Source organism: Plecotus auritus (genome assembly GCF_963455305.1).
Source record: "Plecotus auritus genome assembly, chromosome: X".
NCBI lineage: Eukaryota > Metazoa > Chordata > Mammalia > Chiroptera > Vespertilionidae > Plecotus > Plecotus auritus.
The window spans coordinates 69,258,304-69,330,392 of record NC_137784.1 but is presented as its reverse complement, the minus strand read 5'-3'; positions in this window follow the sequence as shown (position 1 = coordinate 69,330,392).

Genomic DNA, 72,089 nt, shown 5'->3' with positions numbered 1-72,089 from the left:
CACGGCCTCAGGTTGCCTGGCCTGGCGCCGGGGCAAGGGGTGCAGCCTGAGGTCCCCCAACCCAGGCCGGGGGGCCTTGAGGTCCCCTGGCCAGGGCCAGAATGCATGGCCTGAGGTCCCCCATCAAGCCTTGCCAGGCAGGGGGCACAGCCTCAGGTCCCCTGGCCTGGCACCAGGGCGGGGTGCATGGCCTGAGGTCCCCCAGCCCGGGCCAGGGCAGGGGGCATGCCTTGAGGTCCCTGTCAAGCCCCACCAGGCAGGGGGGCGCGGCCTCAGGTCTCCCGGTCCAGGCTGGGGTGGAGGGCACTCCTTAAAGTCCCCTGTCAAACCCCATGGTTTGGGGGCGTGGACTGAGGTCCCCCATCAAGTCCTGCTGGGTGGGGAGTGCAGACTGAGGTCCCCCGGCCTGGCGCTGGGGCGGGGGGCGCAGCCTCAGGTGCCCTGCCACAGCCCAGTGCCACGCAGATGCAGGTCCCTGCTGATTGCTTGTTAAGGCTTGTTATGGGAACTGGGACTCTGCTCTGGGCACAGCCATTTGTGTTACGGGATCCCCATCTCTGCTGTGGGCGCAGCCATCTTGTGTTACAAAATCCCTGCTTCCGCTGTGGGCGCAGCCATCTTGTTACGGCATGATGGTCAATTTGCATATTCCATCTTTATTAGATAGGATAGCAATTAGCTACTGCTGACTAATAAACCACCCTGAAAGCAGTTTAAAACAACAGCTATTTACTTAGCTCATTATTTTATTTATTAACAATTTTGTCTGAACTCAAACTGGACAGCTCTGGTCCTGGCTGGGCTAACTACTGCAGTTTGGCCATCTACAGGTCAGCTAGGTAGTTTTCAGTCTTAGTGAAGAAAACATTGGCAATTAGGTCACATGCTTGTCATCATTGAGAAAGCTATTCTAAACTATTCACAGGATACCTGGAAAGAGAGCAAAAATATGCAAGGCCTCTCAAGACTAGGTTTGGAACAGGCACAATGACAGTTTAGCAACATTCAATTGATAAAATACCAAGAATTGCTCAGAATAAAAGGATGGGGAAATGAACTCTTAATAGAAGGAGTTTCAAAGTCATAGTGCAAAGATGCATGGATACAGGGAGGGACATAATTTCAGCCATTTTTGCAAATAATCTACAACTGCAGGCTACCAAAGGAAGTTCGGAAATTTTCTTCAGATAGCTTTGTGGATTAGAAACATCACCAACTCCCCTGAGTGGTTTAGTTTAAAACAAGAATCAATAATCTCTTAGAATCTATGAATCTTTTTTTTTTTTATTGATTTTTTACAGAGAGGAAGGAAGAGGGATAGATAGTCAGAAACATCGATGAGAGAGAAACATCTATCAGTTGCCTCTTGCACACCTCCTACTGGGGATGTGCCCGCAACCAAGTTTTAATGAGACCATACTTTCCATTTAAGTAATCTAATCTTATACCTCTTTTTGCAATTTATGACTCTGGATCAATATTATGAAACAACATTGGAGAATGGAATAATAATAGCCATTTTCAACATTGACTTCCATTTTTCAAATATATTTATATAGCAAATGCCTTTGGAACATAAAGATACTGACTCTTTCCAGAGTAGAGAGCAGATTTGTTTAATCTCAAGTGTAAAAAAGGGAATATCTCCTAATAGCGCAAAGTTCAAGTAGGTCTGTTTACTGCCCAGTGTAAAAGATCTGGTTCCCTGAGTTTAGCGTTCAGCATTGATGCAAAGCAGGTACATGTGCAGAATTCACTCAGGGGCACTCCATATCACCTTATGGCAAGGGGAACTAATGTGAGTCTGAAGATCACTGTGCTGTGAATAATAAAGTCTTATGATTCTGACCAGTGGTCCTTTGTTTTCTGCCAGTATCCATGAAATGTAGCAAGCTAGTTTACATTGGTTAGCTTGCAAGTATGGTGAAATTCCAGAACCTTCATCTTTCATATATTTTTATTATTTACATCATTTAAATAAGTATACATTTTTTATTTAAATCACTAGAGGCCTGGTGCACAAAATTTGTGCATGGGGGGAGGGGTCTCCTCAGCCCAGCCTGCACCCTCTCCAATCTGGGACCCCTTGAGGGATGTCCAACTGCCCGTTTAGGCCTGATCCCGAGGACATCCCTCTCACAATCCTGGACCACTGGCTCCTAATTGCTCACCTGCCTGCCTGCCTGGCCACCCCTAACTGCCTGCCCCTCCCCCCCCGCCAGCCTGATCACCCCTCACTGCCTCTGCATGACAGCCAGGTCACCCCCAACTGCCCCCTCCCAGGATCAGGTCTAAAATGGCAGTCAGACATCCCTGTCACAATTCAGGACCACTGGCTCCTAACTGCTCACCTGCCTGCCTGCCTGATCGCCCCTAACTGCTCCCCCTGCCAGTCTGGTCACCCCCAACTGCCCCCATGCTGGTATAGTCACTCCCAACTGCCCCCCCACTGGCCTGGTCTTCCCTAACTGCCCCTCCCACTAGCCTGGTTGCCCTTTAGTGCCCCCCTGCCGGCCTGGTCATCTCCCACTGCCCCCCTGGTGGTCTGGTCACCCCTAACTGCCCCCCCCCAATGGCCTGGTCACCCCTTACTGCCCCCTTGCCAGTGTGGTCTCCCCCAACTGCCCCCCTGCTGGCCTTGTTGCCCCCAACTGATCTCCCTGTGGGCCTGGTTGCCCCACACAGCCTGCTGTTCAGTCATTTGGTCACCCCTCACTGCCCCCCCTGCCAGCCTGGTTGCCCCCAACTGCCACCCCTATGGGCCTGGTCACCCCACTCAGTCTGCTGCTCAGTTGTTTGGTCATACCTCACTACCAACCCTGCTGGCCTGGTTGCCCCACACAGCCTGTTCGGTCATTTGTTTGGTTGTTTCAGATGCAACAGTCACTTAGCCTTTTATATATATAGATATGAGCACACACCAGGTTGTTTACAAATATGATAAACATAAAAACATCACCACTTTTTTTTGAGTCGCTACATTGTAATCTACTAGAGGCCTGGTGGATGAAAATTCATGCACTGGAGGGTAGGTCCCTCAGCCTGGGCTGCCCCTCTCACAGTCCAGGAGCCCTCAGGGGCAGGAGGTGACCTGGTGATCAGGGGAAGGTGATGCCCCATCACACCTCTGCTGCTGCCACTGCTGGCAGCACAAGCCTTAGCCGGCCCTGATTACCTGAGCCTTGGGTGGCCCTGGGTGGCTGGGCAGCTGCCATCCGAGGCTTGCCTGCGCCTTGGGCATCAGATGGGCAGCCACCATCCGAGGCTTGCCTGTCCTCAGGCCGGCCCTGGGCAGCTGGGGGGCTGAGGGTGGGTCTGGCCGCACCATGCACCTGCCGCCCGCCCGGCTGGGCTGAAAGTACTGTGGGACTCTGGCGGCAATTGCAAGGAGTGGTTGGACCTGCCTGAGGGTGGGTACAGCTGCACTGGGTGCCTTTCACCCCCCCGGCAGGGCTGAAAGGACTGGGGGACTCAGCGGGCTGACGGGACTGGGTGCTGCCATCTTGTGGCTATAGGCACCACCATATTTGTGATGGTGTGACAGTCCATTTGCATATCCCCTTTTTATTAGATAGGATTGTGGTATGGCTACCTAGGGAACAAATATATTATATAAAAGTGAACTGATCTAGCCCAGACAGTTGTGGCTCAGTGGTTGAGCATTGACTTATGAACCAAGAGGTCACAGTTTGATTCCTGGTCATGGCACATGCCCAGGTTGTGGGCTCAATCTCCATTCAGGGGCATGCAGGAAGCAGCTGATCAATGATTTTTTCTCATCATTGATGTTTCTATCTCTATCTCCCTCTCCTTTCTTCTCTGAAATCAATAAAAATATGTATATTTTTAAAAGATAACTGTTCTAAAATTTTCTGTATGTAGTTTACTCTAAAATAATGTGAACTTTTTAAAATCACAAATGTATACAAAAGAAAAAATTCTTGCTTACAAAATGTTATTTCATCTCAGCAATGCACATACTAAAATTAATATGACAAAGAGAAGATTAACAGCTTTGTACTCAAGAAGACATGAAAATTCATAAAACATTTCATATTTTGAGGAAGAAAAAGAATAATAGAATGTATATGACTAATATAAGAGAAGGGAATGAAGCAAAAAAAAGGAAGGTAAAAAGTTGGGTTCAATAAAAAACTAATAATAAGGCAGTAGATAGAAGCCAAATATGTAAATAATTACTTTAAATACAATTGGTAATATAATTAAAAATCTAAAATTGTCAGTGTGGATAAAAAATATATGTTCTTTAAGTATAAGTCAAGGGACACATATTATATATAAAGACACAGATGTTTAAAAATAAAACATACCATGTAAATACATACCATGTAAGCAGTAATCAATAGAAAAAATTGCTATGGCTACAATAACATGAGACAAAAATACTTTATGGAACACACTTTACTGGAAAATGAAATGGGCATTGCATAATAATAAAAAGTCAGTCCAAAATTCCACTTGAAGGGCATTCTGCAAATACTTGACCATTAATCCTCAGAACTGTGTCTAAGAAACTGTCATAGCTCAAAATAGTCTAAGGAGATATGATGACTAGAATGTAAGGCAGTATCATGTATGGGGAACAGTAAAAGTATATTAGGGAAAAAACTAAGGATATATGAACAAAGTACAGAGTTTAGATAATGTATCAATATAGACTAATTAATTATGGTAAATGTACCATGCTATTATAAGAAATTATTGTAAAGATGACACCTAACACAATTATTTTATATCCAGCTTAGAAAAAAAAAACCTTAGAAAATCCATAAAGAAAAAGAGAAGATAGGGGCATAGGTAAATGCAGTACTCCCATCCTACCACAACCAAATCAAAATTACAACTACACTACAGAATAACCATCATCCAGAATCACCTGAAATCTAGCTCAAGAGAAGTCCTACAACTAAGGATATAGAGAAGAAGATACATCTAGACTAGTAGGAGGAGCAGAGACAAGGAACAGGCTGGTCCCACACTAAGGTATGGTAGTTAATGATCAGAGGGGATATCTTGGCTGCAGAGGAGAGGAGCTAGGAATCCCAGCCTCACACCAGACGCCCCAGCCCAGGGTTCCAGTCCTGGGAAGAGAAGCCCCATAACTTCTGGCTTTAAAAACCAGTGGGGATTATGACTGAGTGAGATGAAGGGCTGCTGGATTGCCAGGCAGTTCCTCTTAAAGCTCATGGGCTTATTCAGACTCATTCCCTCTGAGTTTCAGAGATGGGACAGCAGCTTGAAAGGCACCAGAGACATACAGGAAGGAACTGAGTTGCCTGGCATCAGGACAAGAGCTGGAGGGGTAGCTTTCTCCCAGACAGAAATGCTATCAGTGGCCATTGTTCCTTGATAAGCTGCCACTCCTCAACAGAGCCTACAGGTGGGCACCTGAGTCTCCATCAACCTGGCTATCACTGTTTGCCCTATCCTGGTAATTCCCTGAGACCCCCTACCCCACCCAACTTCTGGGTCCACTCAAGCTGTTTCCAGTGGCTTTCCAATAGGAAAAGCCTTCCTTGGCTCATGCTTCAGACTTTCCTAAAATCTCCCAAACAAGAAGCATCTGGCCTTGGCAAGCCCCGTACCCATTGTTAAGTGGCCCTATGCCAAGTACTAATGGTGGCCGATCTTGGTTCACAGACTGGCCTCTCCTGGGCATCTCTAAGCTGAGCACAAGTAGCAGCCATCTGCAGACCACTTTGTAGCTCATGCTGGGTGGTCCCAGGCAGAACACAGGCAGCTTCTGACTTTGGTCTGCACCTCCCAGGAGACCCCAGAGCCAGTGCAACCAGTGGATAGCTTCAGACCACATTGAAGCACCACTCAACCACCTCCACAAGTGACACACTTATGGGGTGGACTCAGTGTGCACCAGAGCCCTATGGAAATAAGTCCTGCCCTAAGGGTTGGCCCCTGTACAGCTCATCTTCCATGGTGGTCACAGCTAGTCTTCACAGCCAATTGGCCTGGAGGTAAATCCTTCCCATTGACAGGCCAACAGAATTCAAAGCTACATACAGTAGGCTATAACAGGAAGGTGTACACAGCCCACACAAGGGTTGCACCTCAAGTGCCCAGCTTGGATGATCAGGGAGGCTGTGCCACTGGACCCTAAAGAACATCTACTACATTAGGATACTCTACCAAGCCTGGAATATGTAGCAGCTCTACTTAATACATAGAAAGAAACACAGGGAGGCTGTCAAAATGAGGAGACAAAGAAACATGTCCCAAATGAAAGAACAGAACAAAACTCCAAAAAAAGAAGTAAACAAAATGGAGACAAAAGATCTACCAGATGCAGAGTTCAAAACACTTGTTGTAAAGTTGTTCAACAAACTTAGGGGAAGAGTAAATGAATTTAGTGAGTATCAACAAAGAGATGGGAAGTCTAAAAACAGAACTAGAAAATATTTTAAAAAGCCAGTTAGAAATGAAGAAGACATTAACTGAAATGGAGAATACATTACAGGAAATCAATAGTGGAGAAAATGAAGCAGAGGGTCAAATCAGAGATTTGGAAGATATGAAAGCAGAAAACACCAAATCAGAACAGCAAAAAAAAAAATGTTTTAAGGAGCCTCTGGGACAACTTCAAGCATACCAACATTTACATCATGGGAGTGATGGAAGGAGAAAAGAAAGAGCAAGGAATTGAAAACCTACATGAAAAAATAATGGTGGAAAACTTTCCTACCCTGGTGAAGGAAATAGACATACAAGTTCAGGAAGCACAGAGTCCCAAACAAGATGAAACCAAAGAAACCTACACCAAGACACAGTATAATTAAAATGCCAAGTATTGTCCTTAGCTGGTTTGGTTCAGTGGATAGAGTTTCAGCCTACAGACTGAAGGGTCCCAGGTTTGATTCCAGTCAAGGGCACATGTTGGCTTGTGGGCTCAATCCCCAGTAGGTGACATCCAGGAGGCAGCCAATCAATGATTCTCTCTCATCATTGATGTTTCTATCTCTCTCTCCTTCTCCCTTCCTCTCTGAAATCAATAAAAGTATATTTTTAAAATAATAAATAAATAAATAAATATAATACCAAATGTTAAAGACAAAGAATCTTTAAAGTAGCAAGAGAAAAGCAGTTAGTTATCTACAAGAGAGCTCCCATAAAATTGCCAGCTGATTTCTCAACAGAAACTTTGTAGGCTAAGACTACTCTACCCAGCAAAGCTATCTTTAGCATAGAAGGACAAATAAAGAGCTTCACAGACATGAAAAAGCTAAAGGAGCTCATCACCACCAAACCAATTTGCATGAAATGTTAAAGGACCTTCTTTACAAAAAAGAAGAAAAAAAAATGGAAAAGATGAATAATAAAATGGCACTAAATACATATCTATCAACAATTGAGTTTAGTCCTGGCCAGATGGCTCCATGGTTGCAGCATCGACCTGAACATCAAAGGGTTATAGGTTTAATTTCCGGTTAAGGGTATGTACCTGGGTTGAAGGTTCAATCCTTGGCTCTGGTTGGGATGTGCATAGGAGTCAACCAATTGATGTGTCTCTCTCATCTCTCTCTCTCTCTCTCTCTCTCTCTCTCTCTCTCTCTCTCTCTCTCCATTCTCCTCCCTGACTTCCTTGTACTCTCTCTAAAACTCAATCGAAAATATATCCTTTGGTGAGGATTAACAACAAAAAAAAAAAAAAGAAAGAAAAGAAAAAAATTGACAAATTAAATGAACAACCAGAACAAACAGATTGGTAGATATAGAGAACATTTTGATGGTTTCCCAATGGGAGGGGTGTCGGGGGGATGGGTGAAAAAGGTAAAGGGATTAAGAAGTACAAATTGGTTGTTACAAAATAGTCATGGGTATGTAAAGTACAGCATCTATATATATAAAAACCTACTGGTTGCTATGACGTGCACTGACCACCAGGGGACAGACACTCAATGCAGGATCTGCCCCCTGTTGGTCAGTGCACTCCCACAGAGGGGCCGGGATGAGCGGGAGCAGCACAGTGCCTGGCCTTGGCTCAGGCTCCTCCCTGGCCCCCTGCCACTTTGAGCACTGCTACATCCCTCAGGGGATATTGGACTGCAGGTGGGATTGGGCCAAAACCCCTGAAGAGTCCCAGATTGCAAGAGGGTGCAGGCCAGGCTGAGGGACCTCACCGGTGCACGAATCCGTGTACTGGGCCTCTAGTAGTGATATAATTAATATTCTAATAACTATGTATGGAGTCAGATGGTTATGAGATTTATAGGGATGACCACTAAGTAAATTATGTGATGTAACTTGAAATTAAATAATGTTGTATGTCAAATGTAATTAACATTAAAAATATAAAGTAAAAAAAGAGAGAAAGAGCAGACAATCCAAAAGAATGGACAAGTAGAACAGAAACAGACTTAAAGTCACAGAAAATAAACTGATGGTTGCTAGAGGGGATGGGGCTTGGGGAGTTGAGTGAAAAAAGTGAAGGGATTAAGAAGTAAAAATTAATAATTACAGAAAAGTCATGGGGATGTAAAGTACAGCATAAGAAATAGAGTCCGTAATATTGTTATGACTATGTATTGTGTCAGATGAGTACTTGATATATTGGGGAGAATAAAACATTTCAATATTCTTTAAAAATAAGAAATCCAAATGGAGAAAAACATACAAAAATTTGTCTGATTACATTAGTTTCTCAGGTTATGTAAATAAAAATCATAATATGATACCATTATATAACCACTAGAATGGCTAAAATAAAATAGAGGACACCAATTGTTCACAAGGATTGGGGCAACAATCCATTTTTGTAGGAAAGTAAATGGGCACAATCATTTTGGAAAATGTTTACTAAAACTGACTATACACATACTCTATGATGCTATAATTCCACTCCTAGTTGTATAATATCAGAAATTATTACATACATTTAGCAAAATACATATATGAGAATGTTCACAATAGTATTCTTTGTAATAACCTAAATTGAAAATAACCCTGATTTTCAGAGCATCCAATTTTGGCTAGAGAACTTTCTGACTTATTTTGGTTCTGATATTGCTTCCAGTTTACAATGTCTGTTTAACCCTGGATTTTCATTAAGTATCTTTGAATCCAGCTTAATAATTTTCTCTTAACCCAAATGAATAGTTCTTCAAAGAATAGTCAGAGACTCCTTTGGATTAAATCAGAAGAGTTTTCTTGACGTACTACTGTAAGGAATAGATTCAGCAGATTCCTTCTACTAAAGTAGGAAAGCAACAGCACTGATGATGTCAGAAGTGAAGACAAAACAAATAGAAAACTTGTCTGTTTCAGAGAACCTTTGTGCTAGGCTAAGAATGTTGACTGATCATTTGTTTTCACACTTTCTTTAAGCACAATTTCAAAAAAGAGCAACAGCAATAATAAAAGTCTAATACTGCATAATGAAATATAAAGCCATACCTTCACTTCATGTATACTTGGCTGTAATTCTCCCAAGTAACACATCATGAGTGCAAATTAGACATTTTAATTTATGGTCATGCCCTGTGGGACCTAACATGGGGAAAGAATAGAAAGAAGAAAAAGCTCTCCACTGCCTACTACAGTGTCTGGTGATTAAAAAATACAGGGTGTTTCCCCAAAAATATATACACACTTTGAAGGCAGTGTTTATTAAAATACATTTCATTTTCAAACTGTAATAGACTCTACAGCTATCAGCTATTGAAATGTGTATACATTTTTTGGGGACACCCTATATATGTTGAAAAAAGGAGACTACAGGAATCTTTTACCTGTTTGTAAAAAAAGAGAAGAGGCAGCATATGGTGAAAGAGTTCTTTTTCTATGAACAGACTGTTGCCAGCAGCTGATGGCAAGTCTTGTAAAAGTACTGTACATTCTTTTGGATAGAAAAAATTAAATATTTATAAAATGACACCCTGATTATTTACTCTAAAGGATGATTAAAAACAAACACACTCTTTTCACAGTGTAATCCTATATAATAAAGAGGTAATATGCAAATTGACCGTCACACACTCACAAGATGGCTGCCTATGACCAGACCAGCAGGGGGGTTAGCAAGGGACAACCAAATGACTGAACAGCAAGCTGCGTGGGGCAATCAGGCCTGCGGGGGTCTGTGAGGGGCAACCAGGCCAGCAGGGGGTGGCAGTTAGGGGTGATAAGGCTGGCAGAGAGGGGCAGTTGGGGGCAACCAGGCCAGCAGGGGGGGCAGTTAGTGGTGATCAGGCCGGCATGCAGAGACAGTGAGGGGCAATCAGGCAGGGGGGGCAGTTAGGGGTGACCAGGCAGGCAGGCAGGTGAGCGATTAGAAGCCAGCGGTCCAGGATTGTGAGGGGGATGTCCCACTGCCGGTTTAGGCCCAATCTCAGGAATCGGGCCTAAATCGGCAGTCGGACATCCCCTGAGGGGTCCTGGATTGGAGAGGGTGCAGGCTGGGCTGCGGGGACTCCCTTCCCTGTGCATGAATTTTGTGCACTGGGCCTCTAGTGATATATAATTGTCAAAACTTCCACAGCACCATAACCAGTTTGGCTCAGTGGATAGAGCGTCGGCCTGCGAACTGAAGGGTCCCAGGTTCAATTCTGGTCAAGGGCATGTACTTTGGTTGTGGGCATATCTCCAGTGGGGAGTGTTCAGGAGGCATCTGATAGATGTTTCTCTCTCATCAGTGTTTCTAACTCTCTATCCCTCTTCCTTCCTCTCTGTAAAAATATAAATAAAATATATTTAAAAAAAACTTCCATAGCAACTATCATTTAAAATTCATATTTAAATTTTGATGTTAAACCAGTGGAAATTGCTTCTTTAAAAATGTTGTTTGTTTCTTTTTGGCAAAATGTTTGCGAGGGCCAGGAATGAATTTCTTCCTCCCTAGAAAATGTGTCATTGATAAAAGGCCAAATTTAATATTGACTAGTAATAGTTAACTTTCTTTTGCTTTTAGGGACTGTAACAATGACTTTACCTGGAATTATACTTTGAGAATATATTAATTGTATCTTTCTTTAGATCCATAAAATAAATTTTTGGGAGAATTACTCATTTTCTTCTCACTAGTATTACAAGATTAATTATACATCTGAAAAAGCATATGCTTATTTGTTCCTATGGTTAACCTTGAGATTATTATGCTAAGTGAAAAAGTCAGTCAGAAAAAGCTGAGAACCATATGATTTCATTGATTATGAGATATAAAATTGAAACTCATAGTCCAGCCAGTGTGGCTCAGTTGGTTGAGTGTTGTCCCATGCACCATGAGGTCTTAGGTCAATTCTTGGTCAAGGCACATGCCCAGGTTGAGGGCTTGATCCCTAGTAGGGGGCATACAGAAGGCAGCCAATTGATGTTTCTCTCTCATCAATATTTCCATATCTCCCTTCCTCTGAAATAAATAAAAACATATTAAAAAAAAAAAAAAAAACCCTGAGGGCAGACCAGGCTTTCTTAGACAAGGAGAGACTACCACCGCTGTGGGCACTCCCCGGACTGCGGGACTCCGGCACGGAGCCCATGCCATCTTGAAGGGGAGAACAGCCTTTTTTAGGAACTCATCAGCACCACCAACCAGACAGGCCTTGGAACTGCCCCGCGACCCAGCAGCCACTCCAGCCAAAATCCTGCTGCCTCACCCTCAGACCCGTGGACCCTGAGACCTCCATCTCCAAAGGTTGCACCACTCGGCAGCAGTAAATGCAACCTCCCCCACCTCAATGGCAGAACTCCGGACAAAAAAACCCCTGAAATTCATAGATACAGACAACAGTATGACGGTTACCAGATAAACGGGAATGGGAGGGTAGTAAAGGGTAAAGAGACCCAACTATATGTTGATAGAAGATGATTTGACTTTGGGTGGTGGGCACACAATGCAATGCACAGAACATGGATCATAGAAATGTACTCTTGAAACCTATATAATCTTATCAACCAATGTCACCCCAGTAAATTTAATAAAAAGTAAAAAGAAATATCCATTCCAAAAAGAATTCTCTTCTAGGGAGAAGAGAATTTATATTGGACTCAGTGATGCATTATTTAGCTGGTGATTTTATTTCATGTATGTATTATTCTTTAACTGCAATTCAAATGTGCATTATATCCATTGTTAATAGGTAGCAGTTACTTGTCTGACGAGTTTATTGTAGAAGCATCTAAAAGACAAGGAGATTAAATCATAAATTTATCTGTTTCCTTAGAACTCACTGAACCATAAAAATCCTGCAAAGTTTGCTGAAAGTTTTCCAGACATCAACATTAAGAATTAAGTTAGACATTCTGGGCCTTTACTCATTAAATTTCTGGTCATGCATTTCAAATGGTATAGGCAGTGAGTCATTGTGAAGTATCCAACAAAATATAAAATTCATAATAGACTTCTGAAGTAAAGAAAATTCAATCTTCCATGGAAAAGAGTAAAATAGGATGGCCCAAAAATAGATAAAAGAGACTAGAGCTCACAATACAGATTGTAATTAATTTGATGCTCTGCAAAGTTCAATGAAAGAACTGATAGAGAAATATCAAAAATCCCAAAGTAAAGATATATTGGGCTTTATTCTAAAATATACATTGGATACCTTAATTTATTTTCAAAAGAAAAAAAAATATGGCTTATAATTGCAAATTGCGATTTTATCTTTCTATTGTTAATTCATTTTGTGGAAAAAAATAATTTGGGAAAAGAGATATACTATTAGAATTAATCTAGTATTTACATTAGATTTCTTATATAAGAAAGCCATTCTATATATTTATATTATATTATTTGTTTATTATATAATATGATAATATATAACTTAATAAGTATGCATTGTATTTATTACATAGTAGTTAAGTATTATATATTCATCTTATATTTAGATAGGATTTTCCTTTAAAATCCAGGTTCATTTGATTGTATGCTAAGATCTTTAATTATAAAAAAAGGATCATCAGATTTATATGGAACCGTAAAAGACCCAGAATAGCCAAAGCAATCCTGAAAGAAAAGAATGATGCTGGAGGTATCATGCTACCTGACTTTAAAATATAATACAGAGCTACAATAATCAAAACAACATGGTATTGGCAGAGAAACAGATACACAGATCAATGGAACAAAATAGAGAGTCCAGCCATAAAACCACATATATATGGACAGATAATTTTCGACAAAGGATCCAGAAATGCACATTGGAGTAAAGAAAGTCTCTTCAATAAATGGTGCTGGAAAGCCACATGCAAATGAATGAAACTAGATTGCAGTTTGTCCCCATGTACAAAAATTAAACAATCAAAGACTTAAACATAATAAGTCACATAGAAAAAATATAGGTACCAAATTTATGCACCTGGGTGGTAGAGAATATTTTATGGACTTGACCCCAAAGCCAAGGGAGGTAAAGGCAAAAATAAATGAATGGTCTATATCAAACTGAAGAGCTTCTGCACAGCAAAAGAAATGGACAAAAAAACAAAAACAAAACAAAACAAACAAACAGACAAACAAAAAAAAACAGGCAGCTAACCAGATGGGAGATTTTATTTTCAAACAGTAGCTCTGACAAAGGTTTAATTCCCCAAAATATATAAAGAACTCATAAAACTCAACACAAAACAAACAATCCAATAAAAAGTGGGCAGAGGACCTGAAAATACACCTCTCCCAAGGAGACATACAAACAGCCAATAGATATATAAAAAGATGTTCAACCTCACTGGCAATCAGGTAAATGCAAATTAAAACTACAATGAGATACCCACCTTATACCAGTTAGAGTGGCCATTGTCAACAAGACAAGCAACAACAAGTGTTGGAGAGGTTGTGGAAAAAAATGGAACCCTCATTCACTGCTGGTGGGAATGTAGGCTGGTACAACTACTATGGAAAGCAGTCTGGTGATTCCTCAAAAAATTAAAAATAGAGCTATCATATGACCCAACAATCCCACTCCTGGGTATATACCCCAAAAACTTGAAATCATTTATACACAAAGATATATGCACCGCTATGTTCATTGCAGCATTATTCACAGTGGCCAAGAGTTGAAAACAGCCAAAGTGCCCTGCAATAGAGGACTGGATAAAGAAGATGTGGTAGCCGAAACCGGTTTGGCTCAGTGGATAGAGCATCGGCCTGCGGACTCAAGGGTCCCAGGTTCGATTCCGGTCAAGGGCATGTACTGTGGTTGCGAGCACATCCCCAATGGGGAGTGTGCAGGAGGCAGCTGATCGATGTTTCTCTCTCATCGATGTTTCTAGCTCTCTATCCCTCTCCCTTCCTCTCTGTAAAATATCAATAAAATATATTTAAAAAAAAAAAAAGATGTGGTATATATACACAATGGAGTACTACATGGCCATAAGAAATGATGAAATAGCGTCATTTACAACAACATGGATGGACCTTGAGAACATTATGTGAAGTGAAATGAGTCAAACAGAGAAAGCTAAGAACTATATGATTTCACTCATATCCTAATAATAAAAGCCCAGGGTTGTAAGTTGTAATGATCGATCACAACCAAAGCCTGAACAACCGGAAGTCAGTGCCGGGTTGCCATGCAACCTTCACAGCTGCTGCCACATGCTGTGGGCTCCACTGGTCGGCTCCCCGCAGCCCATAGGAGACTGGTGAGCTGCAGCTGGTGAAAAGCAGTGAGCCCAGGCCGAGCCACCCTGCAATCACGGGGAGAACAGGCCAGGCTGAGCCGCCCGGCAATCATGGGGCGAAGAGCCCAGGCTGAGCCTGGCCAAGCTGCCCCGCAATCCCAGGCAAAGAAGCCATTCTGCTGACCAACCTGCTCTAGAGACCTGTTCGGGCGCATGGCACGGAGTCCGGGCCCTCTAGCCTGCGGCCAGGGGGAAGTCTCCCTCTCCCCAGAGTTAGGAGCACCAGCCCAGGTCTACCCAGCGGCCTGGTCCTGACGGCGGGGGTGAGTTCCTGCAGGCTGGGGTTTGATCCCCACGCATTAGCAGTGGGAGACCAGTGCCTTTGTTATTGCTGTGTGTACAGGTTTTAATTGGACAAATGCCCGGTGGTCCCGGGCGCCAGCCTAGCAAAATCTTTTAGGAGGAGAATTTTGTCTGGGTTTCCCTAAATTCCCTCAGCCCCTACTCACCCCTCTGTAAAGGCGCAGAACAAGTGAGGCCCCTTAAATAAAAATCAGAGGTCTCCAGCAACGGTGGGCCTCTCTCATCACAGTCATTTGGACTGGATGGCATTTGAGTATTTATCTAGGCACCATGACAGAGAAACACAAGCTCAAGTCATGATCTCTGCCCTTAAAAAATTCACAATCTTATTAGAGCGAGTGGATGATAAAACCACAGTGATGACATCAGAATGTAAGGCAACAATACAGAGAGGAACAGAGGCAATTGCTAGGGTGATTTTCCAATAATTAGTACAAAGAGTATGTGCTGTGAATTAAATAAAAAAAATATGTGTGGAAGTAGCTGCTTCATGAGTATGGCATCCCTTCCTATTTTAAAGGAAGCTGAGTTCCATGTGAACTGTGTACTACGCTATGATATCTGAGGCACAGGAAAGGGAGGCCCTAAGTGTACTATGCTTTGATATTTGAGTCATTCTTTATTGTTCAATGTGATTTATTTCTGTACGCCTCAGTTTTATAATAGTTAAATTACTAGAATAATACATCTTGCTATAAAATATTACTAGAAGATCAAATGATCAGGTGACATTTATTGTTATTTTCTATAAATGAACACAATCTCTGGCATGCTAAAGTGATAAGTGTAATAGAAATATTCAGATAGGGAGACCTATAGGCTTGATTACAAGTGAGGTTTACTATCACAACCCAAATTTATTGCTTAAAAAAAAGCAGGGAGCCAGCTACAAATTGAACCAAATATAAGCCCCTGAAGGACAAATGTAAATTGAATAAGCTTTGCTATTACAAGAGCAAGAAGAAAAAATTAAGATGCAAGAATGAAAACCACATTGCACCCACTCTAAGTAGCTGTTAAAGAAAAAGAATGATATACTATGAAAATACTTAATACAGATTGTAAAGACATTTGTTCAAAGAGGATTTCCTAGAGTAGGTGATATTTCAGTTAATTTTTTAAATGTGAAGAGGTTAGCTAGATAAGAAAAAGGTGTAGGGTTCCCAAATTGCAGAGGGTGCAGGTGGGGCTGAGGGAACCCCCCTTCTGTGCATGAATTTTGTGCACTGGGCCTCTAGTGTGGAATATAAAACTGAAACTTATGAACACAAACTTCAGTGTGGTGGTTGCCAGAGAGGGGAGTGTGGGGGAAAAAAGAGGTCCTAATATGAGGTGACAGAAGAAGATTTGACTTTGGGTGGTGGGCACATGGTCCTATATGCAGATTTTGTAAATTAGTAATCCACACATGTAACCTATATGTTCATGTTGACTAATGTCACTCCCATGAAATTTAATTTAAAAAAATGAAATGTTCTTAATTATTGAATGTTAGAAAGCACTTTAGCACTTTTTTATATCAACATCTATTGCTCATTTCATTAAATGACAAACATTAAAATAATGTCAGTTAACCCAGCTGGCATTTCTCAGTGGTTGAGCATCGACCTATGAATAAGGAGGTTACAGTTTAATTCCTGGTCAGGGCACATGCCTGCATTGCAGACTCAGCGTGCAGAAGGCAGCCTATCAATGATTCTCTCTCATTATTGATATTTCTCTCTCTCTCTTCCCTTCTCTGAAATCAATAGAAATATATTTAAAATAAAATAATGTCAGTTGACAATCAATGTGTGGAAAATATGCTTAATTTTGAATTGAGCTTTCCTCTGACCAAAAAAAAAAATGTTCTTTCATGTGAGATAAGAGTAAAAAAATGATAAATGTGGACAGTATTATGCTATGTGAAATAAGCCAGTTAGAGGAGGACAAGTACAATATGATTTCACTAATATGTAGAATCTGATGAACAAAATAAACTAACAAATAAATTAGAAACAGACTCATAGATACAGAGAAGAGATTGATAATATCAGAGGCAGGGGTTGGGGTTCTGGGTGAAAAAGTTGAGGAATTAAGCAAAGGGAAATAAATCTCATGAAAAGAGACAACAATATGGTGATTACCAGTGGAAAAGAGGGGTGGGGGAAGTAGAAGAGGGTAAAGGAAGGATAAATGGTGACAGAAGGAGACTTGACTTTGGGTGGTGAACACACAATACAATATGCATATGATGTATTATAGAATTGTACACCTGAAACCTATATAATTTTAATAACCAATGTCACCCCAATAAATTAAATAAAATTAAAAACAAAAACAAAATAAAAATAAATGTAAATTTATTCCCATTCCCTTCTCCTAAAATACTAGCAACTGCCATAACTACCACCACTACTACAGAAACAGGAAAGGTAAGTAGAGGTTGATTCTTCTATTGTGTCAAAGGTGCTTATTTATGCACCTCCTAAATTTGCAAGATTGTTTCTATGTAGACATGCACAAACACAAAGGGTTTGGGAAGGGCCTCCAGTAGGCTATGGAAGTGCAGCTCTTATGGGGACACATGTAATTTTCACTTTCCCAGCCTAAGCATAAGCTTTAGTGAAGATATCCAAAATAAAAATGTCTAGTGAAGGCAGTTTCTCTTTTGGCAAAGTGTGTCATCCAGTGACAAGAAATGAGGTAAACTTACTATACGTAAACAACAGCAGGAGCAATAATAATAGGAAAAAAAGAAAAGAAAATAGTATAATGCATAAGATTTACAACAACTTTTAGAGTTCTGTTGTTAAATTAATGCAGTCTGCCCCATAATTTTTTCTTTTGTAATTTTTACTGGATAATAAATTATGTAAATTGAGTGGGTAAGTGGAATGAGGTAGGAGAACATTTTTATTTTTTATTTAAAAAATTTTTAAAAATCTTTATTGTTGAAAGTATTACATATGTCTCCATTTTCCCCCCATTGACCTCTTCTAGCCCACTTCCACCACCCCCGGCCTTCACCACCCTATTGTCTGTGTCCATGGATTATGCATATATGCATACAATTTCTTCCTTCCTTTCTTTCTTTCTTTCTTTCTTTCTTTCTTTCTTTCTTTCTTTCTTTCTTTCTTCCTTCCTTCCTTCCTTCCTTCCTTCCTTCCTTCCTTCCTTCCTTCCTTCCTTTCTTTCTTTCTTTCTTTCTTTCTTTCTTTCTTTCTCTTTCTTTCTTTCTTTTAAAATCTTCATTGTTGAAAGTATTACATAGGTCCCCTTTTCCCCCATCGACCCCTCCAGACCACCCCCGTCTCCCACCCCAGGCCCTCACCACCCCACTGTCTAAGTCCAGGGGTTATGCATATGTATGCCTATATGCATACATATAGTTCTTTGGTTGATCTTTTCCCACTTACTAGTACTCACTTACCCTCCCCTGCCTTCCCTCTGATATGTTGAAGTCTGTTCCATGCTTCTATGTCTCTGGTCTCTGTCCTATACTTAAAGTTCCATCGATGCAAAATAATGAAAGCCATAGAATGGGGGAGAGCAGTTTTCTTGAGCTATAGCATCAAAACCTGGCTGAAAAATCAATACATCCTTTTTTATTCTTATGCGTCATCTCAAATTACACACTGAGTCAGAGCAACTTGGCTATGATCTAAATCAGATAGTTTGACAGCCCAAAATATCAGAACAACCGATTTCTGAACTAGTGTTATTCATCATATAGACAGAGTCATTAGACCAATGAGATATGAAGCTTTTATTTACAGAAAGATAAACTTCCAGATGAAAGCTGGAAAAATTCGGTCTGACTCACAGATGTTTTGCCTATTTGATGATATGCATCTGGATATTTGGAAACATCCAGATGATTAACTATATTCTTTCATTTTCTTGCAACTGCTTTGAATCATATAAACTGTCTTGGGCCTTCCTTAAGTTCCAATGTTCCCTATACTTCACAAATATTATTCATATATATACACACACATATAAAACAGGGAGCAATACCCTACTAGGGAACGTTTCACAATGTATGGAGACATTTTACTTGTCATACCTGGAGAAAGCTACTTACTGGCTTTAATTGGTAAAGGCCAAGGATGCTGCCAATATCTTACAATGCACAGGACAGGCCCCATAACAAAGACTATTAGCTGAGGAGATAGTTATCTAAAATGAATTGGCCATTCTATATCCAGATGTTTTCAGATTATAAATCAAAGTGCAAACACTGGAAAGCAAGTTCTAATGTAGGCTATTACTTGGTAGCTCAAGTATTAACCCAGATGAATTGAAGGTCAAGTTGTGCCTGTGTTAGGAACAGTGATGTTCTAGAGCCAACTGGTACTGGCTTGAGGTGACTATTAATTTTTCAGGAATTTTGTGAGCTAACTGATGTCACATTACTATTTTGAAATTGTCTATGTCAAGAATATTTACATGGTAGAAATCAGTCAACACTACAATCAGGATGTTGCCCCTCCACCAGGGAGGCAGTTACTAATCATTTGCCAGCACACAACTGGTTTCATGTTGTAAGATCATTTACCATCCACTTTATGAAAAACCATTTTGTATGGACAATTTTAAATACTATTTGTCAGTTTTTAAAATAATCTATTCTAATCCTGCTTTACATTTACATATAAAATATCAGTGTATTTGCTTTGACAATCAATGCTGACCTCCAAGTATACCATAAATCCTAACAAAAGTTTTAATTTATCACTCTCTGCAAAATAAGGCTAATGAAAATATTCTGCACAAAGGCTAATTGTATAAATGCATACCATTAACTGACACAGAGTTTTGAAAAAGTGAAGATAAGTTTTAGTTAAGAAGAAAAGATTAGTTATTCTTTGAAAGCTCAAAGTTGACAAATTCAAGCTGTAAATGAGGCTTTTATGTAGCTAAATTAAATTTCCCCCTAAAGGAAAAGTCAGCAGCATTGGAATGCCTATAGTACCTAAGAAGTTAAAGCTCCAGTTATCTTGGTTAGGGGATGAATAGTCAATTATAAGATTTTTCTCCTGATTTGCCATATTACCTCCATTTCTTTCAAGCAAATCTTAATTTCTAAATCTCATAACACATCTATGAAATATCAAGGCATCATTATTTAAACTATGTTATGATTCAGCTATCTTTTTGAAAACTTGTGGCAGAGCAGTTGCTTTATCAGATAGTCCTTTTTTTTTTTATATAGCTGAAAACACTTTGTTTTTTCCAATTTAACTTGGCACTTTAAGATGGAAAAAGTTGTTGCATAATCACTTTTATTATTCTAATAAATGTGAAATAATGTGAAATAAAAATAATTATCTTCAACAGCCTAACTTTTCACTGTTCAACATTAAAAAAAAGAATTGAAAAGTCTCATTTTTAAACAATTTTCAAAATGTCAGTTGCCGGGAGCCATAAAAGCAGTTCGGTCTTACTTCCTGGTCAGCCCTACTTCCTGATTAAGCTAGAACAAAGAAAGCCCGCCCGAGCCAAGGGCCAGAAGAACCTCCCACATCAGAAAAACCAATCAGCTAGGACAGATACCCAGTCCCCAACCAATCATCCCATGGCAACTCCTTATCCTACCCCTCCCCTCTTGAGTGCTTATATACCGCAACACTCGAATAAAAAAACGAGGCTTGATCAGAACCTTGTCTTGCCTCCGTTCTTCGCGTTCCTTGTTTGTTTCATTCTCTTAGGTGGTTCCTGCGTGCCCTCGTTGTTGCCCCGTGGGCCGGGGCAGTCAGTTGAAAGAATTAATGTGCTATGTAACTTCTAAACTGAATAATTTTCATCTTTACTACCACCCACAAAACATGACACAACTCCTGACCTACTAGTGCATATTGTTTTTAAAGCAGGTGATAAACAACTATATATAACATCAACAATCTTAGTGTCAACATAGCAAATCCACTTGATTTTGTGGATTTCCTTTTGTTAGCTGTAACAGTCTGTCTCTATATATACCAAACATACCTGTGATCATAAATAGAACACGGTGAACAAAAGATAAAAGGTTGATCCAATGACATAGTCCTGAGGAAGTAGATAGAGAAGTTAAGTATTTCTGCATTTCTCCATAACTTAAGCTCTACGGTAGTTAATTTTATTGCCTATCATAAAGGAAGGATAACTAACAACAAAATTAAAAATTAAGCAAGACAACATATAACATAATGGTGCACATCTGCATGTGTTTAAATATTATCTTCACCCTTTATCATATGCCATACCTAAGATGCCATCTATTTCAAGGTGCTTGATTATGTTATGTACGACTAAGAAAGACATGAATAAAGTGAGGAATTATACTTATTAAAACCAAAGATTTTAAAGGCATATTCTAATTTCAGAGATGTTAAAAGAATGAAATGTGTCTTAGAATCAATTTAAAATGGTCCTTGCTGTGTGACCCCATGTGACACTGAAATTGGCCTCAGTTTCATTATTTGTAAAGTACAGCAGGTAATACCTAACACTATGTGGTTGTTTTGAGGATTAAATCAGGTTGTATATGGAAAATGTCTGCCAACAAGTGGGAGCTTACTTTTAGCATGGCAAAAGATTTACTGCCTTGCAGGTAATTTTAATTGTATTTCACTCAGTGCTCTGAATACAAATGCGGTCCATTGGCAGTTACGAAACTATTTGAAATATTGATATCAGTATATCGTTTTAAGCCAACACATTTTTATTTGACAAATATTGAACATCTACTACCAGTGAGAGGCAATAAATAGTATAGTGATTTGTTTCTGAATCTTCACTTTTTTACTTAAAAAATTTAAGTTTGGGCAAGTTAAATAATTTTGCCGCATTTTTCTTATCTCTACAATAGAAATAATAGTTTGGGATATTAAATAAGTTAATGAATGCAAAGATATAAAAAACACCTGATGCTTTTTAAGCACTCCATAAATGATAGATTTTATTTCACTATGTACCAAGCACTCTTTGGAAGATTAGAAATACATTAGCGAAAAAAATATATATATAATTCCTGCCTAGTTAATTTTACAGTACAGTGAGGAAAGACTGTAAAATAACAGGTGGTTCTATGAAGAAAAATAAAGCAGGATAGGGAATAGAGTCCTAGAAGTGCTATTTTTATTTATTTATTTATTTATTTATTTATTTATTTATTCATTCATTCATTTAATATTTTACTAGAGTTTTTATTTTTATTTTTTATTGTTGATAGTATTACAGGTATGTCCCATTCCCCCTCGTAACCCCCCTCCTCCTCGCCCCTACCCACCCCCCCTAAGTCTTCACTACCCTATTGCCCATATCCATGGGCTATGCATATAAGTATACAAATTCTTTGGTTTATCTCTTCTCATCCCACAAACCCACATCAAGGTAAGTCAGTCTGTTCCATGCCTCCATACTCCGGGTCTTAAATTGTTGGTCAATTCATTAGATTCCACAAATAAGTGAGATCACGTGATATTGTCTTTCTCAGATTGGCTTATTTCACTTAGCATAATATTTTCCAGGTCCATCCATACTGTCCCAAAGGGTAAGAGATTGCTTTACAGCTACATAGTATTCCACAGTGTAAATGTTCCACAGCTTTTTTTATTCATTCCTCTACTGATGGGCACTTGGGCTGATTTTAAATCTTAGCTATTGTAAATAATGCTGCTATGAACATAGGGGCATATATATTCTTTTTGATTGGTTTTTAGGATATATCCCCAGAATTGGGATCACTGGGTCAAATGGAAGTTCCATTTTTAATTTTTTGAGGAAACTCAATACTGTTTTCCATAGTGGCTGCACCATGCTGCATTCCCACCAATAGTGAACTAGTGTTCCTTTTTCTCCACATCCTTGCCAGCACTTGCATTTTTTGATGATAGCCATTCTGACAGGTGTGAGGTGATATCTCTGTGGTTTTAATTTGTATTTCTTTGATGATTAGTGACTTTGAGCATTTTTTCATATGTCTCTTGGCCATTTGTATGTCCTCTTTGGAAATATGACTAAAAATCCCAAAACACCAATCAGAAGTGCTATTTTTAGAAAGAGTCCTGAAAAAAGGAACCTTGCAAGAGGTGGGTATTTGAGCAAGCCAAAGAGTAAGTGTGAAAGGCCTTTAGGAAAGAACGAACTTGGGAAATTGGAGAAAGAGCAAGGTCAGGGTAGCTGGGGTACAAGGTCCTAGGTAACAGTGGTTTTCTGGATAGGTGAACACTGAACATTTTTTATCAATTTTATTTTTAACGAGGTGTGGATTTTGTTCCCAGAGACAGTTTTCACATTACTCAGGTAATATTCACACTAATATTCCATTATTGAAGCAGCATTAAAGCGATGCCACATCCTATCTAATAAAAGAGTAATATGCAAATTGACCGTACCTCTGCTACACCCACCAGCCACGCCCACCAGCCACGCCCACCACCCAATCAGGAGCGAATATGCAAATAAACCAAACCAACATGGCTGCGGCCACAGAGAGCAGGAGGGAGGCTTGGGTTTTCCCAGCAATGGAGGAAGCCAAGCTTTCCGCCTGCCCATGCCAGCCAAGGCCTCCACTCAATGCTACAAAGTTTCAGTGATAGAAGATAAATAAATTCCAACAAAAATGGCAGCAGCCACAGAGCTGGAGAGAGCAGGAGGCTAGGGTTGCCCCTGGCGCTGGAGAAAGCAAAGCTTTCCTGCACACCCTGGCCTGCCTTGGACTCCGCTTAAGGCTACAGAGTTTCAATTATAGAAGATAAATAAATCCCAATAGAAATGGCTGCTGCAACGGAGCGAGCAAGAGCCGTGGCTCTGCTCCAGGCTACAAAGTTTCAATTGTAGAAAATAAATAAATCCCAGATACCAGGGCCTCCGCTTGGGTCGCTGAGGGGCGTGGCCAGCCTGCAAACCACCACAGGCCCCTTGCCCAGGCCACCTCACGCCCCAAGGGAACCCCCACTCTGATCCAGGACACCCTTCAGGGCAAACCAGACAGCCCCCATCCATGCACCAGGCCTCTAACCTATCTAATAAAAGAGTGATATGCAGATTGACCATCACTCCAACACACAAGATGGCTGCCCCCATGTGGTCAAAGATCCTGCCTCCATGTGGACACAAGATGGCCACCACAAGATGGCCAGCAGGGGAGGGCAGTTGGGAGGTACCAGGCCTGCAAGGGAGGGCAGTTGGGGGCGATCAAGCCTACAGGGGAGGGCAGTTAGGGGTGACCAGGCCTGCAGGGGAGGGCAGTTAGGGGTGAACAAGTCTGCAGGGGAGGGCAGTTAGGGGCAAACAGGCTGGCAGGGGAGCAGTTAGGAATCAATCAGGCTGGCAGGGGAGTTGTTAGGGGGTGATCAGGCTGGCAGGCAGAAGTGTTTAGGGGCAATCAGGAAGGCAGGCAGGCAAGCAGTTGGGAGCCAGCAGTCCTGGATTGTGAGAGGGATCCCAGATTGGAGAGGGTGCAGGCTTGGCTGAGGGACACCCCCCTGTGCACGAATTTCATACACCGGTCCTCTAGTCTATAATAATAAAAGTGTAATATGCTAGTTAGACCAGACAGCTGGATGACCTTCTGGATGAAGCCGGGCTGTGAGGGCCGAGGCAAGCTGCCATGGCTGTGAGGGCCGAACACCTTGCACAAATTTCATTCATTGGGCCTCTAGTCCTATATAATAAAAGGTTATTATGAAAATAGACCAAATGGCAGAGCAACCGAACAACCGAACAACCAGTTGCTATGACATGCGCTGACCACCAGAGGGTATGCACGGAACATGGTGGCATCAGCAGCAGGCAGCAGAGTGTGGCACATGGTCGGCATTGTCCATGGCAGAATGGTGGAGGTGATTGGGGCACCAGACCAAGGTGGGGTGCTGGTGGCTGTCATTGGGGCAAGCCTCTGGTGGTACTGAAAATTCTTTGCTCCCATGTGCCACAGTCCTGCACGGCACTCGCACCTGCTGCTGGCGCTGGCCCCAATCGCTCTGCATGGTCAGTGCGTGGGAGTGGCGGGGGTGAAGCTGCCAGGAGACAGGGAACTGGGGGCCGTGGTGGGAGGGGCCAGGTGGGGGTGCAGAGGATGGGTTGGGACCCACCCCTGTGCCCACCATAGCCTCACATCCAACAGTTCCTTTCAAGGTACATGAATTTGTGCACTGGGCCCCTAGTTTAATATAAAGATGCTGTAAGTGACATTGCTTTTAGTGAGCACCTGATTCAGAAGAAGTAACCTTTCTTACAGGTCACCATGGCTGGGCAGTACTATATTTTTAATGAAAGCCACAATGCTCTTCATGATCATTGGTGGAGGCAGGTGTTGATCAACATCATTTTTTTTAAATGTTAAGTGTAACAAAGGTCCACATTGCACTTTTTGTCATGGTCTCACAAGTTAACTGTCATGCACCAAATAATGATGTTTCAGTTTATAACAGACCACATATACAATGGTGGTCCCATCTTATCTAATAAAAGAGAAACATGCAAATTGACCGTACCTCTGCTACACCCACAAGCCACGCCCACCAGCCAATCAGGAGCGAATATTCAAATTAACCTAACCAAGATGCCAGTGGCTATGAAGCTGGAGTGAGCAGGAAGCTTGGGTTGCCCCTGGTGATAAAGGAAACCAAGCCCTGGCTGGCCCTGGCATCTGCTCAACTACAAAGTTTTAATTATAGAAGATAAATAAATCCCAGATACCTGCTTCCTGCCGGCCCTGGCCTCCGCTCAAGGAGGTGCTGAAAAAAAAAAGAAAAAAGGAGGGGCTGGGAGCTTGGGTCACCGGGGGCCGTGGCCAGCCTGAAAACAGCCCTCAGCCCCTCACCCAGGCTGGCCAGGTACCCCAGTGGGGACCCCCACCCTGAAGGGGGTGTGGCCAGCCTGAAAATGGACCTCAGCCCCCACCCAGGCTGGCCACACACCCCAGCAGGGACCCTCATCCCATGGGGGCATGGTCAACCTGCAAACCACCACAGGCCCCTCGCCCAGGCTGTTCCACGCCCCAAGGGAACCCCCATCCTGATCCGGGATACCTTCAGGGCAAACCAGCCAGCCCCCACCTGTGCACCAGGCCTCTATCTATACTAATAAAAGGTTAATATGCTAATTAGACTGGGAGACCTTCCAGGAGACCTTCCGGACATTCTTTTGGACAAAGCCATGGTGGTGGGGCCAAGGTAGAGGCGATTAGAGGCCAAGAGGGGAGGGTAGTTATGGGTGATCAGGCTGGTGGGGGGTGGGGCCATTGGGGCTAAGCAGACCAGCAGGGGGCCAGTTGGGGGCAAGCAAGTCATCAGTGGGGGTCAGTTGGAGGTGATCAGGACAGCAGGGGGGCAGTTTGGAGTGAGCAGGCCAGCAGGGGGCCAGTTGGGGGCGAGCAGGTTGGCAGGAGAGGCAGTTGGGGGTGAGCACACTGGCACGGGGGACAGTTGGGGGTGATCAGGCTGGCGGGCGGGCATTCGGGGGCAAGCAGGCCGGCAGTGGGGGGCAGTTGGGGCAAGCAGGCCAGCAGGCAGAGTGTTTAGGAACAATCAGGCAGGCAGGCAGGCAGGTGAGTGGTTAGGAGCCAGCAGTCCCAGATTGCAAGAGGGATGTCCGACTGCTGGTTTAGGTCCAATCCCTGTAAACCGGCAGTAGGACATCCTTCGAGGGGTCCCAGATTGGAGAGGGTGCAGGCCAGGCTGAGGAACACTCCCTCCCCTGTGCATGAATTTCGTGTACCGGGCCACTAGTAGATTATAATGAAGCTAAAAAATTCCTATCACCTAACTAACATTGTGGCCATCATGTCATAGTGCAATGCATTATTCACATGTTTGTGGTGATGCTGGTGTAAACAAACCTACTACTCTGCGAGTCATAAAAGTATAGCACATGCAATTGTGCACAGTACATAATACTTGTTAATGATAATAAATAACTATGTTACTGGTTTATATATTTATTATACTCTACTCTTTATCATTATTTTGGAGAGTATTCTTTTTACTTATATAAAAAATGTTTGCTGTGAAACAGTGTGCCATGTTACACCACCAATAGCCTTATACATCTCCTGTTTGCCATGTCTCTTAATTGCATTATTTTCTCCTTTGTTTGATTTGAACCCTTGTTCTATAAATTTAATGTAGCCTATATGTACAGTGTTTATAAGGTCTACAGTAGTGTATAGTAGTGTCCTAGGCCTTCAGATTCATTCATCACTCACTCACTCACTGACTCAACAGAGTTACTTCCAGTTCTGCAAGCTCCATTCATAGTTAAGTGCCCAATACAGTTGTACCATTTTTAATTATAGTGTATTTTACTGTACTTTTTCTATGTTTAGATAGTCAAATACTTACCATTGTTTTACAATTGCCTATAATATTCAGTACAGTAACATATTGTATTGGTTTGTAGCCTAGGAGCAATAGGCTATAGCCTAGGCATGTGGTACAGTATACCATCTAGGTTCGTGTAAGTGCACTCTATGATGTTAACACAGTGAAATTGCCTAACAACACAAAAACAAAATCACTTAAAGATGCATTTCTCAGGTGACGTGCTAAGTGAAATAAGTCAGACAGAAAAAGTTAAGAACCATATGATTTCACTCATATGTGGGATATAAAACTGAAATCAACAAATGAACAAACAAGAAAAACAAACAAAAACTCATAGACATAGACAAGAGTATGGTGGTTACCACAGGGGAAGGAAGGTTACAGGTGTTAAAGGGTAAAGGGAGTCAAATATAAGGACATGGAAGAAAATTTGACTTTGGGTGCTGGGCACACAACAATATACAGATGGTATATTATAGAAATGTACACTTGAAACTTATATAATCTTATTGGCCAATGTCACCCCAATAGATTTAATAATTAAATAATAGGAAAAGTGGAAATAGATCAGATTAACATATACAAATGAAATAAAATAATTATATCCATTAAAGAACCACTTGTGCCCTAACCGATTTGGCTCAGTGGATAGAGCTTTGGCCTGCAGACTGAAGGGTCCCAGGTTTGATTCTGATCAAGCGCATATACCTTGGTTGCAGGCACATCCCCAGTGGGGGGTGTGCAGGAGGTAGCTGATCAATGTTTCTCTCTCACTGATGTTTCTAACTCTCTATCCCTGTCCCTTCCTCTCTGTAAAAAATCAATAAAATATTTTTTTAAAAAATAAAATAAAAATAAAGAACTACTAGCTACCATCTGGCACTGGCTCCTCAGCAATGGGGTATCTCACAATGCATGTTGCCATCATCAGCCCCTGCTGTTTTGGTGTTGCCCTTTTTGTTGTGTAAACAGAGACCACAGGGAGCTGGCACCTCTGGCTAGTCTTCCTTATCTATCTGTATGAGTAATAGATTTCCTTGTTGTATTTTTAGCCACCCATCAAAAAATAAATAGATGCATTTCTCAGTACATATCCCTGTCATTAAATGACACATGACTGTAATTCAATTTTATGTCATCATTACCTTTGACCTTCCTCTTATTATTTCACTTCTCTTTTGCCACTCATTCCTGAAGGCCCTCTTAGACTTTCCTGGCTGTTATCAAAAAGTAAGTAAGATTCACTGATAAATCAAAAACATTCTTTCAGTAAATTGTTTTCTTCCCCACCAAGAATTGTACAGGAGCTAATATGAAGCAAGGAGGAGAGGGGGAGAGAGAGAGACAAACTTTAGTAGAAGGATTTTAGTAGAAGGTCTGATAAACAGTGAAATACCCAAAAGTTCAGAAACAGTAATGAACCAGGCTATTACAGCCACAAGAATTATTTCTGTTAAGGTAAATATTGAACTAAAAATTTAGTGATTTACGTTATTTATCAAGTTAGTCGTAACGTACTAGATAACTTTTTACCTCTCCCTTCCCAGCACCTCCAAATGAGACCTTTCTTTTTAATTTCTTAGCTCTCAAATATATGGTCTTAGGTGACCCTGCTAGCGGTTCTCAACCTGTGGGTTGCGACCCACAGGTTGAGAACCGCTGCTGTAGAGCCTGAAACCATCGGAAAACACAGATATTTACATTACAATTCATTAACAGTAGCAAAATTACAGTTATCAAGTAGCAACGAAAATAATTTTATAGTTGGGGGTCAGCACAACATGAGGAACTGTATTAAAGGGTCGCAGCATTAGAAAGGTTGAGAACCACTGATTTAAAGGAAAAGAGGTCAGTACCCCCCCTTTTTTTTTCTTACAGAAATCCTTGAAATTGAATTTCCATGGGAAGGTTGTTTATTGTAATACTATTTGTGATGCAAACAAATGGAAATGAGTCTAATATTTGTCAACTGGGTGGGATTGAAGAAACTGCTAAACCACACAATGAAGTACTATGCAACTGTAAAATGTAGTGAAGAATATCTCAATCTACACTTACAAAGAAATAGCCAGGACACAACATTATATATATTTTTAAATCACTATACATAACATGCCATCAATTTCAAGATATCCTTGTATTCCACACAGAACAGTCCACTTTCTTTCTGTGGCCAACTCTTCTCTCTTTTGAATGTATTTTATTGTTGTTACTTTATTTTGGTATAGGCAGAGAATCACACTGTACCCCTACGCCACTTTTTAATCCACCAACACCTTTCCATTTAGATTATGATCATGTTACAATAATGAATTGACAAAATGAACTCTAAATAATGAAGTATAAACAGTTATGCTGTACCATGTGCTAAACAATGTGCTATCTGCTGGGAAAAGAGATAAATACAACACAGACTCTGCCATCAAGGAACTCAAAATCCAGTAGGATAGGCAGTCATGGTAACCAATAAATTATCTTTTGGTACAATATAGATGCTATATACAAGTTTTTAAAATAGTTCAAAATAAGGACTAATTAATTCTGATGGTGAAAGGCAGTGAGAATGATTATAGAAGTCCTCTTAGAAATGACATTTGAGGATGAGTAAAATGGTGTTGCTGTGAGCAAGGAAGCATTCCCGAAAGGAGTCACACATTTGTGTTTTTCCACAGTGCCAGGTTTATTAGGGAGACCTTCCCAATAAGCTAACAGAGTCACATACAGGTTATACACAGAGAGGGGCAGCTTAAGCCATAGAAATGAGCAGAGCCAGCGTTCAGCATGAAGTACCACTCACTGGCGTCATCCAGAGGTGGAGAGTTGGGCATTGTCTCAAGCCAGAACTAACAGTGACTGCAGGCGTCCAGTGGAGTGATCTGTGATATAGCCAAGCTCCAGCGTTGGGTGGTTGGAGCTCTAAGTTCTAGCCCACAGGGAGTGGAGGGCCCATTCATATTATATAGGTGTACACATGAAGTGCTTATCCAAGTGTCCAGACTTGTGGACATTCCTGTTACACACTATTACCTCAGTCTTGACATAGCTGCTATGGCTGATAGTGACTCCTTGTTGGATTGTCAAAGGCGTCCAAAAAGTCCTCTCTGTTCGTGCTCTACACAGGTGATCTGGTAAATGTCTAACAACTAGCTTGGTGTGGTGAGAGTAGAGGACAAAATATGACTTATATTATTTGTTAATTTTTGTTGTATAAATGCTCCCACTGTGCCTGATTTCAAACTACCACTGTGAAGTCACTGAGAGGAGATGCACAAGCTCAGTTATTACAAGCCAGTGCAAACCAACTCTTGATGAATAGGGTTTTCTGGTGAACTAGTGGGCATTCAGAACAAGGGATGTGAAGAAATATCAAGAGCTGAAATATACAGAATATAGCAGCAATTTTTACCTGGTGTCCTGCCAGAATTTTTAAAACATGCAATATCTGACTCTTTTCCTTTAGATTGTCAAATACAAAAATGACAACAACCAACTTAACAATAGTCGTCTGGTATGAATGAATCAAAATTACACCTATTTTGAGGTTTTTTTGCAGACTGACAAAAAAAATAATATACATTTTTTTTGTGCCACAGAATGTTAGTAATTATGTGTTCCATGAGATGAAAAATGTTGAAAATCACTGGTATAGAGAAGCAATGGTAAGCGGGCTGAAGATTTATTCTGCAATCAATCCATGAGTTGTTTGAAAGTTTGGACTTCATCTTCCAGAACTAAAGAATATCAAACAGGTCAGAGACAAGCTTAGATTTTTTTTTCAAAGATCAATAATAAAGAAGACAGATTAAAGAGAAAAAGATTTGTGGCTGGTAAATTAAGATTAATAGTATATAATAATATATTAGTATACTAGAGGCCCAGTATATGAAATTCATGCACGGGTAGGGTCCCTAGGCCTGGCTGGCAATCAGGGCTGATCTGTGGGGTGACTGGCGGGGTGATCAGGGGGGCCCTCACTGGCACCTGCCTTGGAGGCGACCAGTGGGGCGGTCAGGGGATGGCACCAGCCCACTTGCCAGCTGGCCCTGCACCCCGCTGCTGCTGTTGCCGCTGGTCGCCTCCCTCTGTGGGGTGACCAGTGGGGCAATCAGAGGGCCCCTGCTGGCACCCACCTTGGCTGGCCTGGGGCCTGCAGTCTGGGGGCAGCTCCAGCATTGAGCGTCTGCCCCCTGGTGGCCAGTGCACATCATAGCGACCAGTCATTCTACAGGTGGTTCCACCGTCTGGTCAATTTGCATATTAGGCTTTTACTAACAGTGGTCGGCAAACTGTGGCTTGCGAGCCGCAGTTTGCCGACCACTGTTACATAGGATAGTACTATATATTAATATATAGTAGTATAGGAAAAAGATGAAGAACACCACATCTAAAAGAACAGTAGTGGGAATGGAGAGGAGGAAACGAATTAGAGAAATATTTAGAAGGTAGATTTAAAAGGATGCTGTGTCCCTATGGATGTGGCAATGAGGAAGAAAACAGAGTTAAGGATAACACTCAAGTTTCTGAGTGAATGATTGCTTGAAATCTTTTAATACTGTAGTAATTATCTGATATCTTAATCTGATATGAGCCAGGTTAATCTGACACAATTTAAAGTATCTATACTGGTTTATTCCTCAAATAGGAATTAGTAAATAGAAGGTGACTAGTCTATTGTTTTTTTACCCACCTTTGAACCAGAAGAGATTTGTTGCTATTTGGTGGAGGCCTAAGGAATGCTAACATTTACAGGCAGTGTAGATGAGCCTGAAAGGGTCATGCAGAAGAAGAACCAGAAGAGAGCAAAGTTGTGAAAATCAATTGATGAAGAATTTCAAGGAGTAGGGGATAGTCATGCAGGTGAAAAACTGCCTTTGTTCAAGTAAATTAAGTAATTAAAAAGTGCTTGTTTTTGGTTCAGAATCCAGGAATCATAGGTAACCGTAGTAAGAGTAGTATTAATAGAATGAAAAAGACAGAAGCTGCTGTGTGCTGAGTTTGGAGAGAACAGATGAATAGGAGAAACATGATTTTAATATTAATAACTCTATATGGACCTGACGGTAAATTAAGGGGGTCTGGGGACTTTGATACACTTTCTCCCACTTTTAGTATTTGACATTTTTATTGTCTAATAGTTTCATAATAGCTTCATGGTTTTCCTCTGATTTTGTTCTGTTAACTTAAATGCATACATTAGGGGTCAGAAAATATTTGTAGTATGTAATAATATATTAGTAGTATGTAATAATATATTGGTATACTACTATGTATTAGTAGTATACTGCACAACTGCACCAACACAATGAAACACACACAGAGAAAACTATAACTGGGCAAAGTAAAGAATAAGAATTTTCACCTATCTTGTGTATAATATTGTAGTGGTGGTGATGGCTGGGGCCCTAAAGAATCTGTTTTCAGCCTATCTGTGTTATCTAAAGTTGAGGCACAGCAGAGATCACTGAGAACTGAAGGCAAAGGTTGTTTGTAGCAAGGGCCTAATTTATTGTTTGTCTAAAAGCTGTCCTCCTCTGTCTCTTTCTCCTTATCAGTGATCTAAGAAGTAGTGTTGAAGGGTGATACATGGAAAACATTTTTCTGAAGTTATTGGAGCATATACTAGCATAACCTATAAAAAACCTTCTCTGTGAGTCAGGTCTGGGCCAGTACAGTCCCTGACTTCCACAGCATATGCCTATGTCATATGTGCAATAAAATATAAAATCTACTTGTCAAATAGTTGCTATTTTAATATACATTTCTTCAGGCCCCTAGGAATCATGTGTAGAAAGGGGAATGAATCTTGGTAGCTGTCAAAATATGCTATAGGTGAATGGGCAGACAGTACTGCACCAGTACTAGAGAATGGGCTGGGAAGGTGGCTCAGTCTGTGGGGTCCGTGAGTAGCCTTTGATTTGTCTTGATCTCCCACAGATGGGACTGGCTAAATTCTCTCTTTGAATCACTTATTAGAGTGATTTCAGTTGTTGAGGGAAGGATCCTGCCAGGTTTCCCAGGATGGATAAGAAGGATCTAAGCAGGGATCCTCAAACTACGGCCCGCGGGCCACATGCGGCCCGCAGAGGACATTTATCCCGCCCGCCAGGTGCCGCTGCCTGTCCTGCTTAACAGCCAACTCGTCCCGGGCCCGCAGTGCGCATAGGAATTTGTTCATAGTTTTTTTTTTTTAAACTGTAGTCCGGCCCTCCAATGGTCTGAGGGACAGTGAACTGGCCCCCTGTTTAAAAAGTTTGAGGACCCCTGAAAGGGATTGTGACTCTGAACTCCAAATACTTATAGCCCAGAAGGGTTTGATCAGTAAGCACCAACCTGGAAGTTTAAGTGTGTGTGTGTGTGAGTGTGAGTGAGAGAGAGAGAGAGAGAGAGAGAGAGAGAGAGAGAGAGAGAGGGAGAGAGGGAGGGAGGGAGAAAGTGCCTGTGAACATGTGATAGTGATTGTGTTGGGGAAAATTTGTTCAGGATAGCCTATGCATTGTTTTAATTCTAGTGTGGAGGAGGGGACCCATGCCAAACACAACAGGTAGAGATACTATGGCAGTCTCTAACCCCTAGGAATAATAGGAAACAGAGTCCATGTTTACACATGCATGAATTAAAGAGACAGGGGCTTTAGGGGATCTGAGAACGTCATTTTAGCTGACAATCTGGATGGCAAGCTGATTCAGAGGAAAAAAACATTATGGCGAGTATTATTAACAGATCTCATAAAAAACACACACACACAACAACAACTGGTGGAATCACTTGAGAGTAGAAATAATGCCCTGGGTCTGGGCATTGTGAATTGGGCTCTTCACAAGTTTTAGACTGAGTACTTTTTATACACATGCCAAACCTGTTCCTTTTACAAGTTATAGGGGAACCTTGGAAAATCTTCCCAGGAGGTGTGTGTGTGGAGAGGTGGGTAGGTTAAACCTGAAAAGTTTCATTTGATTGACAGGTAAGAATATATTCAACCCTTGGCAATTTAAAATGGCTTATTTGTAGTATTAACCCCTGCCTTAAATAATTACATGGTAAAATTGGAAAAAAAAAACAGATCTAATTTTGCAAACCAAAGGAATCATGTAGGAATGCACATTTTAAAGGTGGAAATGATTATAAAACATTCTTTCATGAATGGCTAATTTTCTAATTTGGGGGGTGGGATATAATGTGTGCCATTTCAATACTGTGAAGTAAGTCCTTATTAGGAAGAAAGATTACTACATTTTTTGGTCATACAAGTGAGTAAAGGGGACACAAGATTTGAATGGGAAATGTGCAGTCCTCTGTAGGTTTGCATTAATTATTTTTTAAAAAATATTGTTACTTTTACATTTGATTTTATGCAACTCCATTGCTATTTATTTATTTATTTATATCCAGTTGGGAGTACTTATATATTTTGGGTATTAATATTTTATGAGATATATGGTTTGCAAATATTTTCTCCCATTCTGTAGGTTGCTTTTTCACACTGTGTATTGTTTCTTGTGCAGAAGCTACATTTCTTCAAAGAAGGCAGACAATTGTACAATAGGTATCTGAAAAGATGTTCAACATCACTAATCAGGGAAATGATCATGAAAACTAAAATGAGATATTACCTCACACTGCTAACATAGCTGTTATCAAAGAAACAAAAGATAAGTGTAGGTGAGGTTGTGGAGATATTGGAACCATTATACACTGTTGGAGATCATCTAAAGTGGTGCAGCTGCTACGAAAAACAGTTGGCAATTCATCAATACATTAAAATAGAAATACTACATGCTTCAGAAATCCCACATATGGTTATATAGCTGAAGGAAACAAAATCACTATCTTGAAAAGATACTTGCACCCCCATGTTCATTGCAGCATTATTTACAATAGCCAAGATATGGAAATGACCTAAGTAGGATAAATAGATAAAGATAATATGAATAGACTATTCTTCAGCCATAAAAAAGAATAAAATCCTGCCATTTGCAACAATAAGAATGGACTAAGTGAGATAAGTCAGATAAAGACAAATATTATATGGTCTCAGTTATATGTAGAATCTTAAAAAAATGAAGTCATAGAAACAGAGAACAGATTGGTGGTTGCCAAAGTCAGGGAGTGAAGAGTGAGGTAAACAGGTGAAGGTGGTTGAAATATACAGATTTCCAGTTAAAAGATTAATAATTCTGGGGATGTAATGTACAGTATGTAACTACAGTTAACAATACTGTATTGCATATTTAAAAGTTGTTAAGAGAGTAGATCTTAAAAGGTTTTATCACAAGAAAAAAATGTACCTATGTGAGGCAATGAATGTCAACTACATTTATTGTGGTAACCATTTTGCAATACATACATGTCTAATCATATTGTATACCTTAAATTAATACAATGTTACATGTCAGTTCTGTCTCAATAAAATTGGGGGAAAATAAGTGCAGCTGCTCTAGGGGGAACTATGGATGATAGGAGAGTCTAATACCAAAAATATGGATTTTTTGGCATGCATCATTGCCCAATTATTAAACCTAGGTTGTTAATTCAATAAGTAAAACAATCTGAAGACAAACAAAATTGATTTTCTGGCCATATTTAACCATCTAGCTGCTAGCTTGATAACTGATAGTTAAAAAGGATGAAACAGCCATAGCTAGTTTGGCTCAGTCCATAGAGCGTTGGCCTGTGGACTCAAAGATCCCAGGTTTGATTCTGGTCAGGGTCACATGCCTGGGTTGCGGGCTTGATTCCCAGTAGGAGGCGTGCAGGAGGCAGCCAATCAATGAGTCTTATCATTGATGTTTCTATCTCTCTCTCCCTCTCCCTTCCTCTCTGAAATCCATAAAAAAAAAAAAAAAAAGGATGAAACAGCCACAATAGACTGCCCTCTCTCAGGCTGAGAAGAGCATGTTTAGATTTTAAGTGAAACTTGAAGCGCCAAAAACATTTTACTGACACTTTGGAAGGTCTGTGTTAAACTTTTGATTTGTCAACTCATACAAAAAGTAAAAATGAATATGTAGTGCAATGAGAAATTTAATATTTCTCAGTCCTGAAAGATATATTTGTTTTTTATTCGCCTGAAAAACTTAATTAGAACAAAGAGAAACTTATATGAAGTTATTTTAATTACTGGTATTTTTAGATTGTGGGCTTAAATTAAATCTTAAACCTCTGGCATATTTTTAATCCATAAAAAAATTAAATATCTTAACTGAAACTGAAATAACTACAGTTTTCTAGATATTCTATGTTACTTTTATTCAGAAAAACTGAAACTAAGCCAAAGATGATGGGGACTGAATTATAAAGGCATGGAGATAGCATTGTCTATGGAAGTCCAAACTGGATGCCCTGAAATGAGCAACATACAGCAGAGGCAGTGCCTTGAAATAAGCAATGAGAATCAGGGAAAAATATGTAGGGGAAGGAAATCAATTTCAATGATGGGGCTCTCCTCACTGAAGAATTGAATTCGTTTAGGGGATAATTAACATAGGAATATAGGTGGATTTCAGTGTAAAGATCGTCTATTAGTGAAGGTGAGGAAAATGGAGCATCTTATAGCAGAAAACACAGTCAATGTGAGAAATGGAGAGCTCAAAGTAAAGATATTACCAATAGTTAGAGCCTTTATGATAAATATAAAAAGTTTTAAGGAGTCAGCCAACTTATCCTAAACCCTATTCACTGATAGTTAAGACTGAATAGCTTTGAATGGTTGGCATCTGTATAATAGATGTCCTTTGTTCCTTTCATATACCTGTGTCAAGTTCTGGAGAAAGGGGAAACATTTTCTTAGGATCCCTTACAATCCCACTATATCACCTATATCCCCCAATACACACACACACACACACACACACACACACACACACACACACACACACACAAACATGAACACAGAGTATATAAACATAATAATTTTGAGATTTGGCCAAGGCACCAAAGAAGTCTGTTTATGAACGGTGTGAAAAGTTCAAGAATGAGTTAGGACTAAGAATATATAAGACCTGGATCATCACAGGAAGAAGTGTGGGTTGCAGCAACAAGCTCCTTCATTCTATCTCTCCTCTTAAATGTCCCTCTACTGCCTCTTCTTTGGGTTGTTAAGATGTAGTACCGTATTATGTGAGTGGGAGGAATTGGGAGAAATGTTAGGAATATTATATATTTAGAGTGCTTTATAATGGCCATGAGGGTTTCTTTTTCTGTGGCTTACATGAACCAGAACATTGCTAGATATCCATGACTTATGATTTGCCCAATGCCAACAAAATTTCCTCAGGTTCTGTCAGGCAAACTGTTTCTGTCTTAAATCACTCTAGTCCCCTAGCTGACAAGGAAAAGGGGGAAAGCTGGATGACTCAATGATGGAGGCATTAAAGTGTAGAGATAAATTAGGGATCATAGCAATAGTATCTACCTTGTGTTTAGAATAATTTCTGACATTTATTAAGTATTATCTGTGTGCTTGATTAAAAATCATGCTTCATGGATATCCTAAGTATAGATTATTTCTAGAACTCTAGCAAGAAAGGAAAAAGAGATAGGGGTTAGGGTGGGTGTAAGAATGGTACAGGGGTTATGTTTTATTTTATTTTTTGTTTGATTTTAAGATTGCATATATACACAGGTTTATAAACCAGAATGAATAAATCAATGGACAGAGGTACAGACTCCTAGGCTCCATTCAGAGATAATAAATTTGAAATTCTAAAGGGAGTACCACAATTCGTATATATGATTCTGATGACTTAATAAGGATTAGTCGGACTTTATTGCTCTTCACATCACACTCAACCCATCTTGACCTCTTCTTTTTTCTTTTCTTTTCATTTTTTAAAGGGAAGCAGTCTGCCAGATCCAGCAGCTCATTTGGATGTGTCTGGAGCCTTGGGAGCTTGACTGCCCTATGTTCTTCTGTAAATGGACCTTGAGAACTTTTTTGGAGGTTCTAGCAGAGGAGCATGGATCTTTGTATACCCTTGCAGGAAGAACAGGCCCCTACTATCTGGGAAGCTGGTCCTTTTCAACCCAGCATGCAGCTTCAGGAAGGGCACACATGGAACCCATCCAGCCAGCCAGATCAGCCAAATCAACCCTGAAGATCAACCAGGTGACAGATGTCACAGTCAGATGCCCTCATATATCTCTTCTTTTTATTTTTTTATTTTTTTAAATAAATCTTTATTCAGATTATTACAATTATTTCTCCTTTTTCCCCCCATGGCTCCCCTCCACCCATTTCCCACCCCACCTTCTGCCCTTACCTCCCCCCCACTGTCCTCATCCATAGGTGTATGATTTTTGTCCAGTCTCTTCATGAACCCCCCATACCCCTTTCCCCCTGAGAATTATCAGTCCACTCCCTTTCTATGCCCCTGATTCTATTATATTCACCAGATTATTCTGTCCCTCAGGTTTTTAATTCACTTGATTTTTAGGTTCACTTGTTGATAGAGATGTATTTGTTGTTCATAATTTTTATCTTTACTTTTTTCTTCTTCCTCTTCTTTAAGAATACCTTTCAGCATTTCATATAATACTGGTTTGGTGGTGATGAACTCCTTTAGCTTTTTCTTGTCTGTGAAACTCTTTATCTGCCCTTCAATTCTGAATGATAACTTTGCTGGGTAGAGTAATCTTGGTTGTAGGTTCTTGCTATTCATCACATTGAAAATTTCTTGCCACTCCCGTCTGGCCTGCATAGTTTCTGTTGAAAAGTCAGCTGACAGTCGTATGGTTGCTCCCTTGTAGGTAACTAACTGTTTTTCTCTTGCTGCTTTTAATATTCTCTCTTTGTCTTTTGCTCTTGGCATTTTAATTATGATGTGTCTTGGTGTGGTCCTCTTTGGATTCCTTTTGTTTGGGGTTCTGTGGGCTTCCTGGACTTGTAAGTCTATTTCTTTCACCAGGTGGGGGAAGTTTTCGGTCATTATTTCTTCAAATAGGTTTTCAGTATCTTGCTCTCTCTCTTCTTCTGGCACCCCCATAATTCTGATGTTGGTACGCTTGAAGTTGTCCCAGAGTCTTCTTACACTATCCTCAACTTTTTGGATTTTTTTTTTTGCTTTTTGCTTTTTCGGTTGAGTGTTTTTTGCTTCTTTGTAATTCAATTCTTTGACTTGATTTTTGTGTTCCTCTTGTCTGTTTTTGGGTCTCTGTATAATATTTTTTATTTCAGTCAGTGTATGTTTAATTTCTAGTTGGTCCTTTTTCATATCTTTGAGGGTCTCGTTATATTTATCGGCCTTTTCTAGGATATTCTTTCTTTTTTTTTCAAATTTTTATTAAGGTATTATATGTGTACATATCTTCTTTTTATTTTTAACATAGACCTTATAACTTTCTAACATACTGCTATGGACTGAATGTTTGTGTCTTTCTCTTTCTCTGCCATGTGAGGATTAAGTAAGAAGACAGCTATCTGTGAACAAGAAGGAAGGCCCTCACCAAGAACTTGGCCTTACTGACACCCTGATCTCAGACTTCTAGTCTCTAGGACTGTGATAAATCAATTTCTATTGTTTCAGGTTCCTATTTATGGTATTTTTATTACAGCAACCCAAGTTGACTAAGACACATCCCAGGTAGTTTATTCATTTATTGTTTTTAGCTTATGATCTCTCTCCTCCTACTACTATGTAAGCACCATGAAGGCATGTTGGTTTTTTTTCAGTGCTGTATCAACATCTAGAATACTGCCTAGCTATAGTAGGTGCTCAATAAATATTTTTTGAATATTTATTTCCACATTAGGTAGTTGTGGAAACCACTGTCCCAGTGGGTATAGAAAGGCAGAAACCTAAATAATGCCAGAAAGGAGGGAATAGTAAGCAAGACTCTGGCCATTTCAAAAGTGGTCACAATGCCACAGAGAAGTGGCTGCATACATTTCTGGCCAGTGGAGCAACCATGGGTCCTTATTGACAACATGAAGGAGGCAAAGTTGATTCTTAAGTTCTTTTTTCCTCAATCAGCTATTTTGCTTCCAAATAGGAGGAACCTTTTTTATTTCCTCAATTCAACCCCATTTACCATGTTAATCCTTCCCCCATATTTTTTCTGGTCATTTTCATTAAATGTTTCATGGTTTGGTCTTTTTGCATATCTACTTCAGTATGTTAGTGAAGAGTGGAAAAATCATACCTGGCACCGATATCATGTTATAAAGTTAATCTGGAAATACAAAAGAGCTAATTAAAAACATTTTATGAGTACAATTATTTGCAAGCTCATTTAGGATTCTCAGATAATTAAGATAATTAAATAATTGATTTAAATATTTTTATCTAATTTGCTTTTTACCATTTTTCCCAAATTGCATCTAATTCAACTGTGTGAGATTTCAGAAAACAGTAAATAATTATAAACTGGTGAAAAAATATATTACCCAGGTCAAATCAGAATGAACAGGGGAAATCAAAACATTAATCAAACTTCAATAATGTTATCTGGGAAAAACAAGTAATATGATGAAGATTGATAAGCTACTGTCTTAAATAAGAAAAATAAATAAATTGTAGCTTTTTTTATACTGCTGAAAATTTAGACATAACACCTAAATAAAATAACTTACTATATGCATGGAGACAAAGAAAATACAGGTAGAGGTAAATTGGCATGTGCGTGTAGGCAACATGAACAGTGCAATTAATGTTTTGGAATAAATCTATTTTGAAATAGAATCTTGACTGAATTAGCCATATTATTCACCCATTGTGGAATATTATTATAACAGATTGGCATCTTTGATAGTTAATTGTATTTGTCAACTTGGCTAGCCTATGGTGAGCTGTTGTTCAGTCAAGCACTAATCTAAATGTTTCTGTAAATGTATATGTAGATACGCTTAATACTTAACAATCAGTTTACTTTAAGTAAAGCAGATTACAGCCCATAATGTAAGTGGGCCTCATCCAATCAGTTGAAGGCCTTAAGAGCAAAGGTTTGCAAAGAAGAAGGAATTCTGACTCCAGACTACAATATAATTCTGCCTGACTTTCTAGCCTTTGGGCTCAAGACTATCATATGAAATCTTACCTGAAGGCTTGCCTGTAGCTTTCAGACTTGCCAATCCCCACATTTATTTATTTATTTATTTTATTTTTTTAATATATTTTATTGATATTTTACAGAGAGGAAGGGAGAGGGATAGAGAGCTAGAAACATCGATGAGAGAGAAACATCGATCAGCTGCCTCCTGCACACCCCCCACTGGGGATGTGCCCGCAACCACAGTACATGCCCTTGACCGGAATCGAACCTGGGACCCTTGAGTCTGCAGGCCGAAGCTCCATCCACTGAGCCAAACCGGTTTCGGCCCAATCCCCACATTTAGCTTAACTAATTCCTTAAAACAAATCTCTCTCTTTCTTTCACATCTTTCTCACATATCTCTAATATAGTAATATATATTCTGTAAATATATTTATATATTAATACAATTACAGTTATATTAATAACATATAATTATGAATATATTGATTCTTGTATATAATTTATTAATGTTCACACAGAGAAAGAGAACCTTGACCAACAGAGGATCTTGATATAATCTTATTTAGAAATCTTTCCTGAACATGACTATGTACCAGATGCTGTGCTATATACTTGGGATGTAGTGATGATGAATATAAATAAAAGTTCCATGGTGGTAGGGCTTTTGGGTTGTTTTGTCCCCTGATGTATCCCAAGTATCTACAATACTACATGAGACACAGTAGTCACTCAATTTAGATTTGTTGAAAACATAGTTCTTGCCCCAAGGATATAAGAAATAACAAAAGACACAGAAAAGTAAACAAGTAACTATATTGCACTAATATGTAACATGCAGTTTCAGTATAGTTCTACATCTCCTTTAAAAACAAACACAGATGTCTTATTTGTAGATCAGGTCTGTACAATCACAGAACTTGCTTCTGGGGGAAGGACTTAGAAGACCAGGCATTAGGTGCGGGAGAGAAAGTTTTTGGTGAATATTCTTTTGCATTCTTTAACTGCAAGTATTCATTTTTCAAAAATATTTTTTTAGAATTATAGATGCAGTTATTCAAGATTAAGGTTTTCTTAAGCAATTTAATATAAAGTACATGCAAAGAAATAATCTAATAATATATGACTAAAATACAATAGCTGAAAATAAAGGGGCTTTGTTAATGTATTCCTTAAAATAAAATTTGTTTAGTTAAATGACACAGTTTCAGAGGTTATGTAGATCAAAATTATTTTGCCAGTAATTGTTCTACTCACTTTGAAGGTAAAGTAGAAAGAAATGAACAGATATACTCATCTATTATATAGTTGTTTTTTCATCATTTCAAACAAAGTCTAATTCCCACATTCAGCTTTTGGAATGAGTTTTAACCAGTCAAAATGTACAAAAGTAGCACAGTTGCTTTTAAAGTATCATTCTATATTATTTAATAACCTTGAAAAATTAAACCTAAATATACTGCTTTTCCTTTTTTAAATATTTTTATTTATTTCAGAGAGGAAGGGAGAGGGAGAGAGAGATAAAAACATCAATGATGAGAGAGAATCATTGATTGGCTTCCTCCTGCATGCAACCCAAGCATGTGCCCTTGGCCGGAATTGAACCTGGGACCCTTCAGTCCGCAGGCTGACATTCTATCCACTATGCAAAACCAGCTAGGGCTACACTGCTTTTCTAAATGAAAGTTAATTGTCAATGGCAAAGTGCTTCAGTTTTTGCCACACTATAAAACCATCAAGCTGAATACTGTATGTATTATATTCTTCAACTCAGGCAAACACTTTTGTTCACTAAATATTTATGCAAATGTTCCACAGAAGTTATCACATCACATAAGCAGAGTTTTATACTCCAGATTAACATTTCATATTTTCAATGTCATTGAAAAAAGCTGGGTGTAAATTGGCAGTAATAACTGGCTCGCTTTATATATTCTTCAGCAATGATGAGGATCAGAATTATTTTCACAGGATCAAATAACTTCAGCCTTTTATGATAGTCCATGAAAAAAAGAGGTTAATGATTTGGTAAATTTAAAATAAAATTAAACATATCAGATGGATAAAAATATACCATCAATGTTAAGTCACTAATAATGATATCTAATTACCTTCTTTAAGGTCCTAAGGAATTCAGAATTCTGAATTATTATCTACAAATTATTGATTGTCCAATATAAGCTCACACTAGCTTTGTGAGATGTCAAAGGGTAAGAAGTAAATGGACCCTCAAAGTGAGGGGAGCAATAGATACTGCAGAACTTGGGCTATGGTCCTAGGGTTATTTCCTGCCAAAAGTCCAAGCTTTCTAATTCCCTAATGAAGATTCATTGGATATCCATTGTAAAGTATCTATATTTGAATAAACATACACTTGAAATTCTTTTCCATTTGGTCATGAGTTTTAACCACACCCAGGTTTTAACACTGTTTGGAATCAGTATTCCTCTGTTAACTCAGAAATGAGTCCTCAAATAGCAGGTGGCTGGTTGTCTGGTTTTTACTGGCTGGTATAGCTTTAGTGTCCTTGAGAGGGTTAGAAGTGATGCAGAAAATGAAAACTTTCCCCTTAAAGGATCTACCTCCAAGGTAGCTATGTTCTTCTAATTCAGAAATCATTACTTTTATAATAACATAAAAATGTGAACTCTTGGCCGAAGCCGGTTTGGCTCAGTGGATAGAGCGTCGGCCTGCGGACTGAAGGGTCCCGGGTTCGATTCCGGTCAAGGGCATGTACCTTGGTTGCGGTCACATCCCCAGTGGGAGGTGTGCAGGAGGCAGCTGATCGATGTTTCTCTCTCATCGATGTTTCTAGCTTTCTATCCCTCTCCTTTCCTCTCTGTAAAATATCAATAAAATATATTTAAAAAAAAATGTGAACTCTTACATGTAATCAAAGAAATGTCCATTGAATTAAAAATAGATACTGTATCTATCAAATTAGTATACTTGTAAAATAAAAGCTACCCAGTGCTGAATAGGATGTGAAGAGATAGTTACTTTCATTTTCTGCTGGTAAGAGTGGAAAATGAGGCAACCTTCCTGGAAAACAATTTATCAAAATATATTATCTTAAAATAATCATAACCTCTGACTCAATAATCTCCTTTATGGTAAATTTGAAGAAGTAATGAGAGATTATCTAAAACATTTAGGACAAAGGGTGTTCATGATAATGTTATCAGCCACAGGAAAGAAAAAAATCATTTTTTTCCTGACATTCTTTGCCGTATCTTTTACAAATATCATATAATACATAGATATTACATAGAGATTTCAGGAAATTAAACAAATAAGCAATAAAAAATTTTCAAGTTCAACATAAGTTTTCTCTGGAAAAAATATTTTAACTGCTTTTATCCAAACGAGGGAGATATGATAATACTGAAGAAGAGAAAGTACCAGCATATCCTCCTGAAAGTTACTCATAAGCCCATCAGATTCTCAATGAAAAAATAAGTTGGAATGAAACAAAGCATACTTTCCAAAAGAGCCTTCTTTTTTAAAAAATATATATTTTATTGATTTTTTTACAGGGAGGAAGGGAGAGGGATGGAGAGTTAGAAACATCTATGAGAGAAAACATCGATCAGCTGCCTCCTGCACACTCCCCACTGGGGATGTGCCCGCAACCAAGGTACATGCTCTTGACCGGAATCGAACCCAGGACCCTTCAGTCAGCAGGCTGACGCTCTATCCACTGAGCCAAACCGGTTAGGGCAAGAGCCTTCTTTTTTACATTCAATTATTTAAAAACATATGTATTTTATTGAATACATAAGAGATAAATGTACTAAATTTAGCAAATAATATGAAGGACTTGTTTTGTTCGCACACTAACAGGGCTACCCACAAGCCACCTTTGTCATAGCCAATCTTTCTCTATATGCGTAGGTAATTGTTTACTAACCACTGAATGTTAAAGGTTCTCAGAAGTCATGTAGCCATGAAACATATTTGACACTGTTTAACACAGCAAGTCACAAGCTTTATAAGACTGTGCCATGCCCTACTCTCTTTCCCTAAATAAATAAATAAATAAATAAATCAGTAGTCCTAAGAATTCATCTTCTATGGAACTTTGGAAAAAACTGCACTTGACTAATGATCCAAGTCCCTGTCCACAGTAAATGTAGCTTGACTGTATCTATTCCGCAAATCATTTCAAGCAATAGCTTCATTTTGGTTTAAATTATGACACAGTTTAAATCCTATCAAATAAAGAGGTAATATGCAAATTGACCATCACTCCAACACACAAGATGGCTGCCCCCATGTGGTCAAAGATGGCCGCTCCCATTGGACACAAGATGGCCACCACAAGATGGCCTGCAAGGGAGGGCAGTTGTGGGTGATCAGGCCTGCAGGGAAGGGCAGTTAGGGGCAACCAGGCCTGCGGGGGAGGGCAGTTGGGGGTGACCAGGCTGGCAGGGGAGGGCAGTTGGGGGAGACCAGGCTGGCAGAGGAGGGAAGTTGGAGGTGACCAGGCCTCCAGGGAAGGACAGTTGATGGGACCAGGCCTGCAGGGGAGGGCAGTTGTGGGGGACCAGGCCTTCAGGGGAGGGCACTTGGCGGGGGCCAGACCTGCAGAGGAGAGCAGTTGGGGGTGACCAGGCCTGCAGGGGAGGGGAATTGGGAGTGACCAGGCTGGCAGAGGAGGGCAGTTAGGGGTGACCAGGCCTGCAGGGGAGGGCAGTTGGGGGGACCAGACCTGCAAAGGAGAGCAGTTGTGGGGGACCAGGCCTGCAGGGGAGGGCAGTTAGGGGTGACCAGGCCTGCAGGGGAGGGCAGTTGGGGGTGACCAGGCCTGCACGGGAGGGCAGTTAGGGGCAATCGGGCCGGCAGGGGAGCAGTTAGGCATCAATCAGGCTGTCAGGGGAGTGGTTAGGGGGTGATCAGGCTGGCAGGCAGAAGTGGTTAGGGGCAATCAGGCAGGCAGGCAGGCGAGCGGTTGGAAGCCAACAATCCTGGATTGTGAGAGGGATGTCCCAGTTTGGAGAGGGTGCAGGCTGGGTTAAGGGACAGCCCTCCTCACCCTCCATGCAGGAATTTCATGCAGGGGGCCTCTAGTTTTTTAATAAACAAGGAAAGGGAGCTTCTCTCTACTAATGGCATTTCCATAAAGCATTTAGATGATTAACAGAATTTAGAATAATAATCCATAGACAAAAAAACAGATAACATGGTGCTGCAGGCAAAATGGGTATAACCTATTTAGAAAATTAAATTAAAAAGTACATATTACAGTTTATTCTAGACCTGCTTTCAATTTTACTAGGCCTAACCTGATTTCTTCTTGGTTCTGGACTCCTGGGCCTCTGATTATTTTTATACATTTTTCCTTTTAAATGTTTTTTTTTTTAATTACAGTTGACATACAATATTATATTAGTTTCAGGTGTACAACACAGTGGTTAGACATTTATATAACTTAAAAGTGATCACTCCAAAAATCTAGTACCCACCTGATGCCATACATAAATACTAGACGCCTGCTGCATGAAATTCGTGCAAGGGGAGGGGGGTGTCCCTCAGCCCAGCCTGCACCCTCTCCAAACTGGGAGCCCTCGAGGGATGTCCGACTGCCCGTTTACTCCCAATCCCACTGGGATCAGGCCTAAAGGGGCAGTTGGACATCCCTCTCACAATCCAGAATTGCAGGCTCCCAACCACTCGCCTACCTGCCTGCCTAATTGCCCCTAACTGCTTCTGCCTGCCAGCCTGATCACCCCCTAACCACTCCCCTGCCAGCCTGATTGATGCCTAACTGCTCCCCTGCCAGCCCGATTGCCCCCAACTGCCCTCCCCTGCAGGCCTGGTCACCCCTAACTGCCCTCCCCTACAGGCCTGGATCCCCCCCAACTGTCCTTCCCTGCAGGCCTGGTCCCCCCAAGCTGTCCTCCCCTGCTGGGCTTGTCCCCCTCAACTACCCTCCCCTGCTGGCCTTGTTTCCCCCAACTGCCCTCCCCTGCAGGCCTGGTCCCCCACAACTGCCCTCCCCTGCAGGCCTGGTCCCCCACAACTGCCCTCCCCTGCAGGCCTGGTCACCCCCAACTGTCCTCCCCTGGAGGCTTGGTTCCCCACAACTGCCCTCCCCTGCTGGCCTGGTAACCCCAAACTGTCCTCCCCTGGAGGCCTGGTTACCCCCAACTGCCCTCCCCTGCTGACCTGGTCACCCCCAACTGCCCGCCCCTGCTGGCCTGTTCTCCCACAACTTCCCTCCCCTGCCGGCCATCTTGTGTCCACATGGGGGTGGCCATCTTTGACCACATGGGGGCAGCCATCTTGTGTGTTGGGGGGAGGGTCAATTTGCATATTACCTTTTTATTAGCTAGAACTAGAGGCCTGATGCACTAAAATTCATGCAAGAGTAGGCCTTCCTTCCCCCGGCTGCCGGCACCGGTTTCCCTCCAGCACCTGGGACCCAGGCAGCTTCCCTCCGGCCCTGGCTTCTCCCCCGGGCTGCTACCCTCTGGCCCTGGCTTCTTCCGGAAAGACGTCCAGAAGGAAGCCAGGAAGGATGTCTGGTCTAATTAGCATATTATTATTATAGATTATTGACAATATTCCCTATGCTATAATTTACATCCCCATGACTATTCTGTGCCCCTCCTAGCAGTCTCAATATGGCTTCTTCTTTATGTCTTTAGTTATAGGACTTCTGGTCATCTAGATTTCAGGTGCTTCTGAATGATGGTTGTTTTGCAGTTACTTATAATTTTGATGTTGTCGGAGAAGGTAAGTACCACATTTACTTACTCTGCCATTGTGACTGGAAGCTGTATTTTTCTGTGTGTATTTACATATACATACATACATACATACATGCATATATAAATACACACATATACTAGGTTTATTTCCAAGAAAAATGATACCTATGTATGTCCACACAAAAACTTGTTTATGAATATTCATAGCATCATTATGCATAATAGGTAATTTGGGAAATGACCCAAATTTCAACCACTAATGAGTGGATAAACAAAATATAGCTATACAATGGGATATTACAAGCAATAAAAAGGAATTAAACACTTATATATGCTTACAACATGGATGAACCTTTTAAACACGATGCTGTATGGAAAAAGCCAGACACAAAGGTCAACATATTATATGTTTCCATATATATGAAATATCCTGAATGAGGAAATCTGTAGAGACAGAAAATATATTGATGGTTGTTTAAGGCCTGAGAAGTCGAAAAGATGATGGCTAAAGGGGTTCTCAATTTCTTTTTGATGAAAATATTCTAAAACTGACTGTGGTCATAATGATGCAAATCTGTGTATAAATGAAAAGACTTTGGATTGCATGTATATACTGATTAAATACAGGAAAACTAGAAATGCCTCATGTGTGCTATAAAATTCAAGCCAGACCATTTCACAATTTTTTCAGCCCATGAGACCTCTTTTGTGGTTTACTTCCTTTGTCTGCTGGGCACAAAAGTCAAAATGGTTGGTTGTAGATTGGTTTTATTAATAAACAGCTGACTAGTCTTCTTAAACTGGATTGCCATCTTAGGTATGTTATAACTTTTTAATTCTCCTTGGTAATTATTTCAAAATTTGGAAAAACAAGGCTCTTTTCTTTAGGCCATTTGTTACCTCAGGGGAATAGGTGACTCTGGTAAAGAATAGAGATTAAAGGGTTAGTGAATGTTCTATTTTCTGTGCATTGGGACAACAGTTCCCCAGAACATAAGGAGGTGATAAAGAAGGTTTTCAGTCAAGGTAATATAAAATTATTTCCATAGGTCATATGGAGATCCAGAGTATGATTGGTATGTGGCCATATGCCTTTAATCATTTTTTTGGTATTTATTTATTTTATCTTCTTCATTCTAGTAAGGACTTGAAGTAGGTCATCAGGTGAAGTCATAGAAAACAATAGTGGTAAAATGTAAATACGAATGAAGAAGCATGACCAGGGAAATTACCAATAAAATGAAAAAGTCAAAGCATTACATTATGACTGCTAAATGCAATGGTCAGCTTTTAGTCCTATGCTAGTGGCCCTCTCAGCAGCTTTTTCCCATTCTTCATTTCCTCTTTCTTGGAACATTTTCTTCACTTGGCTTTCAGGACACTATGCTTATTATACTTCATGAACAACTGTTGCACTAGACACTGCTACTCAGGCAATTATGATGGTTGCTTTTCTTCCCAACCTAAAAATAATGAAGTGCCTCAAAGCTCAGTCCTGGGCCACTTCTCTTTTCTATGCACTCTTTCCCAGGCGACCTCATCCAAACCTGTGGCTTTAAATGCCATGCATATGCTAATGATTTGCAGATGTATGTTTTTTGGCACAGACTTAGTTTCTGAACTCCAGACTTGTATAACCAACTGCTTGTCAACTTTGCCACTTGGGCCTGGCCAGTGTGGCTCAGTGGTTGAGCATCGACCTATGAACCAGGATGTCGTGGTTCGATTCCTGCTCAGGGCACATGCCTGGGTTTCAGACTCAATCCCCAGTAGGGGGCATGCAGGAAAGAGCAGATCAACGATTCTCAAAATTGATGTTTTTATTTCTCTCTCCCTCTCCCTTCCTCTCTGAAATCAATAAAAAAACAAACAAACAAAACATTGGCATTTGGATCTCTAGTAGTCTTCTAAAATATAATCTTTAATGTTAAACTTTTATTTTCTGCCCTCTGCTCACTCCCCAAAAGCTGCTCCTCTCCCAGTCTTCCCCCATCTTAGTAAATACCACCATGTTTCACTCAGGCCTGAAACCTTAAAAATTTTCTCTCTTATTGCATTCTCATCAACAATTCCTGTTAGCTCTAAATTCAGCATATCTTGAATCTGATCACTTCTCACCACCTTCACTATTATTAACAACTAGAGGCCCAGTGCATGAAATTCGTGCACGGGGGCGGGGGTTGTCCCTCAGCCCAGCCTGCATCCTCTCCAATCTGGAACTCCTCTGGGTATGTTCAACTGTTGGCAGTCGGACATCCCTCTCGCAATCTGGAACCACTGGCTCCTAACTGCTCACCTACCTTCCTGCCTAATTGCCCCTGACCGCTTCTGCCTGCCAGCCTGATTGCCTCCTAACCACTCCCCTGCTGGCCTGATTGACACTTAACTGCTCCCCTGCCAGCCTGATCGCCCACAACTGCCCTCCCCTGCCACAACCTGCTTCCTCCGCCGGGACCAGCTTCCTCTGCACTACGCGGAGCCGTGAGACCCCCAGGCCTCACTGTGCAGAGTGGCCGCTGGGCCCTGCCTCCACTGTGCACACGGCCGTCTTGTGGTGGCCAGCTTGTGGTGGCCATCTTGTGATGACATCGTGTGCGAGGGCGCAAAGACCACCTAGGCTTTTATTAGTATAGATCATTATCAGCTCTTGCCTGTATTTAGGCAATATCTCTGCTTCTTTTCTTGTCTCATATAATCTGGTCTCTTCACAGTAGCTAGAGTAGCCACAGAGAAGCTAGAGCCACAGTTATATCATGTCACTTCCTGCTTTAAATCCTCCAAAATTTATCATCACATATAGAACAACACCACAGGTTCTTGTAATGGCCAACAAGACCCTGACCTCACTTCTCTTAACTCTTCCCTAGTGCTCACTGACTCAGCCATACTAGCATTTCTTCCTGTTCCTGGAATGGTCTTTGTACTTGGTCATCTATATATTTTGGAAAACTGGCCAGAGAAACCCTTGGCTATCTCCCCTAACTCGTTTAAGTATCTGCTCAAATACTGCTTCCTCATAAGAGCCCTTCCCTGACTATTCTATCTAAAATAGCACTTCCCTCTGTATCGCCTTGTTCTACTGTATTTTCCTTCATAGCACTTGTTTCTGACATGATTCCATATATTTGTTTATTGTTTCTTCCTCCAGAAATAAGTTTACTGAAGGCAGTGAGTTTATCTGTTATGTTTACTGCTATAACCTCATTATCCATTGATAGTACCAAGCTCATAGTATGTACCCTAAAAGATTTTGAATTAGGATACTGCAAGCTTTTTACTAGCTTTTAGGAGCAGAATGTATATTGATTATAAATAATTAAACAAATCAACAAATCAATATAATATTGTTCCTATAATTTTCTTGGTAATTCATCAATTTATTGTGTGTATTACTTGTATCTTCACCTAAATTTTAAGTTCCTTGAGGACAAAATCATGTCTTATACTTTTTTGTGCATATATTACTGGGTGCCTTGAATACAGGAGACCCTCTACCTATACTGTATTTCCTGAATTCAACCATGTCTTTGATCATGCCTTTGATTTTTAAATATTCTACATTGATTTAATATTACTTTTTTTATTTTTTTGGAATGGGCACAAATAAGGATAAAGCACATTAATTGTGCAGAGCCAGCTCAGCCAAGGATTTGGTGAGCCTGAGGGGGTGGGGGGTGGCGAAGGATTAAAGAAAAGACAGACAAAGAGAATAAGCTGGGGCTCGGTGGATCTCCTGTGCCTGGATGAGGCCACAGAGAGATAGATCCAGCCAGTAAGCTGATGCTTTATTTTATAGTCAGAGGTAAACAGGTAGTGGTCACCATAGTTACAATGTTCTTGTGAGTTTCACTTGTTTTGGCAGCACTTGCTGCAACTCCCACAACCCATTAGCTACCCAGGAAGGATCTAGGGAGCATCACAAGGTCAACCTTAATTATGCTAAGAGGGCTATGCCCCCTAAACTGGGACTTGTTTGTGGCTTTGCAAACAGATCAGTCTGAGGCTTAACCCTATAGCCGCTCCCTACAATTAATATATAGATTAATTGTAGGTTATATACAGATGGAATTTTTTTAAAAAATTACCTTTATTGCAAAGGTATTACAGGTGCTCCCCAATTTCCCCCATTGCTTCTCTCCACCCAACTCCCACTGTACCCAAAGCCTTCCCCATCCCATTGTCTGTGTCCATGTGTTATGCATAAGTGCATATAAATTCACTTATTAATCTTTTCTCATATCTCCTCCCCCTTCCCTTTGATATTCATCAATCTGTTGCATGCTTCCATGTCTCTGGACCTATTTCGTAAGTCATTTCATTTTGTTCATTAGAGATAAGTGAGACCATGTTATAATTGACTTTCTCTGACTGGCATATTTTGCTTAGCATATTAAAATGAAAGTAATAGCAATAAGGGATGATGATGGTGGTTGATTAATTAATAGTTGATTAAGTGCATGCATTTTATTTCGTTATTCAATAGAGTGGATGACTGCTGGGCAGTACGGTTCTTTATTAAACTTTAATGTTCTTAAGGTATTTGTATTCTCTTATGAGAGTAAATAGTTGCTTGTCTACTTGTGTGTGTAGATATACACAGAGAGGAGATATGACAGAGGAACTGCATTTAATTAATTGGAGGCAGTATTATACATCCTCTCTCCAAATTCAGCAATTTGTCGTGTCATGAGCAGGAGAGAAAGTTGGGAAATATGCAATCTACCTTGATAGTTACAGAGTCACTAACTACACTATTCAAATCATTGAATTATTAGTATTTGAACATTCAATCTATAATAAAAAGAGCATAATATGCTAATTAGACTGGTCAGCCGAATGACATTCTGGATGACCTTCTGGATGAAGCTGGGGCTGTGTGGGCTTAGGCAGCTGCCTCGGCTGTAAGGGCTGAGCCCCTTGCACAAATTTCATGCATCGGTCCTCTAGTGTTAACATAAAGAGAATGAGGTTTCAAAGTTTTGCACTTATCATATTGTTGGAACTATCCTGACTATGCAGGAATATTAGTTTGGTGGCAACAAAAAGGATCAAAATTGAAACAGATAAATAGAAGCTTAAGAAACTTTTTGAGAAGATGGTGTCTGAGCTGAATTCTAATTATCACCTGCTGTATGATTGAGCTGAATGCAGGATCTTAAATCTATGAAGTGAATATATGACTATGATTTAGATAACCAACACCTGGATGTCCTACATAAATATAGCTGAATAAATATTTTCTTGGAAGTTTCAATTCTGACTAATAAAGTAAGCAGTTTTAGTATTAAGCTTCAAGTGGCTCATTACAATCCTATTGACAATCTGGATATCCTATCTAATAAAAGAGTAATATTCAAATTAACCATCACTCTGCTACACCCACAAGCCATGCCCATAAGCCACGCCCACCAGCCAATCAGGAGCGAATATGCAAATAAACCCAACCAAGATGGCTACGGCCACAGAGAGCAGGGGGGAGGCTTGGGTTTCCCCGGCAATGGAGGAAGCCAAGCTTTCCGCCTGCCCTTGCCGGCCTAGGCCTCCACTCAAGGCTACAAAGTTTCAATGATAGAAGATACATAAACCCAAACAGAAATGGGGGCAGCCATGGAGCTGGAAAGAGCAGGAGGCTAGGGTTGCCTGCGGCGATGGAGGAAGCCAAGCTTTCCACACACCCTGGCCAGCCCAGGCCTCGCTTAAGGCTACAAAGTTTCAATTATAAAAGATACATAAATCCCCCCCAAAATGGCTGTGGCCTCGGAGCAAGCAGAAGGCTTGGTTCTGCTCCAGGCTACAAAGTTTCAATTGTAGAAGATAAATAAACCCCAGATACCAGGGCCTCCGCTTGGGTTGCCAGGGGGCATGGCCGGCCTGCAAACCACCACAGGCCCCTCGCCCAGGCTGCCCTACGCCCCAAGGGAAACCCCATCCTGATCCGGGACACCCTTCAGGGCAAACCAGCTGGCCCCCACCCATGCACCAGGCCTCTATCCTATCTAATAAAAGAGTAATATGCAGATTGACCATCACTCCAACACACAAGATGGCTGGCCCCATGTGGTCAAAGATACTGCCCCCATGTGGACACAAGATGGTCACCACAAGATGGCCAGCAGGGGAGGGCAGTTGGGAGGGACCAGGCCTGCAAGGGAGGGCAGTTGTGGGTGATCAAGCCTGCAGGGGAGGCAGTTGAGGGCAACCAGGCCTGCAGGAGAGGGCAGTTGTCGGTGACCACGCCTGCAGGGGAGAGCAGTTAGGGGTGAGCAGGCCTGCAGGGGAGGGTAGTTAGGGGGGACCAGGCCTGCAGGGGAGAGCATTTAGGAGCAATCGGGCTGGCAGTGGAGTGGTAGGGGTTGATCAGGCTGGCAGGCAGAAGCGGTTAGAGGCAATCAGGCTGGCAGGCAGGCCGGCTAGTGGTTGGGAGTCAGCCGTTCTGGATTGTGAGAGGGATGTACAGCTGCCTGTGGGATCAGGCCTAAACAGGCTGTTGGACATCCCTCGAGGGGTCCCAGATTGGAGAGGGCGCAGGCTGGGCTGAGGGACACCGCCCCCCCCATGCACAAATTTCGTGCCCAGGCCACTAGTCTAAAATAAGAAGCTAAAAATTAGATATACCCAAATAGACCATTTCTCAAAAGGTTCCAGGTGGTTAGACAGAAAAGAGATGTTAAAGATTTAGGACTTGATTTCAGATGAGAATGGTGTCAAGGATTAAGTAGTGATTCATAGAAAAATATCAAATACTTAGAGACTAAAATGTGGAACAGAGTGGTGTGTTGGTAGGAAGTAAAGGGTGGGGGATTATTAGAAAATAAATAAGTACCACAAATATATTAAGTGCTTATAATGTGTGCATGCATTAATTCATTTTATTTCTTACAACAATATTAAGAGGATAATTTTATCTTTGATTTAGAAATGAAAAAAACAGAGAGTCATAAAATTCTATAACTAGATTACACAACTTGTAAAAGCTGGGATTTTAAATCAGGCCTTTTTGTCTCCAAAGCATGTGCACTTTAAATAGTGGCGAAGGTCACTTGAAAAACACATTCAGAAGATGTGAGAGAAATAAACAGCATTGCTTCAAGTAGCTGTTTTGCTCATATATGACTGAGAAATTTTTCTTATATCTGTGTGACTCATGCAAACATTAACTTTGTACTGGTATATTTCATACTCATATTGAAATATAAACATTGCCTTTACCTCACTTCAAGACTATCTCATATGCTTAAATGATTTCCTGAAGAATCATTTCTGAAAATTGCACTTTAGTTTCTCTTATGACGCTACATGAAGTGATTTATTCATGCATGCATCCAGTTACTCATTTATTTATGCATTCCAAAAGATCTATGATCAACAAATATATGAACACTTATGAGTCAGGCATTGGGATGGCAAATTTTTCTTAGCAGTTTATCAGATGCTAAAATAAAGATAGCATAGGATCCCTCTAAAATTTTCTAAATCTGAAAGGCACATATTACTGAAGAAAATAATTTGAAATATGCTCCCTCAAAATACTGACTATAACAGGCAAGAATAACAGATGTTATAACACAGCAAAAACTGTAATGTGATATCTGGTACTGAAACTATATTATAAAATATTTACATATGTAGAATAAGATCATCAAAGTCAGGAGAAAGAAGCTAGAAGAAGAAAAATAGTTTATCCCACTGAGGTATTTTAAATACATTGTTTCCTAAAATGTGTGTGTATTTATCTTATTTATAAATACTTCATCAAATTTTGCCACAAATGCCAACTTCCTTGTTTTTTCTTTTATTATAATAAAGTATTATCATAAGATGTTTTAATGGCTTTATAATTTTTAGATTTAAGAAGCATAATGAAAATATGTCCTAAACTGCTTTTTTAATGTAGGCTCTTTCAGAAACTGTGTAGGCTATTTCTATAATTTCTTCAGTAAAAGAAAGTCAAATTTAAACCAAACCTTAAAAAATTCAGTCATGTCAGTGTAGGGGTGTGTGTATGTGTGTGTGGTGTGTGTGTATGTGTGTGTGTCCTTGAAATTCAATGTTTATTGTATAATTTCTTTCTCTGTCCAAAATGGGATATATAAATGTGACCTGATTTTGGCTTTGTAACATTTGATTGAAAGAGTCAAACAAAAACAACCTTGAGAGATAGCCAGAAAAAAAAAAAAAGTGTTCTAAAACATAATACTGTTCTCTTCTGGGGCTGCTCATACTTTTGAGGCTTTCTTCAATGGCCATGCAGGCCAGGTCCATTTGTATAATCTAGGATAGTTCTGTGCCCCACTTAAGTGTACAGAACTAAAGAAGATCCATCAGAGGTCAGTCCAATATGATGCTGTTTCTGAAGACGTGTCCTTTTGTTGTTGTGGATTTGTTTTTCCTGAATACCAGTCCACCATAGAAAAATGGCTCTTTTGCCTTCAGAGGTAATGAAATCACTGTGATGACCTTGGTAAGTCTGTTGTTATGAACATTAGAATTGCTATGGTGATAAACACATATTTTCAACTCATCTTTATTCTGCTTGTGCATGAAATAGCAGGTTTCCAAATGTCAGTGGTTTTGTGTTTTCTCACTCAAAACACTTTAATATATTTTTTTAAGTTTTGACATTCCAAATCTACCATGTAACTAGTTCTTAAGTGCTACTTGGTGGTCAAAATCCTTTTGTTACAAATATTTTGTGGTCACATAGTTGAGGCTTCAGTTATAATATTTTAAAAAACAATACTACATGAATCAATTCCAGTGATTTTCACTAGTAAAAACATCATAAACATCTGACTTCATGACCTTTACTCCAAGCATTTCCAATTGACATTTATTAATGAAGACACCTAACATATTTTAAGTTTTAAATAGTCAAAGCTAGATTAAATACTGGAGGAACAATAAGAACCTTTAGTATGGCATCTGACTTATGACTAATAAAATGGTTATTTTATTGATGTTGATTGTTCAGGATGGTGGTATTTAACAATTCTCATTTTGACAACTGACTTTCACCTTTTCTATATTAGAATATGGGAGATGTGGACATAAAAAGGAAGGGTAGATGACGAAAATTCAAAACCTAATGTAGTCACTAGGGGGATGCATATCAAATATACATTGAACTTGGAATTGAAATATACAAAGAACTCTTAAAACTCAACAAAAATAAAAAAAAAAAAACACCAACAAAGAACCTGATAAACAAATAGACAAAACATCTGGACCTTTCACCAAAGAAGATATACTGGTGGCAAATAAGCCCATGAAAAGATGCTACACATCACATGCAATCAGAAAACTGAAAATTACCACCATCCAAATAACTAAGTGGCTAAAATCCAAATAACTGACAAATACTGTAGAAGAACAGAAAGACACATTTATTCACAGTGGGAAGGCAAAATGGTACAACTATTTTGGAAGACAGTTTGGCTGTTTCTAACAAAACTAAACATACTCTTACCATACAACTCAGCAATCTCACTCCTTGGTATTTTCCCAAATGAGTTGAAAAGTTCTGTACAGAAAAAGAACCTGCACACAGATGTTTATAACAACTCATCTTTATTCCAACTTTATTTATAATTGCCAAAACTTGGGAGCAAGCAAGATATCCTTCAATATTTCAATGGATGAACAAAGTGGGGCACTTTCATGCAATTGAATATTACTTTGTGATAAAAAAGAAAAAGAAAATGAGCTATCAAGCCACAAAAAGACAAGGAGAAACAGTCAAAGCATATTGCTAGGTAAAGGGAACTAATCTTAAAAGGCTACATAATGTATGATTCCAACTATATGACACTCTGAAAAAAGGAAAACCTATGGAGATAGCCAAGATATGATGATTACCAGAGGTGATGGGGGTTGGGGAATAGGTGAAAAAGGTGAAGGGATTAAGAAGTACAAATTGGAAGTTACAAAATAGTCATGGGAATATAAAGTTCAGCCTAGGGAATATAGTAAATCTATACTAATAAAAGGGTGACATGTAAATTGGTCAGGATGCCCCCATAGTAATGACCAAACAGCAGGCTGTGTGGGGTGACCAGGCCAGCAAGGGGGTTAGTGAGGGACAACCAAACGACTGAACAGCAGGCTGTGTGGGGCAACCAGGCTGGCAGGGGGGGCAGTAAGGGGCAACCAAACTTCCAAACAGCAGGCTATGTGGGGTGACTAGGCCGGCAGAGGGGGGCAGTTAGGGGCAACCAGGCTGGCAGGAGGGTAGTTGGGGGTGACCAGGCTGGTGAGGGGCCAGTTGGAGGCAACCAGGCCAGCGGGGGGGGGGGGGAGTAGTTAGGGGCAACCAGGCTGGCAGAGCGCGGCAGTTGGGGGTGACCAGGCCAGCAGGGGGGCAGTTGGGGGCAACCAGGCTGGCAGGGGGGCAGTGAGGGGTGACCAGGCTTGCAGGGGGGGCAGTTGGGGGCTACCAGGACAGCGTGGGGGGCAGTTGGGGGCAACCAGGATGGCAGGATGGCAGTTGGGGGCAACCAGGCCAGCAGGGGGGTAGTTAGGGGTGACCAGGCCAGCAGAGGGGGGCAGTTGTGGGTGACCAGGCTGGGACAGGGGCAGTAGGACTACCAGGCCGGCGGGGGGGGGGGGCAGTTAGGGGTGACCAGGCTGGCAGGGGGGGTAGTTGGGGATGACCAGGTCAGAGGGGGGGGGCAGTTAGGGGCGATCATGCAGGCAGGCAGGTGAGCAGTTAGAAGCTAGCGGTCCCAGATTATGAGAGGGATGTCTGACTGCCGGTTTAGGCCCAATCCTCAGGATCAGGCCTAAACCGGCAGTCAGGCATACCCCGAGGGGTTCCGGGTTGGAGAGGGTGCAGGCTGGGCTGAGGGGACCCCCCCACCTACCCCCAGTGCACAAGTTTCATGCACCAGGCCTCTAGTATTGTAATAACTATGTATGGTGTAAGATGTGTTTTTGAATTATGGGAGGGATCAATTTGTTAATTATAAAATTGTCTAACAACTGTGCCATACACCTTAAACTTATATAAAATAATATTAAATGTCAACTGAAAATTTTAAAAGGAAAATTAAGAGATTAGTGGTTGCCAGAGTTTCAGGGAAGGAGCAACAGATAAGAGGAAGAAGGGATTTTTGGAGCTGTGAAACTATTCTGTATGACACAGTTATTGGAGGCACATGTCATTATATATTTGTCAAAACACATAAAATGTGCAGCACAAAGAGTGAACCCTAATGTAAACTATAGATTTTAGTTAATAATAATGCATCATTATTTGATTACAGCAATCATCATATAAAACTGTTAACAATTTACCACACTAATACAAGGTATAAATAATAGGTAAAACTTGGGAGGAGTGTATGTGGGAACTCTCCAATCAATTTTTCTGTAAACCTGAAACTGCTTCAAAAATTAAGACTTTCAGTTTTTTAAGGGTAGAATACACGAATTAAAATCAAAAAGTCCTAATCAAATTCCCCTATCAAGTTATATGATTTTTCGCAAGTACTAAGTTTCATGGGCTGGTGTTTCCTTATCCCAAGAATAAAAGATTAGTCTAACTGATATCCAAGTTACTATTAAACCTTGAAATCATTTCACCCTAAGAATTAAAGTTAGAATTAAAGTATAAGCAATGTTTTTAATAACTTTAAGAAAATGAAAGTGTAAAATGTGAATTTCTGGCATGAATGCCAAAACCCTAAGCTCCAAAAATCATCACAAAATCAAAATGCAAACATTTTGAATTAAGAGGAATGACTAAACCTTGGCTCTAATTTTAGTTTAACCACCAATTAGCTGTGGATATTGTAGAAGTCACTTAGCCTCTCTGAACCTCAGATTTCTCATTTCTAAAACAAGAATGATAATCCTTGCCCTGTCTATGTCACAAGTAAGATAATAGTGATGAAAGAGCTTTGTGAGTTGTAAAGTGCTCTAAAAAATAGACAGTATTAAGTCATTATCACTTTTTCAAATATTTATTTACATTTAGTGTGGTTGCATTGGCTAGAAATTGACTGGTGTGCCTGTGAGTGTGACATATCCCTGGATATTACAGTATTATGCTATGCTATATTATATAACATTACAGAAAAAATAATAGGTGTATCAGGGAAAATCTGCATCAAATACAGGAAAGCAACGATGAAAACTTCCTGGAGTGCTTTATTGTGTTTTGCATTGTTTGAATACAGAACTTTTCTGAAGGTAGAGAGAGGAACTAGCATACAATGTAAATATAAAAGGTATTTATCTATAAAAATAACTAAATGGAAATATAACTTAATATTTTAATCTGATCTCATAATTAGAAAGTCCCCTATAAAAATTACAGAATGCATAAAGTTATATGCATGTGCATATATGACTACATTAGAATAAAAAATGGCATATCTAAAAATTAACACCAGAGTAAAACCTGAATAACAGATTAGAATGAATAGTATGGAATAGACAAAAAACATACTATTTGTTTACTATGTTACACTTAGTAAACAAAAAACTCTTATATATTACTAAAATTATGGTTATTTTTAAAAGATTAGAAAAAGGCATGAAAAGGCAACTTATTAACAAAAAAAATCCCCCAAATGATCACTAAACATACAAAATATTCAACCCTCCCTATGATTAAGAAAATGTTTATTACAATAGCCATGGGGCTATTTTAATATCATTTCTTTGTGCTGTATAATTATTATAATAGCAATCATATAGAAAATTAGAAAATATATTTTAATTATAACATCTAAGGTTAGTAAGGGTGCAAGGAAATAGGTAGATTCCTGTACTGCGCATACAGTGCAAATTAGTACAATTTACAAAAATTCATTTTGGGAATAACTGAATTAAAAATGGGCATGAAATTTTACCCAATGATTTCACTTCTGCATAGTTCTTCAAGACAAATCTCTAAAATAATTACAGCTCTGCATAGTTTCATACAGTTGCATATTTACACATATTCATCTTGCTTAGAAATATGTTGTAAATAAGAAAAGGCTAAAATATATTTTATTATAAAAAGCAGGTTATAATCTGTATACCTCTAGTCCAATTTTAAAATTAAAATTATTTATATATGCACAAGTTAAAGATTGTATAAACCTATATTAAAATGTTACTATTGGTTATATTTGGATGGTGGGATTCTAAGTTATTTTCATCTGAATGTTTATATTTGTGTTTCTTATTTTCTAAAATATTCATGTAATATTTCTATAATCTTCAATTTTTTTGAAAAAAGATTTAAAAATGTTTATGGGAGGGGAGAAACCAAGATGGCGGCATAGGTAAACACCTAAACTGCTTCCTCGCACAACAATTTCAAAACTACAACTAAAAGACAAAACGTCTATCACCCAGAACCACAGGAAAGCTGGCTGAGTGGAAGTTCTACAACTAGAAGGAAAGAGAAAAGAGCATTGAGACATGCACAAACGCTGAAAAGCTGAGGTACGGAGGCGTGCGAATAGGGCTGGCAGTGGACGACTGGGTGCACTGCTTTTTTCAACCCGAAGGGAGATAAGCTCCTGATTACTCTGAACTCCAGTTTCTGGGGAGATGCTGGGGACCCAAACTCCTACGGGGAGAAACTGGACTGTCTGCCATTGGGTCGGAAAGTGAGAGTGGCTTTCTTGCAGAGGTGCGCCCAGCAATCATTGTTTACTGTGTTGGGGTGCAGGACTCAGGGACTTGGAAACTCGGAAATGCAGAGACGGCTGACTGGCAGCCATCGCTGTTTGCCACGCCCTAGCCTAGTGACTCCCTGAGACCCCGCCCCACACAATCTACAAACCCACCCAAGCTCCACGCAGCGGCTTTTGCATATAAATGGCCTGCCCTATCGCAGCTTAACCTAACAAACTGCAGCTCTGGTCAGACAGCTCCAAAACCTCCAAACCCCAAGCAAAGAGGAGCAAACTGTAGTTCTCACTGTAGCTCCTGCTGGGTGGTCTCAGACAGTAGCTGACCTGCACCCCATTGGAGATCCAGAAGCTAGTGTATCTAGTGGTCAGTGTGAGACAATACCAGATTTCAACTACTCACATCCATAAGTGACACATTCAAGAGGCAGACTCAGTGAGCACCAAAGCCCTACTAAAACAAGTCCTGCCCCATAAGCGTGTCTCCAGCACAGCAGTTCTTCCATTATAGACACAGCGGGTCCTCACAGCCAATTGGCCTGGAGGTCAGTTCCTCCCAGTGACACCAACAACAATCAAGACTTAACTACAACAAGGCTGTAGACACAGTCCACAAAGGGGCGCACCAAGAGTGTCCACCTCAGGTAACTGGGAGGCCGACCCACTGGGCCATATAGGACACCTAGTACACAAAGCCACCCTACCAACTCAGGGAAGCAGTGAAAATGTGGAGACAAAGAAACAGATCACAAATGAAAGAAATGGAGGAAAACAAACGACTGGATATATATAGTTCAGAAACACAGTTATAAGGTTTTTCAAGAATTTCCTAGAAAATGCTGATAAATTTAACGAGACCCTTGAGGATATGAAAAAGGATCAACTAGAAATTAAACATACACTGACTGAAATAAAAAATATTATACAGAGACCCAACAGCAGACTAGAAGAACACAAGGATCAAGTCAAAGATTTGAAATACAAAGAAGCAAAAAACACTCAACCAGGAAAGGAAAAAGAGAAAAGAATCCAAAAATTTGAAGGTAGTGTAAGAAGCCTCTGGGACAACTTCAAGCATACCAACATCAGAATTATGGGGGTGCCAGAAGAAGAGAGAGAGCAAGATACTGAAAACCTATTTGAAGAAATAATGACTGAAAACTTCCCCCACCTGGTGAAAGAAATAGACTTACAAGTCCAGGAAGCACACAGAACCCCAAACAAAAGGAATCCAAAGATGACCACACCAAGACACATCATAATTAAAATGCCAAGGGCAAAAGACAAAGAGAGAATATTAAAAGCAGCAAGAGAAAAACAGTTAGTTACCTACAAGGGAGCACCCATACGCCTGTCAGCTGATTTCTCAACAGAAACTATGCAGGCCAGACGGGAGTGGCAAGAAATATTCAAAGTGATGAATAGCAAGAACCTACAACCAAGATTACTCTACCCAGCAAAGCTATCATTCAGAATGGAAGATCAGATAAAGAGCTTCACAGATAAGAAAAAGCTAAAGGAGTTCATCACCAACAAACCAGTATTATATGAAATGCTGAAAGGTATTCTTTAAGAAGAGGAAGAAGAAGAAGAAAGTAAAGCTAAAAATTATGAACAACAAATACATATCTATCAACAAGTGAATCTAAAAATCAAGTGAATTAAAAATCTGAGGAACAGAATAAACTGGTGAATATAATAGAATCAGGGGTATAGAATGGGAGTGGATTGATAATTCTCAGGGGGGAAGGGGTGTGGGGGGTATGGGAAGAGATGGACAAAAATCATAAATCTATGGATGAGGACAGTGCGGGGGAGGTAAGGGCAGAGGGTGGGGTGGGAACCGGGTGGAGGGGAGCTGTGGGGAGAAAAAGGAGAAACAATTGTAATAATCTGAACAATAAAGATTTATTAAATTAAAAAATAATAGGGGAAACTGGGTGTGAGGTATAAGGGGACTTTATTGTTTATCAATTTTTCTGTAAACCTAAAAGTGTTCTAAAATAAAAATGTTTTAAAAATTAAAAAAAATGTTTATGGGACCTTTATGACCTTTTGGATGAATGTTCTTTTTCTTATTGTTGTCTGCTTTTATTTATTTTTTTTTCAAATTTTTATTAAGGTATTATATGTGTACATATCTTACCATTGCCCCCCCACACCCCACTCCCATACCTGCCCTCACCCCCCAATGTTTTGCATCCATTGGTTACTCTTATATGCATGCATACAAGTCCTTCAGTTGATCTCTTATTTCCCCCACCTCTCCCTAACCTTACCACTGTAATTAGACACTCTGTTTGATGCTTTACTGCCTCTGTAACTATCTTTTGGTTCATCAGTTTATAATGTTTTTCATTATCCCTAAATGAGTGAGATCATGTGGTATTGTTGTCTGCTTTTATTCCACAGCTTTTATTTGAGTGTATTTCTATACTAGAGGCCTGGTGCATGAAATTCGTGCACTTGGGGGGGTGTCCCTCATCCCGGCCTGTGCCCTCTCATAGTCCGGGAGCCCTCAGGAGATGTCCAACTGCTGGATTAGGCCCGCTCCCTGCAGTTGGACATCCTTAGTGCTGCCGCAGAGGCGGGAGAGGCTCCTGCCACGGCTGCTGCACTTGCCAGCTGTGAGCCTGGCTCAGGGCTTCTGGCTGAGTGGCGCTCCCCCTGTGGAAGCACACTGACCATCAGGGGGCAGCTCCTGCATCGAGCGTCTGCCCCTTGGTGGTCAGTGCGCATCATAGCAACCGGTTGTTTCGCTGTTCGATCAATTTGCATATTACCTTTTATTATATAGGATGCCCACCATCATTATCAACAATTAGAAACATTTAATGTACATGCAACTTTTTATCTTCCCTCTCTCCTTCCCTCCTTCCCATTCTTCTTTCCGTTATTTCTTTCCTTTCTCCCTTCTTTCCTTTCTTCCAGGCTGTATGTCAGACACTGTGAAAGGTACTAGATTTACAAAAGAGAATAACCTTAAAGGTCTCTACCCTCCTGTAACTGACAATCCAGAAAGGTAACAAACACCTACATAGACATTTATAATACAGCATACAGGTGGTATTTGAAAGCAAGGTGGAGAATTGCATTTCTCAAATAATAGTAATAAAAGACTTAGAGAAGAAAGCAAAAGATATATATAAATAATTGAGCACTATTCTGCACCGGGCAATATAGTGAATGTGATGCATGTATATAACTTAAGTCTCAAAAACAGAACTCTCCCAGTTTTCCTCATCTAAGTAAATGGCACCCCCATCTGCCTGATTCAAGCCACACTACAGGATTTCTCTTAATTTCTCCTTTTTCCTTATATCTCTCTCTGCCTGCCTCACATCCAATCCACCAGTAATCAAATCAACCTGACTTCTAAAATACATGTAACCCAATTCCATCCCCTTCTCTCCACTGTCATCACTACTACTGTAGTCCAAAGTGTTATAATCTCTCATCTGGGTTGCTACAGTATCTCTCATCTGGTGTCCTTGATTGTATTCCTTATTCTCTCCTTCAATTCATTCTCCATATAGTACCCAGAGTCATCTCTTAAAATGTAAAGTAGATCATGTCCTTTCCTGCTTGAAACCCTTCTGATGACTTTCCATTACATCACATGACTTGGTATCAATCTACATATTCAATCTTAACTACTTCCATTTACCCCTTAGTTCACACATCTCTAACCACATTGGTCTTCTTCCTGTTCCATAGTTTGTTTCCACTTTAGGGTCTTTGCAATTGCTGTTATTATGACTGGTGATTTTTATCACATTAGCATTCCTTTTTATTAAGGTTCAGTTCAAATGCCACTTTCTTGTGTAAAAAAAAATAACTGCAGACAACAGATTGTATACTACTCTTTCTAATACATTGGTTTGAGGGAAAGACAAGGTAACAGGGTCAAAGGTTTTTTTTCAATGTGGAAGGAACTGGAGTATGTCAATGGTTAAATCCAATGTGGGTTTAAATTTCTAAATCCCATATTTTTGTCATTGCTTCCACTGTTTATACATTTTATTTTTTTATCTTCAGAAGTTATAAAAAGAATAATTGGTATTTTGTGTTTATGGTTACAAACCCAATCTAAGAAATCCAAGCCATCAAGATTCCCCACACTAAGCTTCCATACACTTTCATACTATGTATAGCAGAGGTGTCTCCAAACAGGGCAATGAAAGAGATTACTCCATCTGCCTTGAATGACCATCTTGTGAAAAGATATTAAAAAATATATTTTATTCTCTTTTTTTCTTAGAGAAACTCCATCTTTTGTTCCTGGTTTCCCTGAGGTCACTGTAACATATGGAAATAAAGTAAAAACAAAAATAACATTTAAATTAAGGAAATAATTAGTTTAAATAAGCCATAGGATATTACTAAAAATGCTCATCAAAATGCTACCTGTTTTGGTTGTCTGCAGTTTGTAGGGAAAAAAAATCGAAAACATATTCATGTGGAAAAATAAAAAAAATATAAGGCTCACTTCTTTCCTCACTGACAGGGCCCACCAACTCTACCTTGTATCACGTTCCTATATATCCCAAGTTGGGAAAGTGGTAGAGTGGAACTGGAACTTTTGGCAGAAAAAGGAAAAACATAATGAAAGCACTGTGTTAGAAAAAACGAGTGGTTTGGTAGATTTCTTCAGGGAAATAGGAGATTAAGGACTTTTCAATTTCCTAACCTAGATATGAGGACCTAGAGGGGAGAGGGTGCGATTCAGACAAGGAGAAAATGGGAGGTTGCTTAGTCACCACTTTCTTTAGGCTCTCAACTAAGTGGAGAGAAATAAATTATGACATCAGCTCTTCCTCTAGATTGTTCCAAGCTCACCGGAATTTTAAGATAGGAAAGACAACTATTTTATTTTCATTCATGAATAGTAAGGGAAGCACAATAAGTACATTGCTCTTGATTTTCTTCTAAGGAGATAATATACTTTAGGAGTTCAGTAATGAAAATTTGTGTAGAATCTACAAAATCTTCCATGTGCATAAACTCAATCTTAATATTGAAAAGAAAATTTATAATAAAAAGCAGATATTAATTTTCAAGTTTTCACAGATGATATTTTCTACTTTTAAGTGCCAAAAAGTTATATTACTTTTAAAAAGAAAAGTATAAACAGAAACAGGGAGTTTGTGATACATTAAACAATTCTGGCTTTTAAAAAAATGTGTAAATCTATATCTGATACAAAAATACATGCAATATTATAAAACTACTAGAGGTCCAGTGCATAAAATCCATGCAATGATAGGGTTCCTAAGTCTGGCCGGTGATCAGGGGTAGTCTGTGGGGTGACCGGAGGGGTCTGGGGCCTGCAGGCTGGGGCAGCCCCAGCATTGAGCGTCTGCCCCCTGGTGGTCAGTGTGCATCATAACCACCTGTTTGTTATTCCACCTGTCATTCTGCCATTCAGTCAATTTGCATAGTAGGCTTTTATCATATAGGATAGTCTCCCCTAAAAAGAGCTTAAAGCTTTAATTATTTAAATTGCCATTAAACATCAAAATCTTTAACTATCCACCTAATTCTAAAAATTAGACTGCCACACCATTACAAGAAGACTCTATAATGATAAAACACACACACACACACACACACACACACACATGTCCAAGAATAATTTAAACAAGGTTGAAGCTATAGCTGAACTAAAAAGTTAAAGAATGTCAACAACCTAGATATTACTACATGTATCAATTATTAAAGCTGGTATAGGATCTTTCTGTCATACTTTACATACTAGTGTAGGGTTAAAGTGATATCTGCACGAGAGTAAAGCATGCATTAAATAGGAATTAACAGGTAGAAACAGATACAACATGCTTTTCTGTTTTGACATGGGATTTTCCTTAACTAAATAAAATATCTTATGAAAACGTGGCTTCTTCCATATTGACAAAGGTAGGTATATTCTTAATACTAGCTAGCAGTAATAGTTTCAACGACTTCAGACTGACACCTGGCCTTCTCCTTCACTCTTCATGGCTCAAGAAGCTATAAGCTAAAATGAAAGAAACAGAAAGTTTAAAACTAAATATTTCAGAGGTCTATCAATGACCAGCGTCTAGAGGTAAGTCTGTGATTAATTTTATGAGTCAGTTTGCCTCCAAGGTCTGGAGTTGGGCATTGGCCAGAAGTAGAGAAAAGCTAACCAGCCCTCCTGAGGACTGAATCCTCAACTTCTGCTTCATTAAAACAAAACTCTAACCAAGTGAACTAACCAAACTTTGTAAAACGTTCAGTCTCAATGAACAAATTCATTTTAAATTTGGAAAATGCTTAGAGTCTATGAATGAATCAAAGCTGTTCGGATCAGCCAAGAGGGAATCTCAGAGGATCCCTGAGAGGTTAGAAATGTGGTCAAGAAATAAGTAAAATTCATCTTGAATCAAAGCCGGATAGCCTCATAGATCTTCAGCTAAATGCTCCCAGACAGAAACAATTGTGAAATGAGAGGCTTTTGGAGAACAGCAAAATCCACAGAGACCAACTGGCAGGAGTTTTCAGCTAATGAGTAGGAATATGGTAAGGGCTCAGAACAGGTTCTATAGGGATGAGTGTAAAGAACAGTACATTGGTCTGAGGGGTTGAGAGATTCAAAGGAAAGCAGATTCCCAACTAATGAAAAAAATAGTAAATAATACTGCATTGTCAAATAATTACAAATTAACCATCCCCCCCAAATTATTATTGTTTTTGTTGTTGTTATTACTATTATTATAAAGTGCACAATATTGAATACTTATTATGTACCAGATACTTCCATAAAGTTTTGCCTGTATTGGTTAAAACAATTCTATGATGTAGGCACTATTTTAATTCCATTTTACTGATAAAACTAAGCACAGAGAGATGAAACAGAGACAATGTTTTTGTTAATATAAGAAGAAATTTATCTTAAGTGGAATATTTATTTAAATTAAGAAAATGTACTCATTTAATATAAGAAGTGTCTTTCAAAAATTTTGTGTATTCAAGACCATTGAGAATTTTTATGAACCCAGGCTTCCCTTCCCACTGCACAATAATTGTTTTGAAAACATCAAAACCTCTAAACAGGGGTCCTCAAACTTTTTAAACAGGGGGCCAGTTCACTGTTCCTCAGACCGTTGGAGGGCCGGACTATAGTTTAAAAAAAAAAACTATGAACAAATTCCTATGCGCACTGGGCCCGGGGACGAATCGGCTGCTAAGCAGGACAGGCAGCGGCAGCCGGCGGGCCGGATAAATGTCCTCTGGGGGCCGCATGTGGCCTGCAGGCCGTAGTTTGAGGACGCCTGAAAATAACTAAAATTGTGAAAGTGATTTTAAAAGCAGAGAGGAAGAGAAGTAAAATATAGGTTCAGATGACGCAGGCCAGCTTTAAACTCCCAAAGATTCCCTCAAACCACACCCCTTCCAACTCCCCCTCCCCCCATTGAACCTCCCACTGTACCTCTGGAGTTCCCTTCTTTTATTTGTAAACTATGGCTTTAAGAAGTATTCAGCAAACTAAATAAATGAAGAAAAAATACGCCCTCAAATTTTTTCTTTCCAATTTGCTGCTTACATGACGATTTTATCACTTTTTCCAATAATTCTAATAATTTCTATCATCTTAAAATTTCTCATACTATTGAAAATGTAACACAGATCCTAGAAAATACTTAGAAAACATGAACATCCTATTTTAGTTAGCTGTAAATATACAGTAATGGACAATTCATTAGTATGGCGACAAAATTACCAAGGATGATACCTTTCTATTAAAGCATGTTCAGTAGTGACAGTACACATTTTTATACACGTTTTCATAATTATTTTGTTTGAATACAATGACTTGGTATTCAGAGTGTTTCACGAAATAAATGCAAAAGTTACAATAAAAAAGTATTGTTCCTCACAGCACTACCTAAGGTCAACTATCCTACTTAATGTGGCCTGCCCTAAGTGGCGATGTTTTAAAATGTATTATTTTATACTACTTGGTGTGAATTGTAGTGTGGAGCATTCATTGAAATTTTAGCATATATCTGAATTACAAAAATATTCACATAAATAACAGAGGCATTTCACATTATCAAGTAATAAGAACAGAATAAAGGAAGAGTATAGAGAAATGTAAAAATGAAATGTAATATACATACAAAAGGGACTTGAGGCTGATTTTCATTCATAAATGTGCACCTACTTTTGATTTGAATGGGCTGTACATGAATATATACAAAACATTCACCTGTTCCACATAGTCATATTTCTACAAAGAATATGGCAATTATTCAGTGCTCATCCAGAAAAACACAAACAACTTCACAGGTCATCTAATGCATAATTTCACTTTTTGATACTCTTAAGAATCACAAAGTAAATTTCCACCTTGAAATTTTTCATGTAATGAAATACAAGTATCTTTACCAATTTACTAGTACTTAATGTTTTCATCAGCTTATTCATCCTAGTAGAAACATACTGGTAGGGAATAGAGTGGTATCAATTATTATATATGCCAGGCAAATGAAGTAATCACCCAGATTTATTTCAATAAATATTTATTTAGAGCCTCAGGTTCATTATTTTTAAAATGACAATAATAGGGCCCACTTAAGAGAAATTTGGTGAAATTACATAAAATAATCCATGTAAAGATCTTAGTACAGTGCCTGGGATATAATAATTGCTCAATAAATAATATCTATTTTGACATATTCTATTTGGTAAAATAACACAAATACAAAGCAGAATATTGTAAGTATGCCAAAAATGTACAAAGGTCTAGGGGGTTCAAAGGAATAAGAGTAGTGATCAGTTGTAAGATTGGAAAAAAGTATTTTTCATATTTCCTATATGAAATTCATATTTCAATTCCATGTAATCCATTAGGGATGTAGAGGAGTCTGACAGGTGGTAATGAAAAAGTTTATGATCATTTCTACATAGAGAGAACAACAATGATCAGGTTTCAAAGTGAAATATGCATAATATAAGCAGAAAGTGATATATGTACCATTTTTGTTGGATTCCTGGGTAGTAATGAGAGAAGGAAAAGACAAGGCAAAGGAAAAATAGAATGGGTAAATATTGTTCAGTGACTTCTATTCAAATGACATGCATCTATGCTTAATTTGGTATGCAATGGGGAGCTACAAAAGAGTGCTGAGCAAGGGAGTTCAGGATCAATACAGCAATTAGTGAGGTAGATTAAAAAAATAGGAGATCATGTAAGTCTGTTACACAAAGGACATAAGAGTCTGACCAACAAAATTGGTAATAAGAATAAAAAGGACAAGAAAGTAAAGACAGACTTTGTTAGGGTATATCCTGTAAGACTTGACAACATGTAAGGTATACATGCGGCAAAAGAAGGGGGAGAAATCCAAAATTTCCTCATTTGGAGTCACTAGTTAGGTTGAAGGCTGTTCTCTCTATCATTGGGAAAAACCTTAATCAAGTTTTAAGGGACATGACATAAAAATAGAAATGAGGATCAAAAATGACAAATGCAGCCCAGTAAATAGAAGATGGCTCATCTTAATGACCCATACCAGGAAAACAAACTAACTATAATAAATGGGCTGGGAAATTAACACAATATATGTATTGTCACTGCTAGCATACAAAGATATTACAAGTTTTTCAGGAAACTATAGTTGCCTTATACTTTTTTATAAAGCCATCATTTTAAATAAGTTAATTAGTGGTTTTCTAGTTCTATTTCTTGACTGATTAGAGATCCTTGGGCAATATGTTTTAATACATAGTGGGTCCAACTATCATCAGGCCCCAGAATTAGCGGACCCAAGTGTGAGATGTGACAAAGTTTCAACATTCACATCTAGTGTTTTTAGCCACACTGATATGTTGCCTTCCCTGTAATTCCATGGAGAAAGTTCAAATTGAATAAAAGAAAAAAAAACAGAGGAAAATTTATTTGCAGTGCTTCCATATAAATTATTGTCCAAGGCCTAGAAAAAATATTTATCATAGAAGGCAAAAATATTTGGAAGGCATTATCAGTGAAAACTTTACTCTTAAATATATATCTATAACCTTTTCCATCCCTGAGGACAAATGGCAGACATACAATAAAATCCTACAATGTGGGACCATAGTTATCTGTGAAACTCACATTCTTTTCAAATAAATAGTTTGCATTTCTAGAATTTTATGCAAAGAAAAAAATTCAATGTATACTTATTGTGGCCTAGATACTTCCACTCAGCATAATTATTTTGATACTCATCAATGTTGTGTGTAGCAATAGTTTATTCTTTGTATTGTTGAGTTGTATTCCATTCTATGATTATAAAACAATTGGTTTATTAATTCACTTGTTGACGGACATTTGGGTTGTTTCCAATTTGGGGTTATTACAGAAAAATCTGTACAAGTAGACGAGTTCTTTTGTGTATACATGCTGACATTACTTTGGATAAATATCTAAAAGCGGAATTGCAGAGTCATAATGTAGGTATATGGTTAACATTTTAGAAATGGACAAAATATTTCCCAAAGCAGTCGCACAA